Consider the following 72089-nt stretch of genomic DNA (forward strand, 5'->3'; position numbering starts at 1 on the left):
CTACATGTGGGGATTACAATTCGAGATGAGATTTGAGTGGAGACACAGAGCCAAACCATATCATATGATATGACAAAGAGTTATCTGATGCATCTGACTATAATCTGGGATCTGTGAGTATTTACAATTATATGCAAACAATTTCATTCCTTAGACCCAGACCCACACCTCCTTTCAGCAGGAAATAACTACAGTGATTGTTGCCCAAATCCCTCAAAATTAAGGAATGAATTAAAAAATGAAGGATTTGTAACCAGCCCAAACTGGCCCTACTCCATTGGTAACAGAATGTCAGGTTATCTTGTAGGTATGACAGAGCCCAAACTGCAAGTCATACAGAGAAAGCATGCACAATTGAGAAAAAAAAAAAGAAGCTGTGACCTCTAACAACACCAGGAACCAGTGTTTCCTCTCTGTGGAACAAAGATCAGGACATGACCAGAACCTGAATACTGGAAGCCTTTAAGAAGCAAGGGGTCCATTGGCCAGGAAACTTGGGCTAAAATCTGCCTCAATATACCTTTCTATATGTGGTCAGATTTGAAGCCTTTCACTCAGACCCTGCCAAGCCAACATTCCTAATATTCCCCAAACCTTTTGATCCCTTAAAACATGCCCAGACCCCAAATCAGGAAGAGAGATTTGAGCCACACCTCCTATCTCCTTGATGGATGGCTTTGCAATAAGACTTTGTTTTCTCAAAAGCCAGTGTCATCATGATGGCTTCCATGAACACTGAGTACTGAGCTCATTGCTTAATAAAAATTCTATGTGTGTTTTCATAGCTAAAGATACAAGATATAAGACCCAACTATACGTTAATTTCATATACCTAACTATATATACCCAGGTATATGAAGATAGTGTATATTTGGGTCTTGTATCTTTATCCATTCAGCCACTCTGTGACTTTTATTTGGGGAATTGAGGCCATTTACATTTAGTGTTATTATTGATAAGTAATGACTTACTGTTGCCATTTTGTTGCTTGTTTTCTCGTTGTTTTTGAGGATCCTCTTCTTTTCTTCCTTCCTTACAATCTTCCTTTGTGGTTAAGTGATTATGTGCAATACTATATTTTAATTTGTTGCTTTTTATTTTAGTGAATCTATTATAGGTTTTTGAACTGTTGTTACTATGAGTCTTACAGAAAACACAGATATAACAAGTTATTTTACAGAGATAACAACTTATCTTAGATCACAAAGAAAAGAATAGAAATAAAGACAAAACATACACATAAAAATTCTGTACATTAACTTTGTCTCCCCTACATTTTAACTTTTAGTTGTTTTAACTTACATATCTTTATATTACCTATTTCTGAACAGGTTGCTGTAGCTATTATTATTTTTGATAGATATGTCCTTTGGGCTTTATACTAGAGTTATGAGTGGATTGCACACCCCACATGAAATAACTGAGTATTCTGGGTTTCTTCATGTACTTAATTTTACCAGTGGGTTTTTAACCCTAAAGAGATTTCTTGCATATTAGTGTTTTTTTCTTCCAGACTGAAGAACTCCCTTTAGCATTTCTTGCAAGATGGATGTGGTGGTGGTAAGTTCTCTCAGCTTTTGAGAAAAATTTTATCTCTTTCAAATTTCAATGACAATTATGCTAGGTACAATATTCTTGGGTGCAGTTTGTTTTTCTTTGAGCATTTAAAAATGCCATTTCTCTCCATCCTGGCTTGTATAATTTCCATTCTGAAGTATATTGGCAGGCAAATTGGAGTTCCTTAATATGTTATTTTCTTCTTATCTTTCACTGCTTTTAGGATCTTCTCTTTTTCCTTGATCTTTGAGAGTTTGAATACTAGATGACTTGGGGTAGTGTTATCTGGGTTAAATCTATTTGGTGTTCTAAGATCTTCCTGTACCTAAACATTTATATCTTTCTCAAATTTTGGAAAGATTTTTGTTATTATTTCTTTAAATAAGAAGCTTTCTACCCCTTACTCTTGCTCAGCTCCCTCTTGAACACCAACAATTCTTCATTTGGTCTTTTGAGTCAATTTCTATATTTTGTAGATGGTCTTCATTACTTTTTATTTGTTCTTTCTTCTCTCTTACTGTGTATTTTCAAATAGCCAGTATTGGAGGTCAGTGATCCTTTCCTATGCTTGGTTTATTCTGCTGTTGAAAGCCTCTAAAGACCTCTTCAGTTCAGCAAATATATTTCTCAGTTTCAAGATTTCTGTTTGATTTTGTTTTTATTATTTCAATATCTGTCAAATTTATCTGATACATTTCTTAATGGCTTTTTTGTGTAATTGATGCAGGAATTTTTGCTCCTTGGTTCAGCTAAATCTGAGTTCTTGTCTCACAACCAGGAAAAATTAGGCATGAGGACAAATTAGATTAGGAGGACAAATTGAAATTAAAATTAAAATTAATTGATTTAATTGATTATTTAATAATCAAATAATCAATTAAATAATTAATTAATTTAATTTAATTAATTAAAATTAGGCATGAGGACACACTGAAAGGTGTAGATTAAAATTAAAATTAGGCATGAGGACGCATTGAAATGTGGAATTTATTAAGTGAAAGGAAAGCTTTTAGCAAAGAATGGGGTCTTTCACACAGGTTTCCACCTCACGAATTGAATACCAGGCCACCACACATGAGCTTAAGAGGCCAGGCTTCTCCCCTGCATAAGGCATGAATTTCTGGTGGCTGCATCCCATTTCCCCACTGCATGTGGGCAGGAACCTGTGCAGGTTCCCTTATCTGCACAAAGGATCAGTGTAAATACATGTGAGGCAGGTTGGAGATTCTCCAGGGAACCTTCCTTAACTGTCTAAGCATTTGTCTGCTTCCCACCTCTGTCATTCTCTGCTCTAAAGAGGTGCATCTAACTGCTACTGGAATATGGATAAAGACAAGTCTTAACTGCTTCCTGCTGACAGGGGGTGCTGTTTTGGGAAGAAGGCAGTCAGATCCCCCTCAGAGACCTATCTAAGGGTCCCCAGTAAAAGGGGCCATTATCTGAGGCTCTGGCTGCACGACTATTTGGAGTCATGGCCTGGAAGCAAGAGGGAACAAACTTGGTTATAATAAAATGTATCAAAACAAAACAAGAGAGGGGGTTAGGACAGCTAAAAAATCCCAATGCTATCAACATGTCCACATAACTGGTGGCTATAGTTACACCTGCTAAGATTTGGGTACATGGGGCTCAGCTTTGGTTAGCTCTCTTGGTCTTATTTTCCCAAACAAAGAAACCTCTGGGTTATGGGCATTCTATTTACTCCCATCACCTGGCAAGATTTGCAGGATAATTGTCCAGAACTAGAATATTGATCCAGATTTGTACATTATCCATACTTTTTTGTTTCTTCTGGGCTGAAACTGGAGATTGCCCAGTTTCCAAGATAGTGATAGAGGCAGGAGGAAGACAAATGCCTAGGCAGATAAGGAGGGTTGCCTGGAGAATCTCCAACCTGCCCCACAGGTATTTACACCAGATGTTTTTGTGCAGATAAGGGAACCCACACAGGTTCTTGCCTGAACATTCCCACAAAAGACAAGAGGTCCACATGCAGTGGGGGAATGGGATGGAGCCATCAGAAATTCACACCTTATGCAGAGGAGGAGCCTGGCTCCTTCGGCTGGTGTGTGGTAGCCTGGTATTCAATTTGTGAGGTGGAAACCTGCATGCAGGACCCCTCTCTTTGCTGGGAGCTTTCCTTTCACTTAATAAATTCCACCCTCCTTACTTTTCAATGTGTCCACATGCCTAATTTTTCCTAGTCATGAGACAAGAACCTGAATTTAGCTGAACTAATGAGCAAAAATTCAGGATTGCTCATTAGTTCACAGGAGTAAGCAGGGTTAGTTTAAAATGTGGGCAAGAACTTAAAAACAACCAATGAGTCTAGAATTTAATAAAAATTGTATGATAAGTTTTGAAACATAATTTCTCTCTCTCCAGTCCTCATTTTTGTTAAAAACAAATTATGATAGGACTGACTTGTTTGCAAAAGAGACTTTGGTCTTATACTTGGACTGATAATTTGCATAAAGTGCAGCAAGAATAATTATTTTTACATAACTTAAGTATCCACTTTTAGTTAAACTGAGCACTCATTAAGAAAGTCCCTTTAAATTCCTTATTACCCAACTTTAGCCACACCAAGCAGCTGATATTTTTGGCTTTTGAACTTTACCAGAAATAACCTCAAAGGTGAAACCAACAAACCTCAACTAAAGTTATGAGTTAACTGTGAGGGTGTAAGACATTCTCAAAGAGGTGGCAAACAGTTTTTACAAAGTCTAGAAGCTTTAAAGGTAGCTCAGAGAAGGAAAGATTTAAGAAAGGAAGCTAGAAATGGTTCATGGAGGGGCATAGAATCAGCAAATGGCAAAAGTCACACAGGTATTAACTAGTAAGTACTCATTCCCCAAGCCAGGAATGAACCCAGACTGCCATTGCAAAATGGCAGAGGCTAAAACAAAATACTGCAATGTCATTACAGGTCATGCTCCCAAGGAAGTAAAACAAGATGGAGGCCTGCAGCAAAATTTGTTGCTGACCAGTTTGCCAGGCTGACTTGAGCAGTGGGCTTACGGGGTCCTAGGCCCACATCTTATCCTAAGATACCAGTCTTACTGACAGAACTATACAGAAGGACATACAAAGCACATCAGATTGGCTACAGCTTAAGACAAACCTCATAAATCCATTTTCATTAATCAAAACTTTACAGCAAATATAAACAGTGATTCTTACCATTCCTTTTACTGGTTTGCACAGCAAGAGGCAGTCCAAAATTCCCACTGGTAAAAAAATCTTTTACCTTGTGCTGGCATGTCAGGCTTCTGGGTTCCCTTCCTCTGAACCTAATTCTAACCCAACCAGTTTAAGATTTGGGAAATTAACTTGTCCCAGTTTGAGGGATGCATTCAAGAGGAATGTCCTGTAGTACAGTAACACGATTACCCATCTGGGAAGAGAGGACCAAGGGGGAAAAAGGAAAAAAAAAAAGACATTTTTTCAAAAGAGCCCCAGGACTCAGGATGCATTTGAAAGGGGTGCAGACAGAAGATAAATGGCTACTCATCTAGAAAGAGGGGAGGCATCTGTCCCTAATTCCTCACTCCTCCTAGCAAATACCTGGAGTGTGTGAGGAGAGAAGGAAAAGGTGTCCTCTTTCCTTCTTTCATCCTTATATACTAAGTCCCTGTGACCTCGACAGGATGCCACTCATTGGTGCCAAAGTGACTTTCACCCATGTTAACAGGGGACCTAGGAGGTGGGATTATGGGCTTTTACCCACACACTGCATTTCCCCCACTGTCCATAGCCTTCAAGTCCTTAGACCTCATTTATGCCATGGATACTAGCATGACCTCTATCCATGAAATGGGAAACTTGTGAATTGGGGTCTGATCTAGTAAAAAACCTTCCAAGAAAAAAAACAAAAAAAAAAAACACTGGCATAGAGAAGCCTCCTCTACTGGCAGGGCTGTGTTACTAGGTTGGTGCAAAAGCAATCATGGTCCCCACCGTTCTAAGTAATGGCAAAAACTGCAACTACCTTCACACCAACACATTAACTCTTGACCTAGGGGAGAAAATTTAAAAAAAAAAAACTGCTGGCAGGGTAGAGAATGGAGGGAAAAATCTTAAGTGCAGGGCTGTGTTAACTGCTGACAGGTTGGAGAAAAGATAAAGATGCCTGGGAAAAGAAGCCTATTATTCTTATGCAAATGGATTTCTCCAGGGGGAGAGAAACTTTTAATTGCTTTCAATTAAAAGTTCAACTGAGCTGGACCCCTCAGCCAGGGAGGAGAAGACTCCTGTGGATGCATGACAGGGAATAATGGCCAGCTGGTCTCTCAGGGCTTCTGGACCCTGAGACCACTCTGGGGCTCTGGCAGCAGCTGTGGCTCAGTCCTGCCCTGCATAGCAGTTGGATGTCACATGCACATGCAGCAGACATGGCCATGTGCCCCAGCCAGAAGGGAAGTGGGGCAGGGAGCAGCCACTCACCAGTTCTTCCCATGTGCACCTGTGGCCACTGGGGTTGGGGTGGAACACTCCCAATATTGTAAAATAAAAGATAGGTGCCATTACAGTCCTGAAAAAAAAGAAGGAAGATGCCTAGAAAACACTGGGTTGCACTGAGGCCAACACTCCTGATCCCTGAGAGTGGCAGGGGTCAGGGTGGGGGCAGTTTCCCCTGACTTCAGAAAAAGTCTGAGGACAAGAAAGCTCAGAAAACAAAGTGAAAGAGATTTTTGGGTTTGCACTTCTTTCACCCTTCTGATGTATTCCTGTACTGGCCACAAAAATGTTGCAGGATTTTTTGCTCATTAGTTCAGCTAAATTCAGGTTCTTGTCTCATGACTAGGAAAAATTAGGCATGTGGACACATTGAAAAGTGAGGAGGGTGGAATTTATTAAGTGAAAGGAAAGCTCCCAGCAAAGAGAGGGGTCCTGCATGCGGGTTTCCACCTCACAAATTGAATACCAGGCTACCACACACCAGCCGAAGGAGCCAGGCTCCTCCTCTGCATAAGGTGTGAATTTCTGATGGCTCCATGCCATTCCCCCACTGCATGTGGACCTCCTGTCTTTTGTGGGAATGTTCAGGCAAGAACCTGTGTGGGTTCCCTTATCTGCACAAAAACATCTGGTGTAAATACCTGTGGGGCAGGTTGGAGATTCTCCAGGCAACCCTCCTTATCTGCCTAGGCATTTGTCTTCCTCCTGCCTCTATCACTATCTTGGAGATCACTGAGTTTCTTTAAAACTGCTCTTTTGAATTCTTGGTCAAAGAGTTCACAAATCACTGTTTTCTTAGAGTCAGTCACTGGATTTTTGCTCTGCCCTTTTGGGAAAGTCATGATTCCTTGTTTGCTGTTGTTTATTGTGGTTATAAGTCTATGTCTTTGCATTGAATGACTAGTTATTTATTAGTTTTCTCTGGCTGGCTTGGTTTAGTTTTTATTGAATATATTTGTTTACAGAATCTCCACTACTGGGTCTCTGCCTCCTTTTCAACTCTACATGGTGCCTTAAGTCCAGGTTTTCCTCAGCTCTAGTATTAATAACTGGCCCAAGCACTGCCTGTCCCAAATAGAAGACCTTCCAAAGGGATTATCTGGCAGTATGGGAAGGCTGGCTAGGCTTTTGCTCTCAGGAGACTTGTGGAACAAATCTCCTACAGCCACTCTGATTTGGCATCTCCTTTGGCTAAGTTACAGAGCAGAGTTTCCAGGGCCATGGATGGTAGACACCTCCTGTTCATCTCTGCTTGTCCTCATGGATATTTCTCCCTTTAGGAAGTTATGGTGCCACTTGTCAGTTGAAACCAAGGACATGCCTGCTGCCAGGGAATCCAAGAAGGTGAGGAAGCTGGTTTACCATCTCAGTTTTAATATTTCCAGTGCTGAAACCATGAGTTGGTAGGAGATTTTCTGTGTGCCTGGCAGAATGGTGGGGAGGGCATTGTAGATGTGCAAGTCTGATTCTCCTAACATCTTCTCAAAGCCTTTCTACTTCTCTGTTGCCCCAGGAACTGTCTCATCCTCATACTTGAGCTCTGGGTTGTTGCTAGTGTAGTTCCTGGTGCTGTATATTTGTTTGTGTGTGTGTGTGTGTGTGTGTAGGGTAGAGAAGCCAGCTTGCCTCTACATTGCAATTTTGGAACTAGGAGTTTTCAGAAGTTCTCCATTTACTTATTAATCTTCTGTCTGGATGTTCTATTTATTATTGATAGTGGGATATTGAAATCCCCTATTATTATTGTTTTTCTATTTATTTCCCTCGTTAGTTCTGTCAATGTTTACTTCACATATTTGGGTGCTATGATCTTGGGGACACAGACATCCTATTCTGCTATCTTGCTAACTCTGATTGTTATTAAGATTTTCCTTTTATCTTTAGTTTTCAGAAATAATTAAATATGCTAATTAAAGCATATTTCTAGGTTTATGTTTATTCTATTAAGATTTGTTGATATCTTGGGATCTGTATGTTGATGATATTAATTAAATAATTTCATGTGTTGCTAGGTGTCTATTATTATTTTATTTAGAATTTTTGAATATTAGAACAAGAATTAAATTATCAGACATTTGTAAATTTCCTTGACCTAAACTACTACCTTTAGCTCTATGGCCCTTCATTACTCTCTTTCACAAAGTCACATAGTATCAACCTATTAGCTAGTCACCAACAACCAATTTATCTAGAAATATCTCTAACCATACTTAATTCCCGTGACATAAACTGATGTAAGATAACTAGCCCAATATACTCAGCCCCAGCATCAACAGGCATGAGATGGATTTTCTTGTTAACCATTTATTTAGCCCTGACATCACCTGAAATCAGGTGGAAAATGCATTAGAAAAAGATGGCCCTTGAGCTTTGATGGAAGTGGCCTTCTCAGGGTAATTTTTTTGTAAGTATGGCTGTTAAACTGTAATTAAATAATCCCCAAATACATGTTTCTCAACTAAAATGACATTATCCTCCATGAAAAGTAATTGGAAAGTTACATCAACTAGAAATCTTATAAGATTCTCCACAGAATCTCTGAAAGAGGATAGTTCATAGAAATTGACTGTAGACCCAAGATTTCCAACAACAGAAAGACACCTTCATTGAAACTGACAGATTTCACTCAGAATCAGATTATTCCAGTTGTGCAGAAACACCGATTGTCACACTCTCCTTTACATACTTTGTTGTTTATTTTTTAATTTTTTGTCTTTTAAACTTTTTACTGATTTGAAGTCGTACAATTTTCATTTTTTTTTACGTTATACATACTAATATTAATGACCTCAATATGACCAGTCTATAATTTAGATATCCCAAACTATTGCAAATATAGCCAATTTAGAAAATTATGGAATAGGACAACAATGGGAAAAAACAATTAATGGCCATATTTGCAAGTGATGCTTCTAAAATAAATTTTGATTAAGAATATTTTAATCAAAAATTGTGTTAATATAACTATAGATAAACATATAAGGTAAGGTTGCTACAACTCTATTTATGCAAATAACATGACTCAACCTCATCATATGAATCACTTCAACCTCAATAGATATGTTTCTTTTGTCAGTTTTTAATGATATTTTTCTTTTTAGAGATACTGTAAGTCAAATAATGAAGAAGCTCTTACATATGAACCATTAATAATTTTTAACAAGATAAATAGAAGTGCAACATATTAAGCATAGAAAACCCTGAGAATGAAATAATGGTTGTGATGGACTGAATATTTGTTTTTCTTAAAATTTGTATGTTGTAATCATAAACCCCAATAAGTTGGTATTAGGAGGTGGGACTTTTAGGAGGTAATTAGGTCATGAAGGTGGAGTCCTTGTGAATGGAATTAGTGGACTTATTAAAGAGACCCCAAAGCTCTCTCTCTCTCTCATTCTTTCTGCCAAGGGAAAACACATCAAGAGGATGGCAGTCTGTGAACCAGGAAGCAAGCCCTCACCAGACACTCAGTATTGTGGCCTTTTGATTTCCAACTTTTCAGTTTCCAGAACTGTGAGAAACAAATGTTTGCTGTCTAAGCCATCCAGTTTATAGTATTTTTGTTACAGCAGCCTGAACAGACTACGACAATAGTATATTACACTAACCTTACCAACAATGCACCTTTTGTAACCAACATAAGTACCGGAAATGTCCTTGTGCAAGACAATGAGATACAAATATTCTTGGGATGTAACTGAGAGTGTTTGTCATGTCAAAACCCAGAGAAAATAATCTTGCAGCTCCACTAAAGTTGATTACTGTCTTGTGAAGCATCTGAGATCTTCTTTACAATCATGGGACTCTGGCTCTTCTGTGCCAATCAAGGATAATGACTACTTGTCCTCTGAGCATCTCAGACCATTCTGAGTGTTTGGCTGTTCGATATCTTTAACAGATTTTTTCTCCTTACAAAGAACCTGAAGTGAAAAAACTTTAAGTATGCAGTATAACTGGCAGAATGGATTCATGATAATGAATGATCCTACACATAGAAAGTGTCCATGTAGGATGGTCATGTTATTTTATCCTTTAATTTAGTTGACAAAATAAATAACTGAGACCATAACCTGTCCCCTTACCAATCAGAATAATCAGCATAAATTATATAGTCTAACCAGTTATGAGTAATTCAACAATTTTTTCCAATCGTTGCTAACCCTTCATGTCATACCTGGATTAATGGCAACAGTAAGATGGAAGAATGCATATCTCAATTAAGAAAATACAGCCTTAATGCTGTTTCTTCCTAGAATTTAAAAGGTGGAAAAAGCATTGTTTTCACCCTAATGATAAGGCAAGGCTGGACAAACTACAAAAACCACACATGTTCTGAAACTCTTTAGGTATAAGAGGGTACAGGGTAACCAAGATTCTAAATTTCAAAAAAAAAAAAAAAAAAGGCAGGAATTTCTGAAATAAGAAAGGATACATGTACTTTCTCAATGGTGGTAGAGTACAAGAAGAAGGTGGCTTCCATTCAAGTAAATTTAAAAAATTAGTTAAAATTTTATTCAATTGCTGAAGGCCAAATCTTAGCTACCGTGACAATACAGAAATTCTGGGAGCCTCAGACACAAGAGCGATTCCACCTACTCATGTATTTTTACATAGACCTTCCCCAGGTGCCAACATTAAGTATTAGAGACAAGCAGAAAACCAGAAAGTGCCTCCCTTGGTTCTGGAGGGAATGTCATGAGAAAAAGACATGAAGTCCAACTCCTGCCTGGATTCTCTTCTCCTATAAAGTAAAACCCTTAGTCTGCTGGTGAATGGGCCACAAACCCTGCCATGTTCAAGGCACAAGTAAAGACCTAGTATTGCTAGAGATGGGTAAAATAAATAAAGGTTTTCTACCTCTATAGGGTCAGGAGATTGTCCTCAGCTCAGGATCCTATTCTAACATTAGTAACTGTATGCTAGCATGGGGGTGTGGTAGGGTCTTAGACCATTTGCATTGCTATTAAGGAATTCTGGAGGCTGGATAATTTAAGAACAAAAGAGATTTACTTGTCTTATGGTTATGCAGGCTGTACAAGAAGTATGGTGCCAGCACCTTCTTCTGGTGAGGGCATCAGGCTACTTCCACACATGGCATAAGGTGAAAGGGAACTGGTATGTGCAGAGATCACATGGGAGTGAGAAAGCAAGAGACAGAGATAGGGGAGGTGCCTGGCTGTTTTTAACAGTCAGTTCTGTGGGAACTAATAGAGTGAGAACTCACCTGTTACCACAAAAATGGCACCAAGCCATTCATGAAGGATCTGCCCAACGAGGAAACACCTCTCACCAGGCCCCACCTCCAACACTGGGGATCAGATTTCATTGTGAGATTTGGAGGGAACAAACAAAGCATATCTAATCCATAGTATTCCTCCTCTGGCCTCCCAAGTCAAATGTCCTTTTCACATTGCAAAATATCATTCCATCCCAATAGTTTCCAAAAGTCCTAACTTGTTCCAGAACCAACTCAAAAGTCTAAAAGTCTAAAGTCTCATCTGAGATTCAAGGCAAGCTATTTACACTTATGAACTTTTGAAATAAAAAACAAATTATTTAGTCCAAGAGGCAATGGTTATGTAAGCATTGTGTAAATTGGTAGATAACGCTCTATTATGTGATATCTGCCATAGAGAAAAGGCTGAGATTGGTTGTCATGGGGATCAGAAATAGGGATGCTGAGAAAGCCCCACCTCAAGCATACAGGGCCTGCTTAACCAGGACAAGAGAGAATTTTCCCTTCTTTCACACCATCAGCCTGAAAAGCACTAAGTAATGCACTTCTCTTTTAGATACTAAGTTGCAGTCACTTCCTTCAACAAGTCTTCAAGAAATAATATATTTTGGGATTTTTATTATTTTCACAGTTTAGAACTCTTTCTCTCCAGGGTAAGAGGGGAACAACTTTTGAGCATTTTGAAGTAAGCCTGGTGGGGTTTTCTCATCTCTTGAAACTTCCATGTTGATTACCAGCTCATACAATAGAAGTTCTTCTTTTGCACTCCAAAATCAGCTTCTGAGAAGATGGAGGCGATTTGCTTCAATTCCTTTGATCAGTTATCAAGTTATGTGTTAGTATTTGGCTATGTGGCTATATGTTTATTTTTTATTTTTAGAGACAGGGTCTTGCTATGTTGCCCAGCCTGGTCTCAAACTCCCAGGCTCAAGCAATCCTTCTGCTTACCATCCTGAGTAGCTGGGACTAACAGGCATGCACCACCATACCATGCCTGGCTTATTTGACTATATTTTAATATAGTGTTATCAGGTATAATTTCTGAGTAACAGATGTTCCATATGGAGGCAAACTTTATCTGACACTGTGATGCAAGTATGTGTGCACTAATATATAGAATAAACTAGTCTAAAAAGTCCAAAATAGATTTTTTACATGTAATTAATTAAGGGAGTTATTAAGAGTCTTTTTGCAAGGGGCAGGGGGGCAGTGTACATATATTTCTGCAATATAAATTTTTCTCTCCACCGTCTACGAGTCTTATGAAAACTGACTTGACTTAGAACCTTAGGGAAAAAAATTCACTAAATATTTCATGCATGCATTTGTATATGCATGATGCACTGTATTCAATAATTCTTTACTAAATAAAGCATTTCTATGTGCTTACCATGTATCAGGAAGTTGTCTAAGAAATTATCACTATACATATCTAAATTAAGAAAAGACAATCTTAGTTCTGATGCTACTTGGGATTTATAAAGCTGGAAAAAGCATTGCTCTCACACTAGTGATGAGAAAAATCTGAATAAACTACAAAATCCTTCATATTCTGAAATTCATTAGGGATCTGAGGGCATGGGCAATCAAGTATCCTGAATTCCAATTAAGCACAGGCCCTGCTTAGGTAACAAAGGACACAGGAGGACCACTTAATTTTTCTTTAAGACCCTACAAAGATTCCTAAGGGAAATTATTTAATTCCCTTTATTGATATAGAAATGGAGGCAAGAAAGGGTGAAATCATTTGCTCAAGGTCACACAATAGGTAAGTCATACAGTCAAGATGTCAGCCTGTTAGTTTGGGGTAGTCATGCTTGCTGCAAGCCACTCTGCTCTGCTACCTCTGTCATCATTGCTAGCACTTCAATTCAGACCCCAAAGAAAAACCACTTAGAATACTAAGACTGATGCTGGAGCTCCCGAATCTTTTCCCTTGTATCTGATCCCAAAGTGTGTGAGGTTATGTCTGTTATCACATATAACGTAGTAAGAATAAGAACCACAGAGTCAAAGAAAAGCAAGAAAAATCCTTGGTTACCTAATACAACACACTTTTTACAGCTAGGGCAACAGCTCAGGGAGGTTAAGAGGCTCTAGTCAAAGATTTGAGGGTGAGAGACACCATTGAATCCTGGTCTATTGCCTGACTGTGTGAGTGTAGGAGCTAAAGGAGACAGAATAGGAGGGGTCTGGTTTCTGGGCTTGGGATAAAGGAGTACCCCACTCTTTTGTTGCAGTTAGATATATCCTTTGTGAGATATGAACCCTATTGGAGTCAAGAGATCCACTGGGTTAATAAATGATAGAACAATCTCAGTGGCCTTGAAGAAAGAGTAATGGAAGGTTATAATGACTTCAATCTCAGGGGAAAAGATGGAGAATTAATGTTCTAGGAGTGGCAGGGCTCCTAGACAGTGCAGAGAAAAATATGTGAAAACTTGCTCTGTGCTGATCCATTAAGTGAAGGAACACACACTTTTTGTCCCTCTATCTCAACCTAGCCTCTTGTGTCCCTGCTCCTCTGATTAGAGTGTCTGTTGCTCCCTATACAATAAAGATATTTACTAACCTGGGAATGAGGTGGTGAGAACAAGGACCTGGAGAGTGTCAAAATCCCCATCTCAGCTGTTTTACGCAGTGAAGTTGAGGCGCAAAGTATCTTTGCTATGAACCCTCCTTTCTTTTCTGAGCAAGTGGAAAGTATAGTAATTAGGACTTCGGAGTGAAAAAGCTCTGGGCTTAACATCTAACCAGTTCAACCATACTGAGAACTCAATGGCCCTTCTCTGTAAAAGTAGACTAAGAAGTGCCCACATTGAATCATTGTCAGAATGTTTCACTGCAGCTTCAAAATGGGCATGGGAGGGGTCACAACTTGTCTTTAAGAAGGAAGATTCTAACAGCTTTCATCACTCCAGGCAAGTAATTTGCTATTTTATTGCATTCTGCAAATCAGATGTCATTCATATCTTTCCCACTGCCTTGCTTCTATTACAGATACTTGAATGGGAAAGAGGTGAGGGTAGGGCCTACATAATCTGACCCTCCTTCCAGTATCTGGCCTGTTGGTTTCACACAGCTTTGGTTTTCATAGTATTTCCATGACCTGTGAGGACAAAAAGTATTGTGATGTTTTAAAAAGAGAAGCTCAGGGGCATACAGCCAGCCTCTCAACCATGCAGAGCCAATTACTTCAACATGGGTCTGTGAGAGGCAGGGCTGAATTCCACTAGAACTGACACCAGATTCTTTTGCCAGCCTAGTACAAGGTCCACATTACAAGCCAAAGCTCAGAAATTTCTGGAGGTGGTGTATCAAAATTTACTCTGTGAGACTCTGCTGAACTGGCTGCATCAGGGAGAAATTTCATCTCCCAGAAGGGTGCTGCTCATCATTTCTTCCCGGAAACATCTGCAGAGACTAGCTTTTCAGGTGAGGACTCATTACAAAGTATCAGATACATAGGATGAACAAGTCTAGAGATCTAATGTACAATATGAGAACTATAGTTAATAGAATTGCATTGTATATGGGATTCATGCTACATGAGTGGAGTTTAGCTGCTCTTTACATAAAAACAACAACAAAAAATAAGTGACTATGTGAAGTAATAGACACATCAATTTGCTTCATAATGGTAATGTTTTCACTATCTGTATGCTCTCATAACATCATATTGTATACTTTAAATATCCACAATAAAATTTATTTTTTTAATATAATTATTGCTTTGTGACACCTCTTCCACTTAAGTGAGTGAAATTAAAGTGCCCATATTGTGTTATGCTCAGAATATGCAGACAACTATGCTCAAGGAAAAGGAGTAACTTCCACTTAAGAAACACATATCTGACAACTATTTTGTCAACGGCAGTTTGCTAGCTATCATGAAAATCCTTAGAAGTTTGTGCTCTGGACTAATAAATGAAAAAAGAAAGATTTGAGAGCTTCTTGGAAGCAGGTGGATGAATCGAATACTGAATGTGTGGAGACACCAGAAAAATTACTATTTTTAATCCTGGTCACATTATAAGGGAGGCAGTTTTTTCCTTACACTACTAATAAGAAGTTTGTTGCACTGAAAGTGAGAGAGGAAATAAGTAGATCAATAAGACAAGAATACAGACAAGATTTATTGTTTATTTAAATTATACAGAAAACAAATTTTACTTTAAAAATTTAATCTACAATAGTACTACCACCATTTACTTATTTATTCCTATTTGCCTTTGTTCTCTCTTAAATTTGAACTTTATGTGTTGTATGTGAACTGTTTTGTGTTCTATATTTTCTCATTTTATTTGAACACTCTCCCATGTGTCTATACATATTATATATTATGTCTGTTGGCATTATGTTAATGACTTAGTGTTGCATCACTCTGTTGGATCATATTTTATGTTATCTTCCCCTATTGAGGCACATAGAGATTTTGTTCAGGACTTGCTTATGTTCATGTGACTTTATAAAATTCTGTTTAGAGTTTTTGTTTTGTTTTGTATTTAGAGACACTCTGTTACCCAGACTGGAGTGCAGTGGTATGAACATAACTTATTGTAACCTTTAACTTGCTGTGGGCTCAAGTGAGTCCAGGGTTAGATTCTACTGGAACTGACATCAGAATTTTTTGCCAAGTTAGTACAAGGTCTGCATTACAAGCTGCAACTCAGAAATTTCTGGAAGAGTTGTAACAAAACTCACTCTGTGAGACCGTGGTCAGATTATGTAGGCATAATCTTCCTCTCCTTTCCATTCAAGTAGCTGCAGTAAAAGCAAGGTAGTGGGAAAGATCTGAATGAGGTCTGATTTGCAGAATGTATTCTCTTTTTCTGCTTACACTAAACAGCAAATTACTTGCATGGCGTGATGAAAGCTGTTAAAATCTTCCCACCTTAGCCTCCTGAGTAGCTAGGGCTACAGGTGTGTGCCACCATACCCAACTAATTTTTATTTTTGTAGAGATTGTGGTCTTGCTGTGTTGACCAGGATAGTCTCAAGCTTTTTCCCTCAATTAATCCTCCCTCCTTGGCCTCTGAAAGTGCTGGAATTACAGTTGTAAGCCACCATGCTCAGCCTAGAGTTGTTTTCTTTTAAATTGTTTTCTTTGGATTAATTTCCATTTCTGTAATAACTGGACCAGGATCAAAGATTCTGAAGTTTATGCCCAGGAATGCTACTCATTGCCCAGTGCTGCCAGCTACCATGATTGTGTCAGATTTCTTGGAAGAACCTCAGCCTCAGTAGCTTTCAGTTTACCCCAACCAAGCATGAGAGCCATACTTGGTTGTTAGTTTGTACGTACATCCTTAGAGGGTGGTTCCAAGCTCTACTCTTCAGAAAATATAGTAATATCACACCCCACAGACATGACATTAAGCTCTACTTTAAGTCTACTTTGTTACTTCCTTCTGAGTTGCCTCTAGAGAAAAGACAAGATTAGCCTTTAGGAATGTTATACTTTTATCATCCTAAGACCTTTAGATATGAGATATGGTCTGGAGTTTTCTTTAAGATATAATGTAGTACAAAATAGCTGGAAACTTTTCTCATGTCCAGAATATATTATGCATTTAACACACATGTGTTTATTGAATGAATATATTAATGTCTCTATACTTTTGGAAAGTGGAGTGATTAGACAGATAATTAATACAAGCATTTCATGTATTCAATCATTTGTTACTCATTATTGAGGGCCTACTATGTGCCAAATACTGTGATAAGAATTACTGATAAAAGAATAAGTAATACAAGCTTCCTGCCTCAAAGATTTCAATATCTAGAAAAGAAAATGAAATTCGACTTTAAAACATCATATTGAACAGCATAAATATATACAATATTTATCAATTGAAAGAAGAAAACTTTAACCCAACACAACAAGTTATATAATTGAAATATGCATAAACACTTATGAGAGCACAGAAAAGGGAGTGACTTATTCAGACAGACATAAGAGACAGTGAAAAGAGCACTAGGGATAATAGACTGTACAGGTAAACTTGAAGGGGTAAGTGGAAGCTTAATTTAGAAGGCGGAACTGAAGCAGGAAATTTCAAACTGAGAATAAATGTAGAAAGACCAGAGGTGCTAAGCAGACACTGTGTTGAAGAAATGCACTGTGGTCTTACATGGTGGATGGTAGCAACAGAAGAGGCTAGAAGGGTAGATTAGACTCAGATGGCAGAGGAAGAATCCATGGGCTAAGGTATTAAGGTAGTTTCTTTTTATGTATGCTCAGATCAGTAATTAGCCAGACCCTAGGAACTTCCTTCCTTCCTTCTTTCTTTCTTTCCTTTTTTTTTCTTTTTCTTTTTCTTTTTCTCTCTCTCTCTCTCATCTCTCTGTTTACCCTCTCAATGAAGCTCCACCTTGGCCTCCGTAAGCTCTAAAACCTCTGTAAGCTCAATCACTGAGAGTCCTTGTGCTCTGGTTAGATTCCATCTCCCTGAACTTCAACCTGAAAACTTCCATCAGGAAGTAAGCTGGTGCAATTCTAAGACTCACCTTTTCTGTTTCACTTTTCTCAGGGATCATACTTCTTTCTGCATGTCCTCATGTTCGACATATGAAAATTGTTATTGTTTTAGGTGGAAAGGCAAATTCAAGTTCTGTTATCCTATTTTGGCTGGAAGCAATGTTACTGATAGTGAATTCTTATGGGTCTGCAGCAATCTCAATTCTCTCCTTAGAAGAAAGAATTCAACTGAGGGGCATAGGTGGAAGGAGAGACCAAGGCAAGTTTTAGAGTCACAGTGAAAGTTTTTTAAAAAGCTTTAGCCGGGTGCAGTGGCTCACTCCTGTAATTCCAGCACTTTGTGAGGCCAAGGTGGGCAGATCACAAGGTCAGGGTTTCAAGACGAGCCTGACAAACATGGTGAAATGCCATCTCTACTAAAAATACAAAAATTAGCTGGGTGTGGTGTTGCATGCCTGTAATCCCAGCTACTCAGGAGTCTGAGGCAGGAAAATAGCTTGAACCTGGGAGGTGAAATTTGCAGTGAGCTGAGATTGCACCACTGCACTCCAGTGTGGGTGACAGAGCAAGACTCCGACTCAAAAAAAAAAAAAAAAAGCTTTAGAGCAAGAAGGAAAATAACTAAAGTGCACTTGGAAGAGGGCAAAGTGGGTGACCTGAGAGATCAAGTGAGTAGTTTGAACTTTTGCCTTGGAGTTTTATATGTTGGCTTACTTCTGGGCTCTTGTGTCCATTCTCCTCTGATTCTTCCCTTGTGGTGGGTTGTCCACATGTGCAGTGGCCTGCTAGCACTTGAGAGGTGAGCATATGCAGTGTGTTTACTGGAATTGTATGCATGCTCACTTAAGGTGTTCTTCTCTTACCAATCAAATATCCCTAGAAGGTCACGTACCAATTAAACTTCACCTTTTTGTCTCTGAATGCACATGCTTGAGCCCACTTGCCCAGCTCCTGAGATCTTATCAGGAAGCTGCTGATCACCAGTTTTAGGTTCTCTGTCTACTGAGAGACTACCTGATAGGTGGCTCGTGGGAGTGGGAAGGACCTTCGGGTCTGCACTAAGTAGAAGTAATGAACTAATGGCCCTCCTGAACAAAAGGTTTGTGAGAGTGATAGGGCTAAAGCCTAAAACTGCAATGCCTGGGATTTCCTCTGCTTTTTCAACTAAAAATGGCTCTTTCACAAGAAGCTGCACCCTGTATCTCCTGTTTTCTCTGTGTGATCTGAAATTGTCTTGCACATCTACCAAACTGTCTGGCTTGAAGACAAGTCTGCCTCTTCTTTTACTTCACATGCCATATGACTTCTTAAACACACACTTCCTGTTATTCTTGCACCCATGGCTCTTATTGCATTTGTGCAGCAGCAAAGGTAAGAGCTCCCTTGCAGATATCCCCCAAATTTGTATGTGTTTTTGTCCTACAAGCTTGGATGACCTCCAATCCTCTCCCTATCTGTTGGCACATGGCCAAAAAAGACACTAATTGAAACCCCAGCTCTGCCAGTGCTTTATGATTTAACATATGCTTTTTGTTCCTGTCACAACCCAGGGCTAAGTTTTTCTGGGGTTTTTGAAACAGTTTGCTCTTCTGCATAGGGCTATGATACTTTAAGGATCTCGCCTACTTGCTTTTTTTTTTTTTTTTTTGAGTCATCACTTCTTTAGGGGAGGGGAAATTCTTCCTTTACCATTAGCAAGTTCTTGCCCTAAGTCCCAAGGCCTCCAAATGTTCCTCCTTTATGTCGAGGGCAAATAAACATTGCCCTCTCAAATCCAAGGGTTGCTGTTTTTGTAAGCATATGAAGGCTTTTCATGAGTGTTCTTCTCGCTTCCTCCTGCTTCCTCCTGTAGTCTCCATTTCTCTAATCACTCCTACTCCATTCTCAATATGCATCAAGACCTTCAAGGTCATATTTAAAGGGAGGGGAGTCCAGCCCCCTTATGGCAGTTAGCTGAAAAGCAGGCTTCTCTTCTACTTAAAGAACATACAAAATGAGAATCTGAGAAAAGAGATAATCGTTTTTATTTTTTGCTTGAATGCTTTGAGCAAGAGTCACTGTAAAGTCATGGAGACAAGGATATAGGCCAGCCCAGCAGGTGCAAGAGACCCATAGGACAGAGATGAAGGTTGGTCCCAGGCTGATAGATTACTATTTGAATAGTGATAAAGATAAGGTTAGATGTACAGGGTAACACCAGTTCATTCCAGAACCCCAAGGATGAACAGGACACCTACTGTTCACTCCAGTATCTCCTCTGTTCTCAAGTGGGCAATCATAATGAGATAGGACCAAGGGTAAGGGTACATAGTAAGACCAGTTAATCTGGAACCTTAAGGATAATGGGGATGCCCCTTTCAGGATAACAGGAAACTAAGAAGGGACACATTCTTTTCCTTTTTCTTTTCTTTTTCTCCTCTGTCTTCTCTTCACAGATGGGTAATCATATCTCCATAAAACAGGTTATGACAGCCAGATATATACTCCCAAACTAGCAAAAGTTTGAGTCCCCAAACCTTAAAACAAAAAACTAGTTTTTCTTTGTAATACTTGGCCTAAGAATGGAGTGAGAGAAAATTACAAAAGTCAATCTTGGAAACCAGTGCCCTTATGCAGGAAATTCTCAGTCTTTTATAATGAAGAACAGAATAAGGAGGACAGGGCTAAGAAAAATTAGAAATGCAGGGACCAGAGGCAGGTATATTGTCCTCTCAATATTCAAGAGTCACCCTTCTACAGGGGACCCCTAGGCTGCCCATCAGTGAGACATGACAGAATCAAAATCCTCCCCCTGTGCCCCTTGAACCTGGCTGGCTACTACTGCCCTGACAGCTAGCAAGAGGCCAAATCCACAGAACAACTGCTACTACCCCTCTGTCAGCAGGAAGCAGTTATAGAAGACTGACCTTTGTCTATTTTCCCCATATAATTGGGGTCTTGAACTCATGGTGGGGGAAATGTTACACAAGGTAGATAGTCAGGCATGAGTAGGGCAGGAGAAGGTTCCATGCCCCACACCCCACACCCAGATATGTCAGGCAACCATCAAGTGATGGTCCAGTGGTTGTTAACTGTCTCTCTAAAATAATAATTGGTCACAGCCAGTGCCAGCCAGATTCAGTCTCCGAATACAAAAAAAAAAAAACCTGAAAATGGTGATCAGCAGCTTCCTGACAAGACCTCAGGAGTTGGGCAAGCAGGCTTAAGCATGTGCATTCAGAGGCAAAATGGCAGAGTTTAATTATGATATGAACTTCTAGGGGCATTCGACTGGAAAGGGAGAATGCCTCAAGTTAGCATGCATACAATTCCATGCTCACACTACACATGCTCACCTCCCACATGCTAGCAGGCTGCTGCACATGTGGACAGCCCACCTCCATGGGAAGAATCAGGGGAGAATTGACACAAGACCCCAAAAGTATGCCTACATATAAAACTCAGTCAAAAGGTCCAACTGCACACTTGATATCTCAGGTTGCCCTCTTGGCCCCCTTCCAAATGCACTTTACTTCTTTTCCTTCCTGCTCTGATGCTTTTTAACAAACATTTACTCCTACTCCAAAACTTGCCTTTGTCTCTCCTTCTGCCTTCTGCACCTCAGTCAAATTCTTTCTGTTGAGGAGGCAAGAATTGAGGATGCTACAGACCTGTACAGATGCACCACCAGTAACGGCAACAGTCTTTTCACTGATGTTCTAAAATAACAAGGTTACCTACTTATGGAATCTTGCATCAGACCAATCTTAATGCAACACTCTTTCATAGCCCTACCTTCACTTAGAAGTTATGTTGCGCTCTTCCAAATATCACAGTTCCAAAATAGAACAGAGTGACACAACATCTTTCTTCATTTTTCAGGTAGTTGTGATGTTATGAAATGTTTAGGTAACCCCAATTTGATGCAGCTAGTCAAATATGTAAAAATGCTATTTTTGTATTACTTAGTAATTTCTACAAAATGTACCACAGATCCTAGAATAAGGCTTAAAGATGGAATTAGCCTCAAAGTGTGAGGCTTGGTGAGAGTACAAGTTTTGAATATGGTGCAGTAATAATTTTTGAAAGGTTAATTGTTTATATTTAGACCATGTCAGAATGCCCTTTATTGAAATGCCTATATCAAAACATCATGCAATATATAGGACTTTGGCTCAAGTGGGGAGAAAGAAGAAAAGGAAGAGGAGGAAAAGAGGAGTGGTGGTAGTAATCAAACAAATAACAAATGTTCAGTGCTTACTCTAAGACCAAAAATCTACTAAGCACATTGCAGGTATTCATTCCTTTAATCCTTACAAAAATTCTGAGTGATATAGTGCTATTATCCCAACTACCTTTGAGGAAACCAAGGTACAGAGAGACTAAATAACTTTCCCAAGGTTACACAGCTCATTCTCAGAGGAGTCAGGAGAATCACTGATAGCAACTGAAATTCAAAATATATTATGTGTATTTAAAAATGTACTTTTTAAATCTAAAATGAAACTAATGGCTGGAATTCATCAAAGGATAAGAAAAAAGAGCTGAAAAACTCAGAGAAAGCTCCTTGTGTTTTCCACCAGTCTCATTTTCTCTTGGATTTGCTGAGGACTGCGGTTGAAAGGCACTTAAAAAAAAACCTGGTCATTAATAAAGAACTTGCTACTCTTGTTTCAGAATCTCCTCCAGCTTCTCTCACTTCTGTATGTTCCTTGGTTGTCTTTCTAGGCTAAGGTATCCTCCATGATGTTACCATTACAAGGTGCCCAGATGCTGCAGGTGCTGGAGAAATCCTTGAGGAGGAGCCTTCCAGCATCCTTAAAGGTGATAATGGAAAATTCTGAGAGGAGTAAAGAAGACAAACTTGATGTGAAAGAGGAGGGAAAGGGACTGACATTTATGATGCACCTATTTTGAGCCAGGCACTATTTCATATTTTCTCTCATTTAGTTTGCCTTACCTCTCTACAAGATGTTTACTGTCATGTCCATGTTGCTGTTAAGAAAATGAAAACTCAGTTAACTGATTTTCTCAATACACCACAAACACGGAGTTGCAATGCTATGATATCAACATAGTTATGCCTTAGTCTAAACACTGCCTTTTTCTCTGTGCTGACTCAAAAAATTATTTCATTTCTCCTTTCCAAGTAGCATTTTATAATAACATTTGAAATTTGCCCAGAGTTCTACAAAGTTGGCTGAGGCTGCATATTAATGTTTAACTTGTTTATTACAAAAGAACACTTGCCAGTGAGAAGTTAACCAGAATGAGTCTTCTTTGAAATTAATAATAGATCAATTTCTATTTTAATGTAAATTTCCCAATTGCTCTGAATTTAAGACATGTCGAGTTACTTTAGGGCTAGCTCCCAGTATCTCTCTTATCCTGGTATTAATAATTAGAGGTCTAAGAATTAAAGAAGACATATATATATATATATAAATGGATATATATAAATGCCTACATCCAGAACTATACAAGAACAGTTCCAATGATAGAGTCAGATTCTTGTCTGCATATATATATATATATATTTAGCAACAAATAGATATGGCTCACTTCAATAGAACCCCAGTACAATTGTTCATGTATATGTGTGTGCATATCTCTTTAGTGGACAATTATTTTTACATTGGTATTGTTTTAGAAGACATTCCTATATATTGCATACATTTCAGGTAAATACATTCAAATTACCCATTCCCTAAATGATTTGTTATTCCCTTCTTTCAGTATAAAGGACAAAATATTAGCATTCTTTTATTTGTGATTATGTAGTTTTATTTTCATTCATTAGAGATACATTAATGAGACAACAAGCTTTATTCTTTATTTATTAACAACACAATATTGCTTCAAGTAAACTAATCCAAATCTAAAGTTAACCGCCTTGCAGCTCCTACTAACATTAATCAAAATTACCTAATATTTAAGTGCCTTCACATGACAATCCTTAAGATATAAATAACCTCCCAGAGAGACAGAACATTTTTCTTGGAAGGCATATTAGTTAGACACTGTATGTATACTTACTTGAGGTATTTTTATGATTAGTGGCTACCTTTAAAAATTCTCTAGGCTAAACATTTTTTTCAATACTCTGTGATGTAGAATTTTGTGCTTTAAATTTCTCCTTATTCCTTGTGTTAAGTGGATCCTAAACATTTTGAGAAAACTCTAGGTGTTTCCCAAGGATTCCTTCTTGGAACCCCTCTATGGTGAGATAAGGAGGCCCTCATGACTCCTCCCTTTCATGAGGAAATAGCATTCCTCCTCTTTGGTTGCATACTAAAAGACATACAGTTTCCCCTAATGGAACTCTAAAAGTTTTTATGCCAGTTGCTTTTAATGGAGGTGTCTAACCCAGAACAATTACTTGAGGCCTAGTTAAGAAAATGTCCATCCATTCTTCTGAGTGTTAGATATAAAATGCATAAAGATGTCCACTACAACTGATTCAACTGAAAACAGCTACCTCACTATGTTCTGTTCACTAGTGTGAAAGGAAAATATCTTGGGCCCCCAAAATCACTAAAGAAAACTCAAGCTGGCAACTGCTTAGGGCAAACTTGCCTCCCATTCTGTTTATTCAAAGTTGCTAAGATAGATGCATATCTGATTGCCTCTTTGGAAAGGCTAATTAGAAACTCAAAAGAATGAACTGTTTGTCTCACATATCTGTGACCTGAAAGCTTTCTCCCTGCTTCAAGTCTTCCCACCATTGCTTCAAAATGTCCCTTCTTCAATATGTCCCACCCTTCCAAACTGAACCAAAGTACTTCTTACATATATTGATTGAGGCCTCATATCTCCCTAAAATATATAAAACTAAGTTGTGCCCTGACCACCTTGGGCACATGGCATCAGGATTTCCTTAGGCTGTGTCAGGGGCACGTCCTCAACCTTGGCAAAATGAACTTTCTAAATTAACTGAGACCTGTCTCTGATTTTTGGGGTTTAGATTTTGGTAACCATGGGGGCATTCTGAGAGGAGATGCCCCTGACCTTTGACAAATCTCCTATCGGTGCTTGGTACCAGTATGGCTAACTTTATGGCTCAAACTAATAGGACAATTTGCTGAGGTCTGCGAGCATCACCTCCAGAGAATCCCTGATCTCCCCAAATTTGGTCAAATTATAACGTTTATTTATTCCTAAGTAGATGGGGAGGAAGGTCTCTTTGAAGAGGAACCTCTGCTTTACTTTTTACACAACTAAAGTTAGCATTTAACAACTACCTGGTGTTAATTTCTGCTTACACTTACGGTGCTCAGAAATCATGTAATTTGGGTGATCATTGTTAGTTTTGCTTAAATTTTTTGTTCTTTGTATTTTTCTTGGTGAAATCAAAAGGAGAACCCTAAATTATGAAGAACAAGACTTCTGATGTGGGAGGAAAATGGCTAGCAAAAGAGAAAAAAAAAAGATTTTGAATTTTAACTACTAAAGGGGCTTTATTTACATTGTAAGGCCACCTTTTTGCCAGCTAGACCAAACTGAAAGAGCAATGGCTGTACTTCTAAAAAGCAGCATTTTGTCCTAACTGAAATATGGTAATAAAATTTTTTAAAAAATTTAAGGAGCTCAATTGTTAAAAGTCAGCTTAATTAAAAGGCTAACATCCTAGATGTATGTGTGTATGTGTTCATGTGTGCATGTTTGTATTTGAAGGACTTCATGTTTTTATTTTTGTTTCTTTTTCTCTCCTAAGACCTTGTCTATTTTTGTGCAAAATTTTTTTGTTTTGTTTTGTTTTGTTTTGCTTCTCAGTTGACTGAATTCTGTTTTCACCTGATTTTTTTTAACTAAAATAGTTATTGCAACAAAGGCTACTTGGGTATTTAAGAAGAAAATGAAGTTTAATTTTATTTTTAATTTAGCTAAAAGAAAAATAAAAACATTTCCCTCTAGCATCACCAGAATTTTTCTCTCTGTACCTTATGTTGTAAATTTTACTATTTGATTTTCACCTGAGTTGTTTCCTTTAATGTGCAAATTTAAGGCTATTTTTCTGACAACTGTCTAGGGTTTTGAAACAGGTTACCAAGAATCTGAAATTCTAAGATAGAAAAAAAAGTGGGGTGGTCTTTATAAATCTATAAAATGTACTTCTGTCGGCATGCTTAATTCATCTTTATATGTATTTATGTGTTGTATACAAAATATTTCACTACTAAAAATATATAAAGAGTTCTAATTAATTGACTTAAAGAAAAAACAAAAGTGCTTAAATTCGATACTAAAAAAGAAAAGACTAGTCAAATGCTTTTTCAAGTTTATGTAACTTAAATAAAATCTTTAATAAATAAGCTAGCTTTAAAATTTTTGGTAAAGTAATAGTAGAAATGTCTTAAGAATTCCCAGCATACATCTTGTTTGCATTGATTAATCAAACAAATTTCTTACTTATCCCTGCCAAATACTATAAGGTGTCAATGTTTGGCATATGGGTTACATAACTATGAACCCAGCCCCAAACAGGATAATCAATGCTTGTATAATTTTTAATAAATAAGACATTAATATGTGTTTCATGAAAATAGCTGCATCTTTAATTTAGTAAGATTAGCATAACTTCTAATCCTGTGGGTTTATGCAGTCTGGTCCACAGTCAATAAGGAGGTTTGTTTGGGGAAAAGACTGTTATCCTCTTTGTTTCAAAACTAAACTATAAAACAAGTTCCTCCCAAAGTTAGTTAGGCCTACATCCAGGAATGAATGAGGACAGCTTGGACGTTAAAAGCAAAATGGAGTCAGTTAGGTCAAATGTGTTTTCACTGTCTCAGTTATAATCTTGCAGTGTCAGTTTTATAACTTTAAATCATGAATATCACAGTTTTCATAAATAATCCAGGTAAACAAATAAAATAATTGGGGTAATGTAATGGGATAAATATTTGTAGGCAAACTGGTCATAATTTAGCATATGAAATTATATTAAATTAAATAATAGACATTTCATTATTTGAGTATCTTCCCATAAAAATATGTCATAGGAAAATATTCTTGCTAAAAAACAAACAAACAAAAATGTGTGTTTTTCTTTTAAAGAGGTGAACAAGTTTTTTTCCAATTCAAAGCTTAAAGTTTATATATAAAACAAGGTAAAAGGGACTAGGACTAAAAAAAGATATAAAAAAGCTATTTTTGACAAAGGTTTTCTTAGGTAAAAAAGCTTAAAGAGGAATAATTTTATATAAGACAGAATCTTCTGTGGCAAATTTAATCCTAAAATAAGTGTTTGCTTAAAAAAGACGGATGTTCAGGACAAACCAGAAAGTCCAAGCATGTCATGAACATTCAGTGTAAGTCACAATAAGAGGATTTCTATATTTAAAAAGTTTATATAATCAAGTTGTCATATTATTAAATTTTCATTTGCTTAGAAAAAAACTAAGATAAATTTTTTTAATTAAGATTATTACATTCTAATGTCCCTGTCTGACAGCTTTGAAGAGATAGTGGTTCTCCCAGCACACAGCTGGAGATCTGAGAATGGGCAGACTGCCTCCTCAAGTGGGTCTCTGAACCCTGAGCAGCCTAACTGGGAGGCACCCCCCAGTAGGGGCAGACTGACACCTCACATGGCCGGGTACTCCTCTGAGAAAAAACTTCCAGAGGAATGATCAGGCAGCAGCATTTGCAGATCACCAATATCCACTGTTCTACAGCCACCACTGTTCTGCAGCCACCGCTGCTGATACCCAGGCAATCAGGGTCTGGAGTGGACCTCTAGCAAACTCCAACAGACCTGCAGCTGAGGGTACTCTCTGTTAGAAGGAAAACTAACAAACAGAAAGGACGTCCACACAAAAACCCAGGTGTACATCACCATCATCAAAGACCAAAAGTAGATAAAACCACAAAGATGGGGGAAAAACAGTAGAAAAACTGGAAACTTTAAAAAGCAGAGCACCTCTCCTCCTCCAAAGGAATGCAGCTTCTCACAAGCAATGGAACAAGGCTGGATGGAGAATGAATTTGATGAGCTGAGAGAAGAAGGCTTCAGAAGATCAAACTACCCTGAGCTACAGGAGGAAATTCAAACCAATGGCAAAGAAGTTAAAAACCTTGAAAAAAAATTGGACAAATAGATACCTAGAAAAACCAACACAGAAAAGTCCTTAAAGGAGCTGATGGAGCTGAAAGCCAAGGCTTGAGAACTACGCAAAGAATGCAGAAGCCTCAGGAGATGATGCAATCAGCTGGAAGAAAGGGCATCAGTGATGGAAGATGAAATTAATAAAATGAAGTGAGAAGGGAAGTGTAGAGAAAAAAGAATAAAAAGAAATGAGCAAAACCTCCAAGAAATATAGGACTATGTGAAAAGACCAAATCTACATCTGATTAGTGTACCTGAAAGTGACGGGGAGAATGGAACCAAGTTGGAAAACACTCTGCAGGATATTATGCAGGAGAACTTCCCCAATCTAGCAAGGCAGGCCAACATTCAGATTCAGGAAATACAGAGAACACCACAAAGATAATCCTCGAGAAGAGCGACTCCAAGACACATAATTGTCAGATTCGCCAAAGTTGAAATGAAGGAAAAAATGTTAAGAGCAACAAGAAGGAAAGGTCGGGTTACCCACAAAGGGAAGCCCATCAGACTAACAGCTGATCTCTTGGCAGAAACTCTACAAGCAAGAAGAGAGTGGAGGCTGATATTCAACGTTCTTCAAGAAAAGAATTTTCAACCCAGAATTTCATATCCAGCCAACCTAAGATTCATAAGTGAAGGAGAAATAAAATATTTTACAAACAAGCAAATGCTGAGACATTTTGTCACCACCAGGCCTGCCCTAAAAGAGCTCCTGAAGGAAGAACTAAACATGGAAAGGAACACTGCAAGAACATGCCAAAATGTAAAGACCACCAAGGGTAGGAAGAAACTGCATCAACTAACGAGCAAAATAACCAGCTAACATCATAATGACAGGACCAAATTCACACATAACAATATTAACTTTAAGTGTAACTGGGCTAAATGCTCCAATTAAAAGACACAGACTGGCAAATTGGATAAAGAGTCAAGACCCATCAATGTGCTGTATTCAGGAAACCCATCTCACATGCAGAGACACACATAGGCTCAAAACAAAGGGATGGAGGAAGATCTACCAAGTAAATGGACAACAAAAAAAGGCAGGGGTTGCAATCCTAGTCTCTGATAAAACAGACTTTAAACCAACAAAGATCAAAAGAGACAAAGAAGGCCATTACATAATGGTAAAGGGATCAATTCAACAAGAAGAGCTAACTATCCTAAATGTATGTGCACCCAACCCAGGAGCACCCAGATTCATAAAGCAAGTCTTTACTGACCTATGAAGAGACTTAGACTCCCACACAATAATAATGGGAGATTTTAACACCCCCTGTCAACATTAGACAGATCAACGCGACAGAAAGTTAACAAGGTTACCAAGGAATTGAACTCAGCTCTGCACCAAGCAGACCTAATAGAAAGCTACAGAACTCTCCACCCCAAATCAACAGAATGCACATTACTTTCAGCACCACACCACACCTATTCCAAAATTGACCACATGGTTGGAAGTAAAGCCCTTCTCAGCAAATGTAAAAGAACAGAAGTTATAACGAGCTGTCTCTCAGAACACAGTGCAATCAAACTAGAACTCAGGATTAAGAAACTCACTCAAAACTGCTCAACTACATGGAAACTGAACCACCAGTTTCTGAAAGACTACTGAATACATAACAAAATGAAGGCAGAAATAAAGATGTTCTTGGAAACCAATGAGAAAAAAGATGCAACATACAAGAATCTCTGGAACACATTCAAAGCAGTGTGTAGAGGGAAATTTATGGCCACAGGAGAAAGCAGGAAAGATCTAAAATTTACACCCTAACATCACAATTAAAAGAACCGGAGAAGCAAGAGCAAACACATTCAAAACCTAGCAGAAGGCAAGAAATAACTAAAATCAGAGCAGAACTGAAGGAAATAGAGACACAAAAAACCCTTCAAAAAATTAATGAATCCAGGAGCTTGTTTTTTGAAAAGATCAACAAAATTGATAGACCGCTAGCAAGACTAATAAAGAAGAAAAGAGAGAAGAATCAAATAGATGCAATAAAAAATGACAAAGGGGATATCACCACCAATCCCACAGAAATACAAACTACCATCAGAGAATACTATGAACACCTCTATGCAAATAAGCTAGAAAATCTAGAAGAAATGGATAAATTCTTCGACACATACACCCTCCAAGATTAAACCAGGAAGAAGTTGAATCTATGAATAGACCAATAACAGGCTCTGAAATTGTGGCAATAATCAATAGCCTACTAACCAAAAAAAGTCCAGGACCAGATGGAATCACAGCCGAATACTACCACAGGTACAATGAAGAATTGGTACCATTCCTTCTGAAATTATTCCAATCAATAGAAAAAGAGGGAATCCTCCCTAACTCATTTTATGGGGCCAGCATCATCCTGATACCAAAGCCAGGCAGAGACAGAAGAAAAAAAGAGAATTTTAGACCAATATCCTTGATGAACATTGATGCAAAAATCCTCAATAAAATACTGGCAAACCAAATCTAGCAGCACATCAAAAAGCTTATCCAACATGATCAAGTGGGCTTTATCCCTGTGATGCAAGCCTGGTTCAACATACACAAATCAATAAATGTAATCCAGCATGTAAACAGAACCAAAGACAAAAACCACATGATTATCTCAATAGATGCAGAAAAGGCCTTTGACAAAATTCAACAACCCTTCATGCTAAAAACTCTCAATAAATTAGGTATTGATGGGACGTATCTCAAAATAATAAGAGCTATGTATGACAAACCCACAGCCAATATCATACTGAATGGGCAAAAACTGGAAGCATTCCCTTTGAAAACTGGCACAAGACAGGGATGCCCTCTCTCACCACTCCTATTCAACATAGTGTTGGACGTTCTGGCCAGGGCAATTAGGCAGGAGAAGGAAATCAAGGGTATTCAATTAGGAAAAGAGGAAGTCAAATTGTCCCTGTTTGCAGATGACATGATTGTATATCTAGAAAACCCCATTGTCTCGGCCCAAAATCTCCTTAAGCTGATAAGCAACTTCAGCAAAGTCTCAGGATACAAAATCAATGTACAAAAATCAAAAGTATTCTTATACACCAATAACAGACAAACAGAGAGCCAAATCATGAGTGAACTCCCATTCTCAATTGCTTCTAAGAGAATAAAATACCTAGGAATCCAACTTACAAGGGATGTGAAGGACCTCTTCAAGGAGAACTACAAACCACTGTTCAAGGAAATAAAAGAGGATATAAACAAGTGGAAGCACATTCCATGCTCATGGGTAGGAAGAATCAATATCATGTAAATGGCCATACTGCCCAAGGTAATTTACAGATTCAATGCCATCCCCATCAAGCTACCAATGACTTTCTTCACAGAATTGGAAAAAACTACTTTAAAGTGCATATGAAACCAAAACAGAGCCTGCATTGCCAAGTCAATCCTAAGCCAAAAGAACAAAGCTGGAGGCATCACGCTACCTGACTTCAAACTATACTACAAGGCTACAGTAAGCAAAACAGCATGGTACTGGTACCAAAACGGAGATATAGATCAATGGAACAGAACAGAGCCCTCAGAAATAATGCTGCGTATCTACAACCATCTGATCTTTGACAAACCTGACAAAAACATGCAATGGGAAAAGATTCCCTATTTAATAAATGGTGCTGGGAAAACTGGCTAGCCATATGGAGAAAGCTGAAACTGGATCCCTTCCTTACACCTTATACAAAAATCAATTCAAGATGGATTAAAGATTTACATGTTAGACCTAAAACGATAAAAACCCTAGAAGAAAACCTAGGCGATACCATTCAGGACATAGTCATGGGCAAGGACTTCATGTCTAAAACACCAAAAGCAGTGGCAACAAAAGCCAAAATTGACAAATGGGATCTAATTCAACTCAAGAGCTTCTGCACAGCAAAAGAAACTACCATCAGAGTGAACAGGCAACCTACAAAATGGGAGAAAATTTTTGCAACCTACTCATCTGACAAAGGCCTATATCCAGAATCTACAATGAACTCAAACAAATTTACAAGAAAAAAACAACCCCATCAAAAAGTGGGCAAAGGATATGAACAGACACTTCTCAAAAGAAGACATTTATGCAGCCAAAAAACACATGAAAAAATGCTCATCATCACTGGCCATGAGAGAAATGCAAATCAAAACCACAATGAGATACCATCTCACACCAGTTAGAATGGTGATCATTAAAAAGTCAGGAAACAACAGGTGCTGGACAGGATGTGGAGAAATAGGAATACTTTTACACTGTTGGTGGGACTGTAAACTAGTCCAACCATTGTGGAAGTTGGTGTGGTGAATCCTCAGGGATATAGAAATAGAAATTCCATTTGACCCAGCCATCCCATTACTGGGTATATACCCAAAGGACTATAAATCATGCTGCCATGAAGACACATGCACATGTATGTTTATTGCAGCATTATTCACAATAGCAAAGACTTGGAACCAACCCAAATGTCCAACAATGATGGACTGGATTAAGAAAATGTGGCACATATACACCATGCAATACTATGCAGCCATAAAAAAGGATGAGTTCATGTTCTTTGTAGGGACATGGATGAAACTGGAAACCATCATTCTCAGTAAACTATCGCAAGGACAAAAAACCAAACACTGCATGTTCTCACTCATAGATGGGAATTGAACAATGAGAACACATGGACACAGGAACGGGAACATCACACACTGGGGACTGTTGTGGGGTGGGGGGAGGAGGGAGGGATAGCATTAGGAGACATACTTAATGTTAAATGACGAGTTAATGGGTGCAGCACACCAACGTGGCACATGTATACATATGTAACAATCCTGCACATTGTGCACATGTACCCTAAAACTTAAAGGATAATAATAATAAAATTAAAAAAAAAGATTATTGCATCCATGTGTCTTCATGTATATGCTTTTAAAGTCTTGTAACATTGAATCACAGAGTTTTAACTCCTGCATCTATAAAGCATACCAAGTCCTGCTAAATTTTAAACACTGATCGCAATTAAATCTCATCTTTACACCCTGTAGAAAATGCCAATCAAAATAAACTGCATTCCTAAGACACAGCACAATAAATTAAAGCTATTCAACTCCTCAGGGCCCAGGGACTATCATGGAGGAGTTGGGCATGTAAGAGTGTAATGGCTGATTTTGAAAGATAAAATAAGTTTAGTTTCTCTGTAAGTTAATCATTAATGTCAAAGGAACACTGATGAAAAACCAGCACATAGACTCCTGTGTCAGATTAACAAGGCTCTCTTGAAGCATTCACCAACTCTTTAATAAACGTTATAAGAGGCTTAAAGAAGTTACATTTTATAATATAGATTAAATTTTATAGATTGTTTACAAATTTTGAAAAACAAATGTAATTGGCTTCATGCTGTTTTTATTAGGGCTTCTTGTTTAGAAAATTAAATTTCCTTTCTCAAAAAATGAAGGTTTTCACTGTTTTTTGAAGTCTTTGACTTTCACTTTGGTTAAATAAATGACTTTAAAATTACCTGTAATCCTATTTTGTAATTTCAAGTGTTTTAAACTTATATTTGACAACTTTCAAAAATTGAATTATTATTTATGTCTTTTCCTGACCTAATTAATTCTTTAAGACAGTAGGTTCCCCTAAGTACAAAAATGACACAATTTGGCTTATTTGGTATAAAAATTATACAGAAGACATTGCCAAATATGAATTGGTGTTTGGTTTTCTTTGGGCTGTCTTTGTATAAATATGTTATTGGTATGTGTTCCAAAATTATGGGAAACTCCTGCAATTATAATATAATTTAGTATACATTATCAGTAATAATCATATTGTGTGCCACAACGGTAATAAATTTTCTTGTCAATTGTGTCTTTTGACTATGGCTGCCTTAAACCTTTTTTCATCCATGGAAAATTGTTGCCTTGTGTTGGTCCTCTTTAGAAGGTGGTTTTATAATCAGCTATAAAACTCCAACAAGTGCTCTTAAATGCTGGTTTCTGGTTGGAGATTGTGACATCAGAATAGGGAAAAAACTTTCAGAACACATAGAAAGATAAAATGTTAATGAGTATCAAGCAAAATAGGAATTAACTACATGGACTGAACCAATCTTTTTAACATTTTACTTAAAATGTTTGCTGATCCTTTGTTTTTCAGTCTTAAAACTTTTCTTTTGAGCTATTGACAACTTTTAACAATTTAGTATACTCCTATGAATAAACTTTGGAGCATATTTGTTTCTCTGTACCTGACTTCTCCAGAATTTGGAAATTGTGAGTATTCTTAACTTATGGTAATACATTTATTTGCATAAGTGCAATAAGAATCTGTTTTCATTTGTAACAGGAAACAATTGGAGAAATTGGTTATTTTACTAAGGCTTTAATTACTTTCCTTTAAGAAATCAAACTTGACATATGGAGCCAATAAAGCCCTTGAAAAAAATGGCCATATATTTTGTGTACACAGTCCCTGTACAGGGTTTCTGACTGTGGTAAGTAAAGAATGTCACTTTCTGACAGACACAGAAGCCCCAGGTTTAACAAGGAACCTCAAGAGGAGAGGAAATTCATCCAACTCATAGGTATTTGATGGCACAAATTCATGGCTAGGCTTTGCTATAAAAAGTCTTATCTGAGACTCCTCCTATGGAACAAGGTTTCATCAAAGCCAATTTAAAAGCCTATGTAAAAAATAATTATTCTTGCTGCACTGTATACAAATAATTAGGCCAAGTATAATAAAGCAAACCAGTCCTACCATAATTTGTTTTTGGTAAAAATGGGAAACTGGAGAGAGAAAAAAACTATATTTCAAGACTATAGTACACCTGTTGTTAGATTCTAGTCTTGCCTAATGTTATTTTTCAATTTTTATTATTTTCTACAATTTGAACTGAATTCTATTTTTCTTGGCTACAAGTCTTCAAAATAATGTTTTAAATTTATTTTTCTTTTTTTTCATTTTTCCTAATTTGAAGTAACTGAAAACTAAGCTGTGCTTTCTTAAAACCCTGCAAACTGAAGCCAAACAACTTAAACTTCAGAAAAAAATAACAGCAACCTATTTATATACATAAGCCACTTTCATACCTGCCTATAAATGTATGGATTTTAGAGTAATGTGGCCTGTATTTATTTTTCCATGATTGTTCTTTTGTTTGTTGTTGTTTTTTCTCCCTTTCACCCCTATTTTCTCTTCATAGGACATGAGACTGCATAACATGCTAAAAATGAGCTTTTGAGACCTACCCATCTAGAAATAAACTGTCCTAGCCATAAGACATTAAATGAAACCTGAGACCGGAGACTCATTTTATTGTTAAATGCTTTCTCCAAAAGATTTTACAAAAAGGTTGGCGGGCATATGAAAGGAAAATATCTTGGGCCTCCCAAATCCCTAAAGAAAACCCAAAACCCAACCTGGAAACTGCTTTGGGCAAACTAGTCTCCCATTCTATTCAAAGTTACTAAGATAGATGTATATCTGATTGCCTCCTTTGGAAAGGCTAATCAGAAACTCGAAAGAATGCAACCATTTGTGTCTCACCTATCCGTGACCTGAAAGCTTCTTCCCCACTTCTAGTATTCATGCCCTTGCTTCAAGATGTCCCACTTTTCCAAACTGAACCAGTGTACTTCTTACATATATTGATTGAGGTATCATATCTCCCTAAAATGTAGAAAACCAAGCTGTGCCCCAGCCACCTTGGGCATGTGTCATCAGGACTTCCCAAGGCTGTTTCACAGATGTGCACTCAATCTTGGCAAAATAAACTTTCTAAATTAACTGAGACCTGTCTTAGATTTTCTGGGTTCACACTAGGTTTGGGTTCAATAGGACTAAAAAGGATTTTAATAAATTAGGCCACAATAATAAGAAAAAATAAGAGTTTCACATATTTTCATTTTTGCAATGGATAATATTATAGTGTAAATACATTTTAACAGGCCCCAGGTACAAATGTGTAAAAATGTAACCACTATATTTTGCCAAAACTGTACTAAGTTTCTATATTAAGCCTCCACTCATGGCTGAAAACAGAATTAATTCAGATAAACTCAGACTTAGTCGATTTAGAGTATTTTTCACCTTCATTCCCTAGTCTAACATCAGTATTTCATGTAGGGTAGGGGGCAGCAGGAGGGAAATATACTGGTATAGTTCTATTATCTATCCTTGATTGAAAGCATTCGAGTGCACAGCATCTTTTTGGTGTATTTCCATGCTGGTATCAGCTGAAGCTTCATGTTCACAATGGTCATGAGATCTATGATGACATCCACTACAGCATACCACAACTCCAAAATCATAAGGACATTTACTGTCTGTGGGATTTACTCTCACTCATTCTCATGTCCTACCCTCTCTTTCATCCCTCTCTCTCGTTAGTTTTTCCAACAGGGCAAGTGTGGGGATCTAAGACTGGACCCAGGCTAGGGGACCCCAAGCTTATTCTCTTGAGCAATAGGCTATAGTCTCTGCTGACTGATGAGAATTCAATTAAGCTCTCCAGAGAGTTATATGGAAACAATGCTAAAGAGTTTTAAACATGTATATAGCCTTTAAACCAGCAATTACTCTTCTGGATATTGTAAGAAAATGTTAGGTACCCATGCAAAGATTCCTGTGAAAGAACATTCTATAAAGAATTATTTATTTAAGTGAAAACTTGAAAACAGCTGAAATGCCATCAACTGGCAAGTGAATAAATTAACTGTGATGCATCCATATAATGAAATTTTATTCAGCCATTAAAAGGAATAGAAAATTATTTTGTATGTTTGTGAATAGAGAAATAGGTACACAATATGTTCAATGATGAAAAATAGCAAATACCAGTAATTTTATTATTGAACAAAAATCTGTTTAATCTAAAAGCTCTGGTGGACAAGTGGCCTGATTTTAATACAGTGGTTGTCTGCCCTCTGTGTACAGACTAAAAAATAGCACGCAGAGATTCTTTGACCTAGATTCTCCATTTGGCTACTTTGTATCACAAAATGTCATGATTTTATAGAAATAATTTTTGTCCTAATCAAGCAAGAAACTTTACTGTCTTTTTCTAATAAACCAAACCTCTCAATTTCTTGGGATCCTGTAGGTTTATGGAACTGTCTTTCACATAAACCATGGAAATCCGTTCAATCTGAAGGCTGTGGTGGACAAGTGGCCTGATTTTAATACAGTGGTTGTCTGCCCTCAGGAGCAGGTAAGTTTCCATGTGTGAATATTCTTCTATATTTATATTAGCTGTGTGTCCATTACATTCTTAGCAATATGGTAGAGTCAGGGCATGCAGAAGTAAATCATAGTGATAGTCAACAAGTCCTCATCCTCAAGAAGCTCAGAGTCTGGAAGACAAGACAGATCAACCAATAAAGTGTGAAGTATACAAGAACACAAGATAAACAGGATACAGAAATAGGCCAAATAAAACTTGATTAAACTATAGAAGTCAAAGGTGGGGCACCCGACAAATTCAGTATACTTCTTGGTTGAGATTTCATCTGAACTGGATATTGTAGGAAAAATATGTTTTTGTCAGGATTACAAGGAAAAGTGGACATTCTAACCAGAGAAAATAGCAAGAGCACAGATATAAAGTGGTAAAAAAAAGGGCAATGAGTTAGAGTGACTATTATATTAGTCTGTTCTCATGCTACTAATAAAGACATATGTGAGACAGGGTAATTTATAAAGGAAAGAGGTTTAATTGACTCATAGTTCAGCATGGCTGGGAAGGCCTCAGGAAACTTACAGTCCTGACAGAAGGGGAAGCAAACACGACCTTCTTCACATGGTGGCAGGAGAAAGAATGACAGCTGAGCAAATGGGGAAGCCCCTTATAAAACCATCAGATCTCATGAAAACTTACTATCACAAAGACAGGGTGGGGGAAACCACCCTGATGATTCAATTTTCTCCATCTGGTCCCTCTCATTACATGTGCGGATTATGAGAACTATAATTCAAGGTGAGATTTGGGTGGGGGCACAGCCAAGCCATATCAACTATGAAAAGCAAAACTATAATGATAGAACTTCTATACATATTTGAGGAAACACTTAAAAATTATTGAAACTAAACAATTAACACATTTCAAGATAAAAATGCATAAGCTTATTTCAAAACATCAGAAAACACAAATATACTTTTAATACTAATAAAGTTATTTAAAAATCACTTTGTTATGAGAACACTTAAAGTCTACTCTCTTAGCAATTTTCAAGAATACAATACATTGTTATTAACTATAGTCACCAAGTTGTACAATATGTCTCTTGAACTTATTCCTCCTATTATAACTATTATAACTGAAGTCTCATATCTTTTGGCTAACAAGTTCCCAATTCCTCTACTTTCCCCCACCTTACCTGCTGATAACTACCATTCTACTCTCTACTTCTATGAGTTCACCATTTTTACATTTTACATACAAAGGAGATCATGAGGTATCTGCCTTTCTGTGTTTGGCTTATTTCACTAAGTATAATGTCCTCCAGGTTCAACATAGGGGAAGCAATACATATGCTAATTACCCTGATTTAGCCATTTCAAAATGTATACATATTTCAACACAACGTATTGTTAATAAATATATGCAATCTTTTATTTGCCAATTAAAATAAAAAATAAACAATATATGAAATGAATAAATTTATGGTATGAAAACTAAACTGAAATAAAATTATTTGATCTTTTATTAAATGTCTTAAGCAACAAAATGTGTCAGTGGTATCATTGCTTACTTGTGAGTGTGTTTTTTGTGCAACATTTTCCAACTTTTAAAAAAGTTTTTTAATTCTATAATAGTTGTGGTAATATTTTCATCCACCTTCTTCCTGTAAATAATTGTATCTGACATTTACTAATTTGAGAAGCTCTTTACGTGTAAGTGGATTGTTTGTTTCTCTGGAATTGCAATTGGTTTAACCAACATATTTTTTAAAGAAGGCATTTTGAATTAGTTTTTAATTTTCTTTGGTATCAATATCAAGTTTCATACTGCCATGGTCAAGTTTGTGTATTCTGCAAGTCTTTGAACTGTAGTAAAATTTATTCTTGTGACATAAGCTTTCCCTTGTCAATTGCCTTTCTCTTCTTCCTGTTGAAGATGATGGTGATAAGAAGAACGCTTTCTAAATGGTTATGTCTTTTATTTGAAATTTTAACGTGGTATGTGGATAATGAATAGTATTGTTCTGGAATTTTCCAACATAAATTGAATCTTTGATCTTTATCTCATTATTTAAATAATTCAGAAATAATTATATGCATACAAACCCACAGTTAGATAAAGGAAATAAGTTCTAATGTTTAACATAGGATGATTATAGTTAACAGCAATGTATTGTATATTTCAAAGTAGATTGAAGGAGGACTTGAAATGTTCTCAACACATGGAAATAATAAATATTCTGGATGATGAAAACTATGACTTGATCATTAAACATTCTATGCACATAACAAAATATTACACATACCCCATAAATTTTTACAAATATTATGTATCAATAAAAAAGAAATAATTGTGATACACCAATAAAACTACCAATATTTTATTACTTAGAAATATCACAGTATAAAATTATATGTAATCATAAAATATAAGGATGTGTTTTATTTCCTTTTTCCTAATGATAACAGGATATGACAGATGACCTTGATCACTATACCAATACTTACCAAATCTACTCCAAAGATCCCCAAAACTGTCAGGAATTCCTTGGATCACCAGAACTCATCAATTGGAAACAGCATTTACAGATTCAAAGTAAGTAAGGGGAATGGGATGTGTGCTGACTCACTTATGTGTCCTGAGCAAGTTTTCATATGACTTATACAGCCTTCCTCCAAGCTCAGACTCCCAGCTGTCAATTTTGTTACTGTGTGGTAACTATACCTGTAAAAGGTGGTGGACAGTATGGGAAACCCTAAAATTTGCAAAGAATGGGCTTCATAAAGGGAACCACAGTATAATTCCTTGGGACCAAGGATTTATGACATATTTTGCAGCTGTATCCAGACCTTTTAAGGTAAATGGATGCTGAAGGAGAGCCTTCCCTCTGGCCTTCCATTCCTGAAATAAAAATGATAGCTTATTTGGCCATAGAATACTTCCCAGGTCACCAAGAACAACTATCATGGTTCCAACTATGCTCTCTGGAGATTCCCTAGGATGGCATTTGCCTATTACTTGCTGTGTAATCTTAGTTAAGTGATTTAACCTCTCTGAGATTATGTTTCTCATATATAAAAATGAGGAAAATAATGTTACCTAAAACACAAGGCATTGAAAATATTAAATGAAGGTGACTAGGAAGTGCTTAGCATAATACTTGGACATGTTAGTTAACGTTTGCTGCATAGCAAAGCTAATAATTCTGTGAATCAACCATTTGGGCTGAGCTTTGCAAGGCAGTTCTTCCACTGGTCTTAACTGGGTTTACTCATGTAGCTGTAGTTGATGGGTGGACCATGGCTGATTGCTCTTACATGGCCTCACTCACATGCCTGAATGAGAGTTCTGCTGTTAGTTCATGACAGCTGGTGACTGTGGTGACATCATGATAGCAACATGTGTCTCTAGCAGGCTGGCCCAGGCCTATCTTAATGGTATTGGTCTTAACATAATTGGTCTTAACCAGGAGCAAAAACAAAGGGAAAGCCCCAATGGGGCAGGCACTTTTAAGCCTCTCCTCGCATTAAATTTGCTCTTTCCATTGATGAAAGATGGTCAATGTGACCAAGGTAAGCTGCAGTGGAGGAGGGGACTATCCTGGGGAATGGATTCCAGGAGATATGGGCAAATCGTGGGTCATTACCTCATATTATTACACTAGGAATGTAGCTTAGTAGATGTTAGCTACCATTTTTTAAATTTACCTACTAGGATTATCAAAACTACACAATTATGCAGCCCAGAAAACTTGGTTCCAGTGCAGATACTGCTGTTAATAACACAATCATAACTGAATCTATCCCTAAGCATGTTTTCACTTAGGTAAAACAGAAAAAATTACACAAATCCTTACAGTTTGAAATGCTTCTTCCCTGGTGCTGTAAAGAAATAGCACTTGAACATAAATTTAATTTCCTCAGCAAGGCCATTTTTACTTTCTGCAGAAAGGGTACACTCACCAGCAATTTTGCCATGAGAGTACACTGAGCAAAGCAGACAGGGTTATTTATAACCTGACATGTCCACCCTACTGTTGTGTCTGGTTTCCATTGGCTGGAATGGGACCTCACATTCTGCATTTGTCCCAACTGGCTAGCAACTTAAAACCTTTTAAAAGAGATAAAGGCAGAGGAGAACAAAGGAAGGGGCAAGTAACTTGTGGAATGCTGAGAAAGGTAAAGCATCTCCAAGTAAGGAAGAGGAACAGGCTGTGGCCTAATTCTTGCTTGGACCAGTATAAGCATGCCAGGGTAAATATTTAGGCTAAATTGTGGGAGCTAAGAACAAAAAGTACATTGATTTCTTTATTATCTTCTAGCAGTTATCTAAGAATGCTAGCACAGGTCTTTGAATAAATTTTGCTTCTAAGAGGGAAGTTACTATTGATTCTTAATTAGATGGGGAGGGAAGTCTTTTTGAAGAGGAATCTTCACTTTTTAAATTACTATTGACATGGGCCACACAGTGGTAGCACCAAGCCCAGAACCAAGATTTTATGATACTAAATCCAGGACACTTCTTACTCCACTGCAGAACTTCACTCTAGAATATACCTAAACCATTACATCTCTGTTTATTATACCATCTAGGTTCACAGCCTAGCCTGAATGAGGCTATACAAAATCTCGCAGTCATTAAGTCCTTCAAAGTCAAACAAACACAACGCATTCTCTATATGGCAGCTGAAACAGCCAAGGAACTGGCTCCTTTCCTGCTGAAATCAAAGATTTTATCTCCCAGTGGTGGCAAACCCAAGGCCATGTGAGTTTGATAAAATCCAGTCTACACCACTCACACCTCTCAAGTAACCTCCCAACTTCTCTCCCTGAATTCACTCTGGCTTTCCTACAATCAATGTTGTACAAAGAAATCAGAATTACATTTTTTAAAAATGTAACTCAGAACATGTTTCTCTCCTGCTTAAAAGACTCCACCATCTCCCTTCTAATCTAGAATAAACCAGGCCTCTGGCTACCACTTGGACCTTTGTTGCCCTTCCTGCTTTCTTCCTCCAACAGCTCTGACCTTCATTCTGTTCCTCTTTCATCACAAGATCATCTATATTCCAGGACTTCACATTTGTTATTTCTTCTGTCTACTCTGTCTCTCAAGACAATAGAGGTCATAGCAAATACAAACCTTTATACTAATGGATTTTGTTTTCTTCTTGGACCCTCCATAGCAACCAAGAGATGTTTAAGCTCTCATCCATGGATGTTACCCATGCTCAATTGGTGAATAAATTCTGGCATTTTGGTGGTAATGAGAGGAGCCAGAGATTCATTGAGCGCTGCATTCAGACCTTTCCCACCTGCTGTCTCCTGGGGCCTGAGGGGACCCCTGTGTGCTGGGATCTAATGGACCAGACTGGAGAGATGAGAATGGCAGGCACCTTGCCTGAGTACCGGCTCCATGGCCTTGTGACATATGTCATCTATTCCCACGCCCAGAAATTGGGCAAACTTGGCTTTCCTGTCTATTCTCATGTAGACTACAGCAATGAAGCTATGCAAAAAATGAGTTACACACTGCAACATGTTCCCATTCCCAGAAGCTGGAACCAGTGGAACTGTGTGCCTCTGTGATGCCAATCCTGAACATAAGACAGTGTTGGGAAGGTCTGGGCATATAATTTGAGGAGTGGATGGTGGATGAAAAGAAATAATAAATTGTAATCAGCAGTAAAGGAGTGGGCACTGTTTGAACTCTGAGGAAGCAGTGTGATGTTCAACAGCATCACTATGGTCCCTGCATTCACAGATTTCTCAGTGGGAAGCTGGCCCAGGTCCTCTTACATTTGACATAAACAATTTAGCTCCCCACATTTCCAGGACCTCTATGACACTTCATCAGATACATATTGCTCCAAATTACTTCTCCTGGAATCCCTGGTTCCTCAGTTGCAAGACCCTTGCCAGTTTTTCTAGGAGCTAGGAAGAGGTGAATAAAATTTTCTGAGCACTATGACTTATTTCTTTCCCTTTCTAAAGCCTTTCCCTTATGATCAACGAGTGGACTCTCCTCAATAGGTCTTTAGAGATTATCCTCTCCTGTTATTGCTACTTTATAGGTACATTAAATATACTAGACACAAATATATATGGGATATTAGACTAAATACAGTATACATGATATAGCAGGGAATGTTACTAGAAGAAATACCAACTGATGATATCCTATTCTCTCCAAGCTCCTATTCCAGGAAAAAAGATCCAATGATATTTCTAAAGATGAGCTTCCAAAACCCACCAGAACTCCTAAATAATAAAGAAAGTTTTGTGTTTGACTGTATACAATTTTTATTGTGTTTGTTCAAGCTAAGTGGTTCATCATGGTGACAGCATGAAAGGAATGAGTGTATGAAAAGGGGAAGGTGAAAGCACCTTGACCCAGGGATGTGATGGTTTATTGAGGAGAGATAGGAGTTAAAGGGAGAGGAGACAGCATGAACAGCTGCTTGTCCAATTAGCCTCAGCACATTACTAATCTCAGTTTGTTCCTGCTGTAACAAAATACCTGAGACTGGGTAATTTATAAATAACCATCTGAACCTATTTGTTTATTTAAAATGATAAAATAATTAAAAATTTATTTATCACAGTTCTGGAGGCCAGAAGTCTAAAATCATGGTGCCAGCAGATTTGGTGTCTGGTGAGAATTCAGTCCCTGCTGTGTTCTTTGTAGGGGATGAACACTGTGTACTCACATGGCAGAAAGACAGAATAGCAGAAAGGAGCCCAGCTAATTTCCTCCAGTCCTTTTTCCCTCAGGCACAAATCCCATCCATAAGGGTGGAAGTTCTCGTGGCCTAATTATCTCTTAAAGACTATCTCTTAATACTGTTGCATTGAGGATTAAGTTTCAATATGAATTTTGGAGGAAACACAAACATTCCAATTATAGCATTACTTCAGAATGCCTGAACTCTATTATAAAGTTTAGATAATTGTCTCATACAAGAGTCAGTTGAGGGGGAACAGAAAAGATAATCTTTCAGGTTGCAAGAGGTTAGGACAGTTTTCTATTTTTTTTTTTCTTTTTTTGAGACAGAGTTTCGTGCTGTCACCCAGTCTGGAGTGCAGTGGCATGATTTTGGCTCACTGCAGCTTCCACCTCTCAGGTTCCAGTGATTCTCCTGTTTCAGCCTCCCAGGTAGCTGGGATTACAGGCATGTGCTACCATACCCAGCTATTTTTTGTATTTTTAGTAGAGATGGGGTTTAATCATTTTGGCTAGTCTGGTCTAGAACTCCTGTGAAAGGGGAACAATAAATGTTAATCACCTACAGATTGTGTTTGCTCCAGGCTTTTGGTATTGTGCTTGCACTGAATAAAAGCAAGCAGCTCCAGCTTCTCGGGGCTGCATTCTGGCCACTTGAGCCAGGCAGTTACCTAGCTGTTCTTACACTGTGTATCTGTGTCTGAGTACTCATTTCATCCCTCAGTTGTCTGTCCCACAGACCCAGCATTGAATGTTTAACCTATTCCCAGACATCTTGGAGGCTTTGTTCACTGTTAAAAATTCTTTGTTCTTTGTCTTTCACATATTGGGTTATTCAAAAGCCTTGTCTTCAAGCTCTGAAATTCTTTCTTCTGCTTGTTCAGTTCTATTGCTGAGATTTTCCAGTGCATTTTGCACTTTTCTAAGTGTGTCCCTGATTTCCAGAAGTTGTGATTATTTTTTATTTATGCTATCTATTTCACTGAAGAATTTTCCTTTCATATTATGTATTGTGTTTTTTATTTCTTTCTCTGGTGTCTCCTTGATTAGCTTAATTATTGACCTATGAATTCTTTTTCTGGAAATTCGGGGATTTTGCCTTTGTTTGGATCCATTGCTGGTGAGCTGGTATCATCTTTTCGGGGTGTTAAAGAACCCTGTTTTTTCATATTACCAGAATTGTTTTTCTGGTTCCTTCTCATTTGGGTAGACTATGTCAGAGGGAAGATCTGGGATTCAAGAGCTGCTGTTCAGATTCTTTTGTCCCATGGGGTGCTCCCTTGATGTAGCATTCTCCCCCTTCCCATGGGAATGGGGTTTCCTGAGAGCCAAACTGTAGTGATTGTTTTTGCTCTTCTGAATCTAGCCACCCAGTGGAGCTACCAGGCTCCAGCCTGGTACTGAGGAGTGTCTGCAAAGAGTCCTCTGGTGTGAACTGTCTTCCAGTCTTGCAGCTATAGATACCAGCACCTGCTTCAGTGGAGGTAGCAGGGTAGTGAAATGGACTCTGTGAGGGTCCTTGGTTGTTTTTGTTTAGTGTGCTCATTTTGTGTTGGTTGGCCTCCAGCCGAGAGCTGGCACTTTCAAGAGCACATTAGCTGCAGTTCTATAGGGAGGATGCAAACTTGCCCTAGGGACACCTGGTTAAGTATTCAGGTTTCTCAGGTGGTGGTCAAGGCCATAGAGCTCTCAAGAGATTATGATAGCTCTCATAATCTTGTCTTCAGCTACCAGAATGGTTAGAGAAAGACCACCAAGTGGAGGCAGGGATAGGCATGTCTGAGCTCAGCCTCCCCTTGGGCAGGCTTGCTGTTACTAGGGATGAGGGTGAAGTTCTCAGTCCAATGGAGTTATATTACCAAGAGGATTATGGCTGCCTCTGTTGAATCATACAGGTCACCAGGGAAGAAGCCAGCAGTCATAGGCCTCACCCCACTCTCATGCAACCCACAGTCCCAAAGGCTGGTCTCACTCCCACCATGCCCAACAACAGCACCAAGTCTATTTCCAGGTAGCCAGTGACCAGGACTGAGAACTTGCCCCAGACCTCAAGCCTCCCCATTGAGAAAGCAAACAGACTCACTGTTTTTCAGTGTCTCAGGGAGCCTGCAGAGGTAATCCAGTTTCTTCTAATGGACTGTGGATTCTCTCAGCTTTCCTGGCATGTACCTGTGGTAGTTCTTGGAGCAGAATTTCAGGATGTGAATCTTCACACATGTCTCTGTCCATCTGAGTGGGAGCTGCAAGCTAGTCCTGCCCCCTATCTGCAATCTTAGTCTCAATTCCTATATTGTTAATTTGAGATCTTGCTAACATTTTGCTGTAGGCACTCAGTGCTATAAACTTTCCTCTTAACACTGCTTTGGCTGTATCCCAGAGGTTTTGGTATATTGTGTCTCTATTTTCATTTGTTTCAAAGAATATTTTGATTTCTGCCTTAATTTTATTGTTTATCCAAAATTACTTAGGAACATCTTCTTTCATTTCTGTGTATTTGTGTGGTTTGAGAATTCCTCTTGATATTGATTTTTATTTATATTCCAGTGTGGTCCAAGAAGATGCTTGGTATGACTTTCAGATTTTTTAAATTCACTTTATGACTAAAACTGTAGTCAATCTTAGAGTACATTCCACGTGCAGATAAAAATAATGTATATTCTGTGGTTGTTGAGTGGAGTATTCTGTAGCTATGTATTAGGTCCATTTGATCAAGTGTTCAATTTAAGTCCAGAATTTGTTAGTTTTCTGCCTCAGTGATCTGTCTAATGCTGCCAGTGGGGTATTGAAGTCCCCTCACTATTATTATATGGTTTTCTCACATTTTTGTAGGCCTAGTGGTATTTGTTTTATAAAACTGGATGCACTTTTTGTTGGGTGCATATATATATACATATATATACACATATTTATATAAGTATATATTTAATTTTTTTCTTTTTCTTTTATTATTATTATTATACTTCAAGTTTTAGGATACATGTGCACAACATACAGGTTTGTTACATATGTATACATGTGCCATGCTGGTGTGCTGTGCCCATTAACTCATCATTTACATTAGATATATCTCCTAATGCTATCCCTCTCCCCTCTCACCACCCCACAACTGTCCCCAGTGTGTGATGTTCCCCTTCCTGTGTCCATGTGTTCTCATTGTTCAATTCCCACCTATGAGTGAGAACATGCAGTGTTTGGTTTTTTGTCCTTGTGATGGTTTGTTGAGAATGATGGTTTCCAGCTTCATCCATGTCCCTACAAAGGACATGAACTCAACAATTTTTATGGCTGCATAGTATTGCATGGTGTATATGTGCCACATTTTCTTAATCCAGTCTATCATTGTTGGACATTTGGGTTGGTTCCAAGTCTTTGCTATTGTGAATGGTGCTGCAATAAACATACGAGTGCATGTGTCTTTATAGCAGCATGATTTATAGTCCTTTGGGTATATACCCAGTAATGGGATGGCTGGGTCAAGTGGTATTTCCAGGTCTACATCCCTGAGGAATTGCCACACCAACTTCCACAGTGGTTGAACTAGTTTACAGTCCCATCAACAGTGTAAAAGTGTTCCTATTTCTCCACATCCTCACCAGCACCTGTTGTTTCCTGACTTTCTAATGATCGCCATTCTAACTAGTGTGAGATGGTATCTCACTGTGGTTTTGATTTGCATTTCTCTGATGGCCAGTGATGATGAGCATTTTTTCATGTGTTTTTTGGCTGCATAAATGTCTTCTTTTCAGAAGTGTCTGTTCATATCCTTCACCCACTTTTTGGTGGGGTTGTTTTTTTCTTGTAAATTTGTTTGAGTTCATTGTAGATTCTGGATATTAGCCCTTTGTCAGATGAGTAGGTTGCAAAAATTTTCTCCCATTTTGTAGGTTGCCTGTTCACTCTGATGTTGGTTTCTTTTGCTGTGCAGAAGCTCTTTAGTTTAATTAGATCCCATTTGTCAATTTTGGCTTTTGTTGCCATTGCTTTTGGTGTTTTAGACATGAAGTCCTTGCCCATGCCTATGTCCTGAATGGTAATGCCTAGGTTTTCTTCTAGGGTTTTTATGGTTTTAGGTCTAACGTTTAAGTCTTTAATCCATCTTGAATTGATTTCTGTATAAGGTGTAAGGAAGGGATCCAGTTTCAGCTTTCTCCATATGGCTAGCCAGTTTTCCCAGCACCATTTATTAAATAGGGAATTCTTTCCCCATTGCTTGTTTTTCCCAGGTTTGTCAAAGATCAGATAGTTGTAGATATGTGGCATTATTTCTGAGAGCTCTGTTCTGTTCCGTTGGTCTATATCTCTGTTTTGGTACCAGTACCATGCTGTTTTGGTTACTGTAGCCTTGTAGTATAGTGTGAAGTCAGGTAGCACGATGGCTCCAGCTTTGTTCTTTTGGCTTAGGATTGACTTGGTGATGCGGGCTCTTTTTTGTTCCATATGAACTTTAAAGTAGTTTTTTCCAATTCTGTGATGAAAGTCATTGGTAGCTTGATGGGGTTGGCATTGAATCTGTAAATTACCTTGGGCAGTATGGCCATTTTCACAATATTGATTCTTCCTACCCATGAGCATGGGATGTTCTTCCATTTGTTTGTATCCTCTTTTATTTCCTTGAGCAGTGGTTTGTTGTTCTCCTTGAAGAGGTCCTTCTCATCCCTCGTTAGTTGGATTCCTCAGTATTTTATTCTATTTGAAGCAATTGTGAATGGGAGTTCACTCATGATTTGGCTCTCTGTTTCTCTGTTATTGGTGTATAAGAATGCTTGTGATTTTTGCACATTGATTTTGTATCCTCAGACTTTGCTGAAGTTGCTTATCAGCTTAAGGAGATTTTGGGCTGAGACAATGGGGTTTTCTAAATATACAATCATGTCATCTGCAAACAGGCACAATGTGACTTCCTCTTTTCCTAATTGAATGCCCTTTATTTCCTTCTCCTGCCTAGTTGCCCTGGCCAAAACTTCCAACACTATGTTGAATAAGAGTGGTGAGAGAGAGCCTCCCTGTCTTGTGCCAGTTTTCAAAGGGAATGCTTCCAGTTTTTGCCCATTCAGTGTGATATTGGCTGTGGGTTTGTCATAGATAGCTGTTATTATTTTGAGATACGTCCCATCAATACCTAATTTATTGAGAGTTTTTAGCATGAAGCGTTGTTGAATTTTGTCAAAGGCCTTTTCTGAATCTATCGAGATAATCATGTGGTTTTTGTTTTTGGTTCTGTTTATATTCTGGATTACATTTATTGCTTTGCATACATTGAACCAGCCTTGCATCCCAGGGATGAAGCCCACTTGATCATGTTGGATAAGCTTATTGATGTGCTGCTGGATTCGGTTTGCCAGTATTTTATTGAGGAATTTTGCATCAAAGTTCATCAAGGATATTGGTCTAAAATTCTCTTTTTTTGTTGTGTCTCTGCCCGGCTTTGGTATCAGGATGATGCTGGCCTCATAAAATGAGTTAGGGAGGAATGGTACCAGTTCCTCGTTGTACCTCTGGTAGAATTTGACTGTGAATCCATCTGGTCCTGGACTCTTTTTGGTTGGCAAGCTATTGATTATTGCCACAATTTCAGATCCTGTTATTGGTCTATTCAGAGATTCAACTTCTTCCTGGTTTAGTCTTGGGAGAGTGGATGTGTCGAGGAATTTATCCATTTCTTCTAGATTTTCTAGTTTATTTGTGTAGAGGTGTTTGTAGTATGCTGTGATGGTAGTTTGTATTTCTGTGGGATCCGTGGTGATATCCCCTTTATCATTTTTTATTGCATCTATTTGATTCTTCTTTTTTTCTTTATTTATCTTGCTAGTGGTCTATCAATTTTGTTGATCCTTTCAACAAACCAGCTCCTGGATTCATTAATTTTTTGAAGGGTTTTTTGTGTCTCTATTTCCTTCAGTTCTGCTCCGATTTTAGTTATTTCTTGCCTTCTGCTAGCTTTTGAATGTGTTTGCTCTTGCTTTTCTAGTTCTTTTAATTGTGATGTTAGGGTGTCAATTTTGGATCTTTCCTGCTTTCTCTTGTGGGTATTTAGTTCTATAAATTTCCCTCTACACACGGCTTTGAATGCATCCCAGAGATTCTGGTATGTTGTGTCTTGGTTCTCGTTGGTTTCAAAGAACATCTTTATTCCTGCCTTCATTTCGTTATGTACCCAGTAGTCATTCAGGAGCAGGTTATTCAGTTTACATGTAGTTGAGCGGTTTTGAGTGAGATTCTTAATCCTGAGTTCTAGCTTGATTGCACTGTGATCTGAGAGATAGTTTGTTATAATTTCTGTTCTTTTACATTTACTGAGGAGAGCTTTACTTCCAAGTATGTGGTCAATTTTGGAATAGGTGTGGTGTGGTGCTGAAAAAAATGTATATTCTGTTGATTTGGGGTGGAGAGTTCTGTAGATGTCTATTAGGTCCGCTTGGTGCAGAGCTGAGTTCAATTCCTTTGTATTCTTGTTGACTTTCTGTCTCATTGATCTGTCTAATGTTGACAGTGGGGTGTTAAAGTCTCCCATTATTAATGTGTGGGAGTCTAAGTCTCTTTGTAGGTCACTAAGGACTTGCTTTATGAATCTGGGTGCTCCTTTATTGGGTGCATATATATTTAGGATAGTTAGCTCTTCTTGTTGAATTGATCCCTTTACCATTATGTAATGGCCTTCTTTGTCTCTTTTGATCTTTGTTGGTTTAAAGTCTGTTTTATCTGAGACTAGGATTACAACCCTTGCCTTCTTTTGTTTTCCATTTGCTTGGTAGATCTTCCTCCATCCCTTTATTTGGAGCCTATGTGTGTCTCTGCACATGAGATGGGTTTCCTGAATGCAGCACACTGATGGGTCTTGACTCTTTATCCAATTTGCCAGTTGGTGCCTTTTAATTTCAACATTTAGCCCATTTACATTTAAGGTTAGTATAGTTATGTGTGAATTTGATCCTGTCATTATGATGTTCGCTGGTTATTTTGCTCATTAGTTGATGCAGTTTCTTCCTAGCCTTGATGTTCTTTACAATTTGGCATGTTTTTGCAGTGGCTGGTACCAGTTGTTCCTTTCCATGTTTAGTGCTGCCTTCAGGAGCTCTTTTAGGGCAGGCCTGGTGGTGACAAAATCTCTCTGCATTTGCTTCTCTGTAAAGGATTTTATTTCTCCTTCACTTATGAAGCTTAGTTTCGCTGGATATGAAATTCTTGTTTGAAAATTCTTTTCTTTAAGAATGTTGAATATTGGCCCCCACTCTCTTCTGGCTTGTAGAGTTTCTGCCAAGAGATCAGCTGTTATTCTGATGGGCTTCCCTTTGTGGATAACCCGACCTTTCTCTCTGGCTGCCCTTAACATTTTTTCCTTCGTCTCAACTTTGGTGAATCTGACAATTATATGTCTTGGCATTGCCCTTCTCGAGGAGTATCTTTGTGGCATTCTCTGTATTTCTTGAATTTCAATGTTGGCCTGCCTTGCTAGATTGTGGAAGTTCTCCTGGATCATATCCTGCAAAGTGTTTTCCAACTTGGTTCCATTCTCCCTGTCACTTTCAGGTACACCAATTAGTCATAGATTTGGTCTTTTCACATAGTCCCATATTTCTTGGAGGCTTTCTTCATTTCTTTTTATTCTTTTTCCTCTAAAATTCTCTTCATGCTTCATTTAATTCATTTCATCTTCCATCACGGATACCCTTTCTTTCAGTTGATTGCATCAGTTATTGACACTTGTGCATTCATCACGTAGTCCTCGTGCTGTGGTTTGCAGCTCCATCAGGTCCCTTAAGGACTTCTCTGCATTGGTTATTCTAGTTATCCATTCACCTAATTTTTTTTCAAAGTTTTTAACTTCTTTGCCATTGGTTCAAACTTCCTCCTTTAGCTCAGAGTAATTTGATCTTCTGAAGCCTTCCTCTCCCAACTTGTCAAAGTCATTCTCCATCCAGCTTCATTCCATTGCTGGTGAGGAGCTGCATTCCATCGGAGAAGGAGAGGTGCTCTGATTTTTAGAGTTTCTGGTTTTTCTGCTCTGTTTTTTCCCCATCTTTGTGGTTTTATCTACCTTTGGTCTTTGATGATGGTGACATACAGATGGGTTTTTGGTGTGGATGTCCTTTCTGTTTGTTAGTTTTCCTTCTATCATTTAGAACCCTCAGCTGCAGTTCTGTTGGAGTTTCCTGGAGTTTCCACTTCAGACCCTGTTTGCCTGGGTATCAGCAGCGGTGGCTGCAGAACAGTGGATATTGGAAAACCCCAAATGCTGCTGCCTGATTGTTCCTCTGGAAGTTTTGTCTCAGAGGAGTACCTGGCCATGTGAGGTGTCAGTCCACCCCTACAGGGGAGTGCCTCCCAGTTAGGCTATGCAGGAGTCAGGGACTCACTTGAGGAGGCAGTCTGCCCGTTCTCAGATCTCAAGCTGCGTGCTGGGAGAACCACTTCAAAGCTGTCAGACAGCGACATTTAAGACTGCAGAGGTTATTGCTGTCTTTTTGTTTGTCTGTGTGCTGTCCCCAGAGGTGGAGCCTACAGAGGCAGGCAGACCTCCTTGAGCAGTGGTGGGCTCCACCTAGTTCTAGCTTCCTGGCCACTTTGTTTGCCTACTCAAGTCTGAGCAATGGTGGGCACCCTTCCCCCAGCCTTGCTGCCACCTTGCAGTTTGATCTCAGACTGCTGTGCTAGCAATGAGTGAGGCTCTGTGGCCATAGGACCCTCTGAGCTAGGTGCAGGATATTATCTCCTGGTGTGCCATTTGTTAAGCCCATTGGAAGAGTGCAGTATTAGGGTGGGAGTGACCCAATTTTCCAGCTGCCCTCTGTCTCCCCTTTCTTTGACTAGGAAAGGGAATTCCCTGACCCCTTGTGCTTCCTAGGTGAGGTGATGCCTCGCCCTGCTTCCGCTCATGCACGGTGCACTGCACCCACTGTCCTGCACCCACTGTCCAGCACTCCCTAGTGAGATAAACCCGGTACCTCAGTTGGAAATGCAGAAATCACCCATCTTCTGTGTCGCTCATGCTGGGAGCTGTAGACTGGAGCTGTTCCTGTTTGCCCATCTTGGCTTATATTTAATTTTTATCTTAAGTTCAGGGGTACATGTGCAGGATGTAGTTAAATCTTGCTGAAGTGAACCTTTTATCATTATGTCCTTTTTAATTATTATTGTCATTGGTTTAAAGTCTCTTTATATGCTACAAGAATAGTGACCCCAGCTCTCATGTGTTTTCCATTTGTGTAACAGTTCATTCTCCATACCTGTAATTTGAGCCTATGGGTGTCATTACATATGAGAAGAGTTTCTTTAAACAGAAGAATGATGGGTTTTGTTTTTTATCCAACTTGCCATTCTGTATCTTTTAAGTGGAGTGTTTAGGCTGTTTATGTTCAAGATTAATATTGATATGTTAGGTTTTTTTCTGGTCATGTGGTTATTAGCTAGCTGTGTTGCATTTCTTGATCATGTAGTTGCTTTATTGAGCTTGTTTGTAAGTTTTGTACTTATGTGTGCTTTTCTGGTAGCAAGTATTGTTCATTCATTTCCATGTTTAGAACTCCTTTGAGTATTTCTTTGTATGTCCAGTCTGGTAGTGACAAATTCCCTTAACATTTGCTGGTCTTAGAATAGCTTTATTTCCCTTTCCTTTATGAGGCTTGGTTTGGTGGAAAATGAAATTGAAATTCTTATCTGACATGTTTTTTTTCTTTAAGAAGACTTAAAATAGGCTCCCAATCTCTTCTGGCTCTATTGACCTTCTATAGCTTTATGACTATATTCCTTGGGGATGATTGCCTTGTATAGTATCTTACAGGAGTTCTCTGAACTTCTTGTATTTGCATATAGACCTGTCCAGCAAGATTGGGGAAATTTTCCTGAATTATGCCCTCATATATGTTTTCCAGGTTGCTTGTTTTCTTCTCTCAGGAATGTCAATAAGTCATAGGTTTGGCCACTTTACATAATACCATAGTTCTTGAAGGCTTTTTCATTTTTATTTTTTATTTTTTGTCTGACTGGATTACTTGAGAATGCTTGTCTTCAAGCTCTGAAATTCTTTCTTCTGCTTGGTCTACATTATGGTTAAAGTATACAACTGTATTTGGAAATTTCTGTAGTAAATTTTTTTATTCCAGAAGCTCTGTGTGGTTCTTTCCTAACATAGCTATGCTGTCTTTCATGCTCTGAATCTTTCTTCTGTCTTCTTTGTATTTGATTTCAACTTTCTCTGGCAGATTGTTGAGTTTCCTTGCCATCCATATTCTGAGTTCTATATCTGTCATCTCAGCCATTTCAATCTGGTTAGGATCTAGTGCTAGGAAGTGAGTGCAGTCTATTGGAGGTGATGGAACACTCTTTTCTCCCATGCTGCTGGGGTTCTTATGCTGCCTTCCTAACCGAGGAAGCTGATGCTTCTTTTATTGAATTTGCTTCATTTGGATGGGTTTTTTTTAATTTTTTTTCCTTGAGGATATGACTCTGGTGTATGTTGTATATAATCAATTGGCTTTGTTTCTGGGAGCTTTCAGAGGGCCAATATTCTGTACATGTTCCTCAGTGGCAAATAAATTCATGAGGTGACTATCACAGATGTTGTTTGTAATAGCAATGTTTTTTTGTTTGCTTATGCAATTCAGGCTACACTCTTTAATAGTAAGAGCCAGCAGGTAGCCTGGTGACCAGTGTATGCACCAGCCCTTCTGAGGGTACCAGGAAGAAATTGTGATGGGTGAGTGCTGAAGTCTCAGGGGAAGGGGAAGGGGGTGGTCACCATCTCCTTATCCTAAGCCAACAGGATTGTGCTCCACTTCCCTATTACACCCCTGTCTTGGGTCTCATGACCTTCTGTTTATAAAGGTCATGAGACTTTTATAAGTCTCATGTGTAGCTGTTGGCCAGAGATCTGTCTCTCCAATGGCTACCACTAGGATGGGGGCTGGGGCAGAGCTTCTTCCCACAGTCCAGGTGAGGCAACTCCATAGACTTCCCTCCATTGCCAGCGTGCTGCTGCTCTGTACAGGGAGAGGAAGCTGGAACCTACCCTTCATGAATGCTTGAGTAAGTGCAGGCTCACTTTCAGTGGGAGTAGATCTGCCAGAAAATGGTGTTCTTCCTGCAAATGCTCACCAGGCCCCAATGAGAAGAACTGCTGCTGCATCCACAACAGTGCACTTGGGTACAGGGATGGGGCAGAAAGATGACTACCCTCTCCACATCTGTTTCTGGCTTTGGCAGTGGCTCCATCAGCAGTTGGCACCATGCCTATGTTTTCTTTATCCCAAGTGGGGGCCATGCTCCCCCCTCCCTTAGGGGTGATCTGAGCTGAGGGTTACATTTCCAGGGTACCACAATTCCCAGGGGACCCGCCAGTCCCCTGTGCTTTCCAAAGTCAGAGTGGGTTGTAGAGAATGTCTGCATGTCATCTGGTGGTGCAGAGGCTCAAAGGCAGAGGATCTCCAGGCAGGGGGTGGTACCACAAATGCACAACTCATATGGTACCCACTGTCTCAGCCTGTGTCTGAGTGGGGTGTGGTATGTCTCTGTGAGCTGGCCACCCTGTTCTCTATTCCCATGAAATTCACCAATCACCAGTGATATTGTTGTCCTGTATTGGGAGGTCAGAGAAGCTCTCTGACCATTTAGCATTTAGCAGATTGTCAGAGGGGTTTGGGGAGCAGAAAAGCCCTCCCATCTATGCTTTCCACTGGGCTTTGAGTTCCCTTGGGTTGATCTCATCCAGATGTTTGCTGCTTTTTTTCTGTGCACCCCAGCTTCTTCCTGACTAGTCCTGGCTCTCTTTTTCTCTGATTTCCATTCAAATCTTAATGATTCAGTGGTAACTTTATCTTCCTTCTGAGGAAAACTTGCTTGTGATGTCCCTAGACAGCCATCTTGAAGGAAAAAAAAAGTGGCTAACTGCAAATAACTTTTTTGTAGAGACAAGGTCTGGCTACATTGCCCAGGCTGGTGTCAAACTCCTGTCCTCAAAAAATCCTCCCATCTCAGTCTCCCAAAGTAGTGGGATTATAGACATGAGCCACTGTACCTGCCTTATGAATGAATTTATACCTGCTGAAAAGAAAGAGAGCAATCAGAAGACTTTCAATGTATATAACTGTGATATCACATATTACTTGAATAAAAATGAATCAGAGATTCTAAAAATTAAATATTAGAACTCTGAATTAAAATCTTAATATATGAACTGAATAGCAAAGTGGACACAGCTCATAGATAATTAGAAAGTTAGAGGCAGAGCGCCATGGCTCACACCTGTAATCCCAGCACTTTGGGAGGCCGAGGCAGGCAGATCACAAGGTCAATCCTGGCCAGCATGGTGAAACCCCATCTCTACTAAAATACAAAAAATTAGCCAGGTGTGGTGGCACACGACTGTAGTCCTAGCTAGTCGGGAGGCTGAGGTAGGGGAATTGCTTGAACGCAGGAGGCGGAGGTTGCAGTGAGCCGAGATTGTGCCACTGCACTCCACCCTAGTGTTAGAGCAAGACTGCAAGACTCCGTCTCAAAAGAAAAAAAAAGAAAAGAAAGCTAGAAGATCTAGCAGAAAGTATGCTGTGAACACAACACAAAATGAAGAAAGGTTGGAAAATATGATGGAAAAGATAAGATAAATGAGTAACAGATTGAGAAGTTTGAATGCCCATTTAAATGGCATTCCAAAATTAGGAGAACAGGGCAAACAGAGAGATGAAAACTATTTAAAGGGAGGAAAAGAAAAAAAGAGGTGAAGGAAACAGTAGATCCGAAGAGTGACTTATGCTTCAAAAAACCAACTTAAGACTGAATGGAGAAATCACTCATTCAATATTTCATGTTGAAATTTTAGACCACCAATGGTGAAGACAAGCATTTACAAGGTTTCAGAGTCACTGGTTTTGATCAGAAAACTAAGAACCACATTGATTCAGGCTTCTCATTAGCAACCTCACATACTTAGCAGACAGAGGAGTAATGTACTAGAGGTGCGAGAAGTGTTCTTGGATCTAGAATAATAAGCGTAGTAAAATAGCCTTTAATTAGAAGGATAAATTAAATAAATTTGTGGACATCCAATAATTCAAAAGTTTCATAGAGAATCTTTCTTTTTCTTTTCTTTCTTTTTTTTTTTTTCCTTTTTGAGAGAGTTTCACTCTTGTTGCCCCGGCTGGAGTGCAATGGTGTGATCTCAGCTCACTGCAACCTCTGCCTCCTGGGTTCAAGCGATTCTCCTGCCTCAGCCTCCCAAGTAGCTGGAATTACAGGTGCTTGCTACCACACCTGGCTAATTTCTTGTATTTTTAGTAGAGATGGGGTTTCACCATGGTGGCCAGGCTGGTCTTGAACTCCGGGCCTCGAGTGATCAGCCCGCCTCGGCCTCCCAAAGGGCTGGGATTACAAGTGTGAGGCAACGTGCCTGGTGAGAATCTTTTTCTTTCTCTCTTTAATGAGATATATTTTATACACACAGAGATCTTAATTTACAGTTCCATGGGATTAAAACAAGATTGCATTTATGTAATTTGCATTACTTTAAAAATTACAACAACATAATCTCTGAAAGTTACTTCAATCAATTCACATCCCTACGATGGTTAAGATTTATTTTGTGATTAGCATCTTATAGTGGGTACTCTTTTTAGTGTCTGATATTTCTATTCATTAAAATATCTGTGAAACACATCCATGCTGTTGAATATATCAGTATTTCATTCAATTTTTTTGAGTCTTATGCTATTATATGAATACACCCGTGATCTGCTCACCAGCAGGCCAACATCACAAGTGAGAGCTCCACCAATGCTGGATTCCAACATCTTATAATCTGATGTAGATAAATATTTTAAAAGACTAACCCACTGCACTCTATTATTCTTCATTAAGTACAGCCTGCCTTGTCCCATCAGACAGAAGATTGGTTCCCACATAACCTAAAAGTGGGTAATTCTAGGAAAGAAATCTGAGAAAGATTGCTCAGGAGCCATGCTGGAAAGGATCCTATCAGGTACTCCTCACTGCCAGAACAGGTGCAAACTTGCAGACTTATCCCTAGAAGACAAGATACCCATAAAAAAACTTAAAAGGCAGTTTTCAGAAAATTTCTGAATATAGAGAGTCCACAGAGTTTGACTGCCTCAAAATAGACAAACAAAACAAAAACTAAAAAACTGCATAAATCAATTAGCTTCCACTAAGGAATATCGAAACAAGATTCTCCCGGTATTTCCAACTAACAATGGTCACACTCTCTTTTACATGTTTTTGTTTTTATTGCTTTGATTGTGTTATTCTTTTTTCCAGTTTAAGATTATACAATTCCAACTTTTCATAAAATGTTTCCAATAACTTTTTTAGGTTCTAGGGATAATTCTACCTTACTTCTATAATTTACTTTTTCCAAGCTATTACTAGTGCAGCCAATATACAGAATTTCTGGTTATGTCAACTCCTGGGCAGGGGGGAAACAGAAATAATGGTCACACATTTAATTGATGCTATTAAAGTTAATTGTGAGCAATGATATTTTCTCAACAACTGGCTTTTAGGAAAACTGGATACTATTGGGGTAAATACACATGAAGTATTTGATGAAACAATATTTTTGTAGGGCCTTGTTAATGAGAATTGACTGAATTTGATGTAAAATCTTATCACTGAACCTAATCCTACAAATCACTCCAACTCTCAGTGATTCTCTAGCACTTTGTCAGTATTCAGAGGTATTTCCTTTATAATACTACAAATCAAATCCCAAAGTCTCAGACATTTCAAACCTCAAGTTATTCCAATAAAATTATATATGATCCAAAAATCTTAGGCATAGAGAAAATCAGGGATGGTATCAAAGTGGTTTTACACTGATCTTACCAATAAATAATATTTTTTCTAGACACTAAATCAAAGAAGAAAACTGTCCTTGTTCTCTAATGGTAGAGATACAAATATTCCTGGGAATCAAGAATTGTTTTTCATGACAAGACCAGATATAAAGAACCTACAGCATCAGTAAATTTAGGTACACCTCATGACAAGCTCCAGGCTTCCTATGCTATGAGGGGAGCAGGTTCTTCTTCGCCAACCAGAACCATACAGCTCTTACTTAGGCCATTCCAGTGGTATTCTCCAATTCCCTCAGTGGACTACATGTCCTTTCAAAGTCAGAAAGTGTCTTCTACACCTGGAGTTATACCTGATAGCCAATAGAATACCTCCTGAGAACTGAAATTGGACACCACAAGATGATCAAGTCTCATTTTCCTTCATATTGGCTATCACAATAAATAACATACTTCAAGTTGCATAGCTACATCAAACCAGGTTATATTCTTTGACTTGCACATTTGGTCATAATGTAGCAGTCTTGCATTTTCTTCAGCCCAGTGGTGGAAATCTGTGCAATTGCAAACACATCATAATGTACCTGGATTAACACCAGTGGTAAGTTGGAACAATCTGTATATAAGATAGATAAAATAGATAAAATACAACCCCATACCCACACTTTTAAAAGAGGAAACTTTTTAAAAAGTCCTTTATTCCCAAGTAGCAAGTAATATAAATTAATTTTCAACTCCTTTCTATCCTTCCTTTGCTGAAAATACTTATGCATAACTAAAACACCCAAACAAGTCACTGAAGGGAACAAATCCTTTTTTTTTTTTTTTTTTTTTTTTTTTACTGTTACTTGAAACTAAAAACACTGGCTCATATTGTAATTTGGGTGAAGTAGCTTTCAAATATAATGCATTTTTTTCTATTCTAAAAACTTAAGAAAATTGGAAGGTGAGTGCTTAGGTAGGAATAAGTAACTACTGAACTGGTGGCAGCAAAGTTTAGTGGGGCAATGCTTTTTATGATACTGACAAGTGAAGGCCTATTAGTTCCAAAAGTGCTGGCTTTATTTTTCTAGTTGCAGGCAAGGCTTACCCAGCTCCTGGCTCCCACATGAACATTATTTATTTAGTATGCTAGATTTTTCTCAAGGTGCACTAGCCACTCAGGATATTTTTACTGTTGGGAACTGAGATTTTCTAGACATCTAAATTAACTGCCAATTTTGGGTTATCTTAGGGACATGTTCATTGAAACAGTATTCTTACTCAGTTTGAATCCTAAATTTTGTTTCTTTATTATCTTGTTAAAGTAATAAATATGTTTGCAAAATGAAGACAACTTTCTTTTGCCTTTTAGGCTAGAGCTTTAATATGAGAATTATACCTTGACACAGAAAATTAGTTCTATAAGTGAAATATAATAAAGTGTTCTGGAAGGAAGGGGACTCTACCTTACAACCCCAAGAAAAAAATATGTGCATTAAAATCTGGTTCCTTCTTCCTTTGTTTTGTCATTTTTTTCCCAACTTTGGGAACTAAATTTTTTTTGCTTAAATGCCAAATTCATAAATTAAAACAGACCCTTGGGTTTTATTATAAAGGCAAAGTAATAATACTTCTATATTTTATAGGGTTATATAGTATAATAACTTGAATGCATGGTTGGATCTGATTGAACCTACGTAGATACTAATCTAAATGACTTATATATAGAAAATGTGCAATATTTTAAGCATAAAAATTAAACTGGACTAGTTCACTTTTGTTTTATAGTATAAACGAAAATAACCTAGATGGCAAACTATTCAATTATCTGAGCAGAAATTGTGAATGAAAGATGTATTTCAAAGCTATATGACTGGGGGATATTTTAACTTCAACTCTCTAGTGGCAAAAGTAGTGTATAAATTAATGCTAGTGTACACACTACTAAAGTGCCAAGTTATGTAACATTTTCTAATTTAATTTTAAAAATGAAAGATTTTCCTTTTTTTTTTTTTTTTACTGTGAAGGGCAATAACACTAAATTTTCCCCATGGGTACAAGTGAATGATTTATTTAGTACACTGACATACTTCACTATTAACATTTCTGGAAAGCTGGATTTGATATAAACTTATTTTGGAAAATATGGTTTATGAAATTTTATAATAAAATTATTAATAAAGGAATTGTTAAGTTTCTATAAACATTAAATGTGAATATCTGTTGTTAAACTTTTAAATGTCAAAGAAAAATCCTTGAAAATTAATATAGTGATAATATACATGTCCTGTGCTACTAAATTTAAGACCAAGAACAATGCCTAGATTGATTCCTTAAGTAACTAAATTTTGAACTGTGCAATACAGCTTAGTGTGTTTTTGGAAAACAATGTTAGAGCTGGAGAAAATACCTAATAATTAAAATTCAAACCATAAATAGTACTGGTATATTTAAGCACAGCTAACTGGGACATTTAGTAAAAGCACACACACATAATAAAATCCCACAGTTTTGCTTTAACAGAAGAATAAAGTAAAATGGCAATATACACAGTATTACTTTGCTTAACATTTTCCTTTTAAAGATTGAAATTAAGTGCTTATTTCTTAGGCCAATTAATTAATTAGTGCTCTTTTTAATAGACATTGCACACATAATACATATATAGCCACACAGACAACCAGAAGAAGATTCAGTCATTATAAGAGTTACATTTGCTAATTTCCTAGTTGGATTATTGGCTTCAGGGTGAGACCCTTTAAGAAAAGGACTAGGAAGACAATTTTAAGGGCCTAATAAACAAGCATAGCTGATAAACAAAGACAGATTTTGAGAGGTACTTATTCACCTTTAATTCCAGGGGTTCCACAAGGAAAACAGAGATTTTTCCAAAAATGGGAATTGTGGTGACTTTTCTGTTTTCCCAGGGACTCTCAGGCTACCAGAAGTTATTCTAGGGTCTTTTATACATGCACTAAGAGTTGAAAGACAGAGTGGAGAAAAGTAATTTTGACTGAAAAAAACTTTTTTCAGGAAAACAAGATTTATGAAGAAAAAACATAAAGACGTTTTGAATATACTTATAGCTTGGCTACCCATTTTAATTAAGCTGAGTGCTCTTTTTTATTAAGGGTGAGGGTGGAGGTTAGAATTGTAAAAATGTTATGCCAAGTTAAATGAAAGGGTTGGATTATGTGCAGGAATTCCCTGTGATAATGAGAGGGATTTTTAGAGAAAGATCCCAGAAGCTGTTCAATTTGCCACAAATTTGACATGGGGAAGAGGACATGAATACAAGTAATGCCTTCAACCCTGGCCACATCCTGGAGAAAGAGAATGGCAGATGAGGTTTGCCTGACTGGAGTAGTTTTTGAACAGGTGGAGAAGAAGGAGGGATGTGGTATAAAGTAGAAGAAAGCCTGAATATGGGGAACCTCTTGCCATTTGCCATTCCTGGTGATAACATTATTAAGGTCCCTGAGAAGTTGAATGTCAAAGGTGCTGTTTTGGGGCCATCAGCTGCTATTATCTAGTCTGTATTGGGGCCAAGCTGTGTTGTAGTAGAAAATTAAATGCATTGGCTTTAGGGTCCCCCTTAAGCCAAGTTTGGCAAGGTTGCAAAGATGACAGTTCAGTGGGAGAATGTAGGAATGTGGGATTGTTTGGCTCCCATCTAGACTGGTAAGAAGAAGCCTAGGGTGGTCTGTTTTGTTCTAGGCATCCCTAGACAAAAGACAGAGACCCAGAATCCTCTTTCTGAAAGAGGACAGTTATGATGAGAAGGAACTGGACGTCCCCAAGATTTCCTCTAGCTTAGTCCCATTGGTCCTCCAAGAACCTAGATGGCAGATCAGACTTTGCCCAGTACCAGAAGAAAGCCAGGAGAAGGCAGATCTTACCAGTTGGCTGAATTAGTGTCTGATGTTGGATGTTCTGGTTGGAATCAGCAAAGGGCCTCCCAGACTGGAGCCACTTGATACAGACAGAGAGAGAAAGAGAGAGAGAGAGAAAGAGAGGAGAGAGAGGGAGAGAGAGAGGGAGAGAGAAGAGGGAGGAAGAAGGAGCAAGGGTTAAGGAGCAAAATACACACTGCAGGTGGCCAGAGGTGGATTCCTGAGACCTGAGGGTTTTGAGAGCCCCAGACTGAGCCACGCAGTTTCCTTCAGGTTAGTTTTCCTCCTCACACAAATCACTTGAAGAGTGAAGTGAGAGAAAAAAATGGGACAGGTGGCCAGAGACTCTCAGGATCCAGGAGTTAACTCAGGATGAGCTGCCATTGCCCACTGCTTCCTGCGATGCAAGAGAGCCTCTGCCCCCAACACCCCTCCCAGGTTTGGGCACCAAATGTAACAATTAAAGGAAGAGGAGAGAAACATGAAGGGTGGCTTTTCAGTCAACAGGGACAGGTTTATTTTAAATAAACCTGAGCAAGGCAGCTGGCTGAGTTAGGTCAGAGCCCCACTCTCTTACAGACTAAGAGTTTTTAAGGATTCATGGTGGGAGAGTTTATTAGAGGCTTGGACTCCTTCTGTGTCTCTTTGCTGTGCATATCTGGGAGGGAGAGTTGTGTGTCTGTTCCCATACATCTTTCTGCAGCTGCAGGCCTATCCCCCGAGTCTGCTTTTAGCTTCCCTATCTTAGTGCACCTGAAGGGAAAGGAATGTGCTTATTAAGGCCCACTGTTTTACTGGGGCTTATTGTGTGAGGGTGAAGTTTGGCAGTTACCCAAGAAGCTTTCCCCCTACTTCCCTCTGTGCCCAAGCTGTCTTATCTGTGTTTTCCTGTCTGCTCTTTGTGGCTGCTTGTAGTTAGAAGAGAAGTGATTTCCTTGAAATGCTTGAGGCTATAAAGAGAGCTGGAACTTAAAATGGTGGTATTTGTCCAAGATGACAGAGCTTATGCTCTGTCAGAAGTTAAGTGATTTGTTCAACAGAAGGGGAATAGAGACATCGGAATCCATGTCTTCATGCTGCAAGGTCAGTGAGGTTTCCTTCATTTTGTGGCTGAGTACAGGGAATATAGGGAGTATGAGTGAAGGAATAGTGGTTGAATATCCAAGGTCAGAAGAATAAAAGGACCCCAGTCTATTGTACAAAATCAGCCCTTTATGACAGAAGCTATTTAAAAGAAAAGGGACTATAGTGAAAGGAATATCTCAATGTCCTTCTCAGGAGAAGGATAATAGTTAATCTCTAAAGACTAAATCATAAGAGGTAAGTTTGAGAGTTAATGTTCTAGAACAAGGAACAAATGTTTTTTAGAGGTCAGATACTAAATCTTTTAGACATGTAGGTGGCACTATATTTCTTTGAGAAATAACATAGACTGTCTATAAATAAATGATTTGCCTGTGTACCAATAAAACTTTATTTACAGAAACATATTGCACTTTTTGACCACTTTGGGACTACAGAGAAAACTTTCTGCAAAATCATGCCTGTTCACTGTATGTAGGCACAAATGAGCTTCCTGGGTTCCTCTTCTTCTAAATAAAGTTTCCCTTTCATCCATAATGAAATTACTAATCAATATGTAAAACAAAAAAATACTTGACCATTCAAAGACCATGGCAGGGAAAACTTTTCCTCTTGTTTATTTCACATAATGAAGTTTGGACTGAAAATACTTTTCCATTAACTCATCCATTCCAGGTAGAAAAGTACTTTCTTGTTTGAGGTTAGTACAGCAAGTATAGAGGGTGCTTTGGAATGAAAGCGCTCTGAGATTAAATCCTGTCTCCACAGGAGTTACGTTACCAATGAGGAGGCATTCAACCTCTCCAAGCTGCAATTTCCTCAGCTATAAGAGTGTGGTCAATAGATGCTTGGGGGGAATCATTGTTGTGCTATTTAATTCAAGGACCCAAAGGCAAGGGAGAGCATACAGTTTTGGTAATGAGGATGTAACCTTAGGCACTCCATATAGAAAATGTTCTGCTCTGAATATGTAGAAGCAAAGAGGTATAATTTTGAGAAAGTAATTTCAGCTAACACCACTGGCTTTCATCTTGCTTCTGCTGCTTTTAACTGGGAAGGCGGAAGTGAGGAAAGTTGTGTTGTCTACACAATTGCATCTTCCTTCCAGTCCCCAGCCAGTTGATGTCCTGGAGGTAGAAGAAAGAGCAAACAGGTGTTCTGGAAAGAGAGATTGATAGTACACATATGACTAGCCTTCCAAACTTGTAGAATGAGCTCCCTGAACATGAAAGAGGGACTTGGATGTTCACACCAGCTTATAGGGATTTTTTTCCAGCTTAAAAGATCAAGATCCACATTAAAATTTCCAGCTTAATAATGTCTATAAAAGTTTTACCCAAGCACACTCTGCAGGTCCTAGGTTTATGTGCCAGGATAAAGAGAATGATATATTCTAGAAAAGTCTGCTGCTTCTCATTTGTTCCTGGGAATATCTTCATGTGGATACAGCTTTCCAGGTGAGGAATAAGATCACAAGGGAGAACAACTGCTTTGTGGATCCCTCTCCTTTTTCTCTCACTGTGAGGTTAAAAAAATCAAATGCTCTTGTTGGTTTCAACGAGGAAGTGCTGAGCTTTTTAATTGGCAGTTATGCCATGGGAAAGAGAGTCTGCTGTACTCAAGAAATATGTATACACAGTAGTATATGCCCTGGAATAAATTATTGCAAGAACTAAGCCAGTTTTCCATTCTAAACAGGTAAATGCTATAAAGAGATTTTGAAGTTGGTAGGGGAATGGGAGCAGTAGCAACATTTGCAAGGAAGACTGCTAATCCAACTAACATTTATCTAGCACCTGTTGTATGGAGATGCCATTCAGACATTATTCTATTTGCTCCTTTAGGAAACACTTAAGGGAGGACGTTTTTCCTTAGATAAATGTTAACCAGGAAAATGAAGTATGCTGTTCAATGTATGAGAAAAGATATGCAGAGGAGTGGACTCGAATATACACTGGTTTACTGTTAATTTAAATTATGTGAAAAAGAAAGTTAATTTTAATGATTTTATCTATTAATATAATGCTATAGCCATAAAATAGTTTTTAATATTTTGTTTCCTCTTTTAAACTTATTCTTTTCTACCCTTACATATTTTCATATATGTTACATATTATTTATAAACAAAGATTTACATATTTTAATTAATGACTACATTGTTTTATGTTCTACATTTTCTCCTTTTATTTAATACTTTCCTCTGTGTGTGTGTGCATGTGTGTGATAGTTAGTGGTTTCTTAGTATTGCAACATACTCTGATTATAATTCATATAACTTTAACCTAGTGCTAGACATAGAGATTGTCTTGCTTTTTCCTATTTGTTAATGTTGTTTTATAAAACTACTTTTATTCGTTTTCTGTGTTAGAATTTTTCTTTTTGGGATACATTTTCAGTAATAAAAGAAAACGAACTCTGAAGTCTGCTCTTTGTGGACTGCCCATTGCCAATGCCAAAAACTCACATTGGATATATTTTTATAGCCTCTTCAGATTTGAGTCTACTCCATTAATTTGGCATCATATTGTTGTTCTTGTTAGTATTTACTGTGTGTATGTGTATTCATTTTTGAAGAGCAGTCTTATTTTATGTAGTTTGCAGGTATTATTTGGGATTTGGAATCATTCTCACTTGGGTCTTGTACTCTTGCTACATTTTAAAAATATACTTCCAGATAAAATGTTAGATTTGCCTCTAGGAATGTTGAATTTCCGCTATTTTGAGACTCTCAAGGACATGGTACAAATGCCTGGAGACATTTTTATTTTTTACAACTGAAAGAGAGAGAGAGATGTTGCTACTGCTATCTGCTAGGTAGATACCAGAGTTGGGAACAATGCTCAAAATCCTAAGGAGATTGAACACTCACACAAAGGATTCTTAGCAAAGCAATTTTACTTCTGCGCAGAGGGGTGCTTCTCCTAGGTCAGTCACCATGAAAGCACAACTGAACAATGAGGCACAAGAGCCTTTATTCCTGACACAAGTCCTGCCCCTGTACCCTTTCCCCATTGGCCAAGGTCGGGTCACACAATCTGAACTAATCCCGGTTGGCTAGACATTTGAACTTTTTTTAGATAAGGTAAGGCATGTAAGGCAGAAAGAGGAAAAGGGGAAGAGGTGTCTGCAATGAGCTAGAGAGCTAGCCTTCTTTCCAAATTAGGAAAGGAATGTGAGCTGGTACTGATAAGCCAGGTACTGTCGTGTGTCCGGGCATGTAACAAAGGCAGAAAGGAAAAAAAAAGAGAAAAAGGAAAAAGGGGTTGGGGGGAGACTATGAATTAAAGAATAAAAGATTGATCAGGCTATTTGAAGAGAAACCTCATCATATCCCATAGCTTTCCCCTTCTTCTTTTTGTAACTCTTTCTCTTCAAATATCTTTAGCATAATTTGGCTTCATTGTTAAACTTGGTCTTCTAGAAAGAAAAGCTCATTTGAATGAGGGGGAGGAGGATCATAAGAGGTTTTAGTGAGAGCTGTTTCAATAAGTCTTTGTATTAATCCTCAGGCACAGGGTATAACACAGCTACAAGAATAAGCAACCCTATTCTGATGGCCAGAGAGATGAGGATTGAGGACATAAGTCCCTTCCATCTACTGAACCAATTTCCCATTAAATTTGTGAAGGGATCATTTAGTCCAGAATTTTTGGCTAGTTCATTTGATAAGGCAGTAAGATCTTGTAATGCTTTAGTTATGGTTCCACCAGGAGCAGTATTATTAGGGATATAAGTACAGCATTGAGTCCTGATCATGACACAAACTCCACCCTCCTTTGCTAGTATCATATCTAATGCTATCCTATTTTCCCCAGCCATTTGACTGGTGGGTCCTAATTGTTCAGCTCTCCCTTTAATAGCACCTCTTGCATAGTTAATAAATTGTTGTTGATTGTAGTAAATGTAATTTATCCAATTTACATTTTTATTTACAGTTGACCACCAGAAGAATGTAGATTCATCGGCCTTACAGTCATTTGGCACTCCTCTTGGGACCCCAATGGCATCTATATAAACATGAGAATCGAAGGACCCAGGGGAGACTTCTCTTGTTTGACAATGTTTGGTTCCTATCCTTTCTGGTTGATGAAATGCCAGGGTGTAAGGGATGGCCAACTGAATTAGAGCATAATTTCAGTTACTTGGCTCCAGTTACTTGGCACAGTGTCTAGTATTGGTCCACCACAACAGCACCACACATCTGCTCGAGGATGGCTAAGGGCAGACTGATGGGTAAGCTCTTGGAAGGGCTTAAGCTCACTGCATCCTGTTAAGGCTCCCAGGAATGCCAAGTTTTCTCCCTGTCATGAGAGACATGAAGTAAAATTGGCACTGGGACATGGACACTGAATGGCCCTTAAGTGCTGATCTGCAGGGTATCAAACCTCAGGGAACAGCAGAGAAAGAGATTGGCATGGTTTGTTGCCCCAAGCTGAGGGGTTTTAGAAGACAGCTACCATACAGCTCATGCATGGTCAGCTGGAAGACCGTCCAAGTGGAAAGCGAACAATCTGGGCCTCTGGCCTACTGTGAGCACAAGCGTAACATTCACTTTTCTTTAAAGTGCAGATGGAATATTTAATCCATTCCAGCCAAGCATTTGCATCTTGATATCCTGTCTCTAGAGCTATAGTTTGCCTTAAGTTTTCTACCTCCAAAACCGTTACCTTGGTTGTGTCATTTTGGAGATGGGAGGAGGACGTTGGACTCACTATACTTGGGGAGAGCATTGGGTTCCACGTGTTTCCCAGACTCTGGGTCTGAATTCCTTAATTATTATTAACCAGTGATTTAACTTACTTTAGGGAGAAGATTCCTATAAGGTCCTGTCCTTCAATGTCTGCTCCTAGCCCATACCATTCTAATATAGAGGATTCTTGGGCCATTGTCCGGGGATTATTTATAATCAGCAACAAGGGGTTACAGTGTAATGGCTTACAATTTGGTGGGGTGGGACCACAGACTAGTTGAAGTTTTTGTTTTAGTCCCCATAACCTATTTGAAGCAGGGGGCTTGGCTGTCCACCCTTTGTGCTTAGTGGTCCAACAAACATCTGCCCAGTCACTACAGGGACCTATTTAAAGCTCCATACTTATATTTGGTTGACTCTTTGGACATAGATACTTATCAACATGGAATAGCTTCCTTTGAGCTTGCTTATCTCCACATAGGATGACTGAACAGGCATTGAACTGAAGGGTTAAAGGATGGTTAGCCTGAGTTACATTGATGACAAGATGACTTTCTGTTGAAAAGAAAAAAGAAAATAAACAAGTGATTACAAAGCTCTTTTAGAGTTAGTTTGGTGGGGGTGAGCCCTGGAGTGATAGTCCATGATTCTGGAGGTGGCCACGTCTTTTTGACTCAAGTGTGATGAGTCCATCCTCTTTCTGCTGTCTGGACTGCAGTCTCAGTAGTTAGGAGCACTAGGTAGAATCCTTCCCAAGCTGGTTCGAGTTTCCCTTCCTGCCACCCTTCGATGAGGATGTGGTCTCCAGGCTGATGCTGATGTTCTGGAAACCCCAGGGGCAGCACCTGTGCTAGGAGACCTTTAGTCTTAAAGGAAGAGAAAGTAGAGGATAGACCAAGTATATAATTGTTGAGGAACTGATCTTTTGCTTCAAATGTAGGGATGTCAGCAGTGGAGTGTAAGTAGAGCAATCCATAAAGCATTTCATAAGGGGAAAGGCCAATATCTCTTCGAGGGGCAGTCTGGATTCTTAACAAAGCAATAGGAAGACATTTAATCCATGGAAATCGAGTTTCTAAAACTAAATTAGTTAAGTGGTTTTTTACAGTCTGAATCATCTGCTCTACTCTTCCTGAGGATGGATGCCAAGGGATATGGTATTCCCAATTTTTATGTAGTACCTGGGCTAACTTCTTAATGACATGTGCAGTGAAATGGGTTCCATTATCTGAATCAATATTTTCTATTAGTCCAAATCTGGGTACAATGTTTTCAATTAATGCTTTAACTACATTATCGGCAGTTGCACTTGAGAATGGAATAGCCTTTACCCAGTGGGTAAAGTGGTATATTACTATTAATAAGTATTTTAAACGACCAATTGGGGGCATTTCAGTATAATTAATCTGGACAGTTTGGAACAGTCTCAGCCCTGTATTCTTTCCTCCAAGGGGCGATTTCCTTAGAATCTGCTTATTAGTCTTTTTTACTTATTAAGCAACTATCTACAACTTCTTTAGCCATGGTATAAATTCCTATACACCCATAAACCCGGAGAACTGCATCACATATTGCTTGGGGTCCCCAATGGGTCCTCTGAAGTAATTGAGACAAAATGAGGGAGCTCATGAGAAGTTTCAACAGCATCTCCTTTTGATCTGGTTATATCTATTTCCCTTCTGCATTCTCTTTAGCTCCCATTCTTATTAACTTCTCTTTCTCAACGGAAGAGAAAATGGGGGTTGCAGTAGGAGAAAGAAGGCATGGAGTTAAATGAAAAACACGCATTTCAGAAGAAATGGCAACTGGCTTTGCTATCTGATCTATGATATTATTTCCCTGACTTGTGAAAGACAAGTCCTTTTGATGTCCTGGGACATACACAATAGCTATATCTTCTGGCAATTGGAGATTGTTAAGGACATGGGCAGTTAGTTCTCCATGAACTAAATCTTGGCCTCTACTATTGATAAGACCCTTCTCCATCCAAATTTTTCCAAATGTGTGTGACACCCCAAAGGCATACTTAGAATCAGTATAGATAGTTCCTTCTTGGTTTTGTAAATGTTCTAATGCTTGGCTGAGTGCAAACAGTTCACACGTCTGGACAGACCAGTTATTAGGCAGTCTTCCTGATTCTACTTCTTCAAGCATTTCTCCAACAATCACTGAATACCTATTATGTCTTTTCCCTTCAATTAGCCAGGAGGACCCATCTATGAATAAGTGCCGCACTATTTTGAAGGGAGTTTCTCCTAAGTCTGGTCAAACTTTTGTATGGTAATCAATAAGATATAAACAGGCATGATCTCTTTTTAAATTTGGATTCCCTGTAAAAAAGCCTGCTGGATTAAGTGAATTATCAGTAGTTAATATTAAATCATCTTTTTCCAGTAGGATAGTCTTGTATTTTAAAATCCTTGAGTCAGTGATCCACCTTCCTGCTTTCTGATTTAAAATAGTTCTAACTTGGTTGGGCATGCTTACTGTTAATTTTCCTCCAAAGTTTAATTTCCTACTTTCTTCAACTAATACTGCTGTAGCTGTGATGGACTGGATACATTGGGGCTACCCATGAGTGACTGGGTCTAAGACCTTTGACAAGAAGGCCACAGGTTATTGACAGCCTCCATGCTCTTGTGTAAGCACTCCTAGAGCTACCCCGTTATTTACATTAACAAAAAGATGAAATGGCTGTTCTAGGGAGGGTAGAGCTAGAACAAGGGTGGTTATGAGCATCTCTTTAAATTCCTCAATTTGCTGGATTTCCGTAGAAGTCCACAAGAGATGATCAGGCTTCCACTGGGCAAGTTTCTCATGTAGAAGTTTACTTTTTAATTCTTGTGAGTCAATCCATAAACTGCAATATCCAATTAGTCCTAAAAATTTCCTGAGTTGTTGTTTAGTTTGAGGCAGGATAGGGAAACAATTCCCTCCACCTTTTCAGGCCCTATTCTTCATTTACCTGCACTGATTAGGTGACTTAAGTATTTAACTTCAGGTTCTACATACTGAAGTTTCCCTTTTGAGACCCCCAACCCCTCACATTGCAAGTGATTGAGGATATGTGTAAAGAAGTCAACTTCTTCCTTTATATCTTTACCAGATATAAGAAGATCAGCCACGTACTGAAGCAGGCATATCTGCTTAGGGACTGTGACTTTCTCTAGTACTTGTTCTAGGATGTGACCAAAGATGTTGGGGAAGTCTGTGAACCTTGGGGCAGCAAGACTGCCCATCAATATTGTTGTCTCTGCTCCAAATGGAAGTCTTTTTGCTCAAAAGCAAATACATCTCAGCTATGGCCAGCCAAGGGGCATGCCCAGAAGGCATCCCTTATATCCAACACTGTAAACCACTGATGATTGTATGGAATTTTGCTAAGAATGGTGTAAGGGTTAGGAACAACAGGGTGAGTGGTCTGGACTATTTGATTAATAGCTCTAAGGTCTTGCACTAATTGATATGACCTATCTGATTTCTTCACAGGCAGGATTGTAGTATTGTAAGGAGACATACAGGGTTCAAGAAGCCCATCTTCAATGAACCCTCAATTACAGGCTTTAGCCCTACTCTGCCCTCTAAAGGAGTGGGGTATTGCTTTCTCCTTACTATTTCCCCAGGAGTTTTTAGTTTGATATGTATTGGAGGGATCTGGAGTTTCCCTTGATTTCCTTCCTTTGACCAGATATCAGGATGAATACATTTCTCATCCACAGCAGTGAGTAAATGTAGTGAAGTGAGGAATCCTTTAGGGTCCACTTGAAGGCCTATACTTTGCCTTAACATTAAGTCTCTTCCTAATAGATTAGTTCCTGCTTCAGGAATTAATAAAAATTGAATATGAGTAAATTGATCTTGATATTTGACTTCTGTGCTTTCTAAAATTTTTGACTTAAATCCTTATTCCTTTACCCCAGAGACTAAATATTCTTCTTAAGAGCA

At 38.4% G+C, this 72089-nt stretch overlaps 1 protein-coding gene across 1 annotated transcript; it reads left to right on the top strand.

The window, feature by feature from the left end:
- Nucleotides 1–14542: 14542 nt before the first annotated feature.
- LOC129008356 (glycine N-acyltransferase) lies at nucleotides 14543–42664 on the top strand. Its single transcript, XM_054440515.2, has 6 exons — nucleotides 14543–14689; nucleotides 22443–22538; nucleotides 36898–37005; nucleotides 39444–39570; nucleotides 41568–41739; nucleotides 42161–42664. Exons 2-6 carry the CDS (start codon nucleotides 22458–22460, stop codon nucleotides 42561–42563), a joined length of 891 nt encoding a protein of 296 aa, XP_054296490.2. The 5' UTR covers nucleotides 14543–14689; nucleotides 22443–22457; the 3' UTR covers nucleotides 42564–42664.
- Nucleotides 42665–72089: the final 29425 nt, after the last annotated feature.

The sequence above is a fragment of the Pongo pygmaeus genome, chromosome 9, assembly GCF_028885625.2.
Source record: "Pongo pygmaeus isolate AG05252 chromosome 9, NHGRI_mPonPyg2-v2.0_pri, whole genome shotgun sequence".
Lineage (NCBI taxonomy): Eukaryota > Metazoa > Chordata > Mammalia > Primates > Hominidae > Pongo > Pongo pygmaeus.

Coding starts and splice junctions, on each gene's coding strand:
- LOC129008356 (XM_054440515.2), top strand. CDS start 22,458: ATGATGTTACCATTACAAGGTGCCCAGATGCTGCAGGTGCTGGAGAAA. Junction 22,539..36,897: donor GCCTTCCAGCATCCTTAAAG/GTGATAATGGAA, acceptor GGGATCCTGTAG/GTTTATGGAACTGTCTTTCA. Junction 37,006..39,443: donor TTGTCTGCCCTCAGGAGCAG/GTAAGTTTCCAT, acceptor TAATGATAACAG/GATATGACAGATGACCTTGA.